Below are 69,147 nucleotides of genomic sequence, written 5' to 3' on the forward strand. Positions count from 1 at the left end.
CGCAATCTGATGTATTTTGTCAGCACTAGTATGAAAGCGAAGATATAGAAGTATTGAAATTTATACACTGCAACGCAGAAACCGGACTAGCCCCAGTAACTGAACGTCGGATAACTCCAGCCGCTGATACCACAGCAAAAGGGGTACATGTTGCAGGAACAGCGAACCGTGCGGGCGTGGGCAACCGGCCCGGATGCGTCGTTTCGGCGCAGACGAGCGACAGCGCTCGGATGTGGAAAAGCCAGCGCGGCAGAGTCTATTGCGGCGTCCAGCTGGGCCAGCGCCGGATGATTGGCCGCGGTCAGTAGTAGCAGCAGGACGGAAATGCGGGCTAGTGGGTGCTGCATGGTGCTGATTATTGGACTGTAGTACAGCAGAGTAAGAACGAATACTGCAATCGGGATCTGGGATGATATTATTTTGGTCAAAGCTTAGGGTAGTACTGTACGATTAAACTAATGATCATCAGACTCGGCTTTTCTTCCGGACATACGATAGGAACTATGCGTTGCCATGCAGCCAGTATGTTTCCTTTTGGGGAAATTCTCATGATTCTAACTAAGTGTACTAGTACATCTGCGGAAGTATTATTAAAAAGTTTAATAACCAGTTTACGGGATCTACATCCGTACGTATTGTCGTGGCGTAAATTAGTTTCGAAAATTTTTATTTAAAGAAGCATACGAATCTTCTGTATTCAAAAAACTTTATGAGCGTAAGAATTGTAAGAAGCCTTAAAAACGTTAGAAACATATGCAACTTAAGAAAACCTAAGAAATCTAAAAGATTTAAGAAACATAAGAAACCTAAGAAAACCTAAAAAACCTAAGAAACCTAAGAAACCGAAGAAACCTAAGAAAACCTAAGAAACCTAAGAAACCTAAGAAACCTAAGAAACATAAGAAACATAAGAAACTCTAAGAATCCTCAGAAACATAAGAAACCTAAGAGACCTAAGAAGCCTAAGAAATCTAATAAACCCAAGAAACCTACGAAACGTCAGAAACCTAAGAAAACCTACGAAATCTAAGAAACCTAAGAAACCAAAGAACTCTAAGAAAGCTAAGAAACAATGCAAAAAATACAGATTGCGCTTATCGCCAGCTTGATTACTTGTATTATTTTGCGCTTGTTTTACGATTTTTTATTTTGTTTGCCGAAGCGATGCCGAAGGCCGCGGGCTGCCTCTGTCGCTGCGACTGTACAAATGAATAGCCCACGTCCGTCTATGGGGGCCCATGGCAACAATTTCTTTTTCAAGGCCTCTGTTTCCCCGTTGGGGCGCATTGATTAAACAATAGCGTAACATTAACGGCGTCGTTGCGACGATTCTAACGCACTTTACTGCGTGAAAATCGGCCCAGCCGTTCGGCCAATCATTCGGAACAAAGCATACTCGTGTATAAGATGTTACGGATGTAGATAACCAGTTTACGGGGGACTACATCCGTAACCAATTTATCAGCGTCGGCTTTTGGTGATTAAATATTTTTGTTTTTGTTCGCATCGAGGCCGCTGGCCGAGGCGTGTCGTGTCATTTACGCACATGGGAACAACTTGTCCATGTATGTCTATGGAGGCCCATGGTAACAACTTTCCTTTCCGGTCCCCTTTTTTCCCCTAGAGGCGCATCGTCTCGGTAATAGCGTAACATCCACCGCGTTGTTGCAGCGGCTCTGGCGCACTTGACCGCGTTGAAATCGGCCTACCCGTTCTCCCAAACATAGGTTTTTTAACCTTACTCTGTCACGGTTGTTACGGATGTAGTTAACAAGCTGAGCACGGATGAATATTGGCTTACGACTGGGTAAATGAATCAGTTTAAAATTCATAGGTTGCAGTGTATTTGAGGAAGCAATAGCAGCTAGTATTTTGTTTGAAGCAGTTTCGTGCACAGCGGCTAATAGTCTCCTCAGAAGCTTGCAAATGAACTGAAGACGAGCTTGATCATTTGTTTGGTCCGATTTTGGACCATGAGAAACGCAGAGGCGAAGCCAAAGCTGTTTCTTGTTTGAGTACAGTATAATTGTGACCGTGGTAACAGACCAGCCCATGTTAGACCTATGGCATCCATGGTAACAAGCTTTTGAGTGACCACTGGGATTGCGGTTCTGAATTCAACAAACAACGACTGGTCTTAGATCACCCGCCAGACTGGGAGGTTTTCAAAACATTTTGAAGCAGGAAGATCGGATGAGCAGAAGCGGAGATTACCGCGGTCTAACATGAGAGGCCAAAGACCTGCTAGAGATGTTTAGTATTCATATAACAAGCTGAGCACGGATGAATATTGGCTTACGACTGGGTAAATAGACTAAATTTAAAAGTTGCAGTGTGTTCGAGGAGACAGTAGTTACGATTTCATAGTTTAGCAGTTATGACTGTATTCGAGGAAGCAGTAGTTATTTAATAGCAGTTATGAATTTGTTTGAAACCAGTTAATTTAATACGAGTATAAGACAACAGGTCGCCTTCAGTTTATTAGATTTAACTGGTGACATCGAGAATGCTCTGCGGTCAACTTGCGTTTGAATCAGCTGAAATTTTTCCTGTTTCTGCATTTAGTTTGGTGACTAGTCAACAAGCGGACGTTTACTGGCATTATCTATTACGTTAGCAGTTGGCATTTTTTCTTATGAGGTGAGGTCGATCAGGCCAGTATCTAGATCTGATGCCCGGTTCTACAAATGTTGACCATTCGCCATTAAAGTTTGTTTCGCTTGTGCCTTGGCTGCTAGTTTTCATTTTATTCTAAAACTAACCGAATCATTCGTTCACTCGGTACGTGATCCACAAGAAACGCAGAGGCGAAGCCAAAGCTGTTTCTTGTTAAACCCTAAATTGGCCGTGGTGACAGACAAGCGTATGTTAGCCCTATGGCATCCATGGCAACAAGCCTTTGAGTGACCACTGGGCTTATCCTGCTTGTGAGAGTGAAAAAACTACTAGCTTTGTTTTACTCTACGTTTTGAAAGGATTCTGTGAAAATTTAAAGCTGCAAAATCGGCTCAGTGGAAGCTGAGAACATAGGTAACAAACAGGAGAGGCCGAAAACCTGCAAGAGATGTACAGTATTCATATAACCAGTTTACGGAGGACTACATCCGTAACCAATTTATCGGCGTCGGCTTTTGGTGGTTAATTAACCGTTTATGTTCGGATCGAGGCCGCTGGCCGAGGGGTGTCGTGTCATTTACGTACATGGGAAACACTTGGGAACAACTTGTCCATGTATGTCTATGGAGGCCCATGGTAACAATTTTCCTTTCCCGTCCCCTTGTTTCCCCTCGAGGCGCATCGTCTCGGTAATAGCGTAACATCCACCGCGTCGTTGCAGCGGTTCTAGCGCACTTGACCGCGTTGAAATCGGCCTACCCGTTCTCCCAAACATAGGTTTTTTAACCTTACTGTCACGGTTGTTACGGATGTAGTTAACAAAGTGCATTACTGTATTGTTAGAAACCATATTATTGCATGGAGAATATATTTAAGTCAGGGGAACAGAAACCGGAAGCATCACGCACAGTTGTTTTGGTTCTGTTATTCAACGTTATACGAGCAGATTTCTTATACACTACTTCTATAGAAGTATAGCACACGACACGTACACGATATCAGTAAGTACTTATCGTTAACTTCACCTTTACTTGCACATCTGAAAAACCCCGTTCATTCAGTGATCAGTTACATGAAAATAATATTATTAATATAGACATAGTTTATAAGTAGATGACCAACACTCTAAGTGCGATATCATTTTCAACAGTTGCATTCTGATAGTTTTCTACCCAGAAATTTTACGCATTCAAAACATCTGCGCTCGGTGCAAGGAAACAATTCGGTACATTATGGATCTAAAACGTAATACAACGAAGCATTTTCACTAGTTGTGTGCCATGTGCAAGCATGTACTGTACTTATATATTCGCGTTCTAACTTTAACTATGTCATAACAAAAATTTGATTATAAAGTTCAGGATGCGATGCACTTTTTTAGGCGCAAGTCAAAGCAATGAGGAATTGTGGAAATTTTTAACGGAATTATGAAAAACAGGAAAGGTAGTTTTAGTGCATGTGTCAAATCATAATCGACAACTATAACCAAGTCTGGAAACTCCCTGGAAACTCCGCCCGGCTTGCGTGACAATCTTGTAATAAAATTATAAAGCTGAGCATCAGCACCATTATTACGTCATAGTTCGGTGTTCATCGTCCTGTCCATGCGGCGGTGACGTCTACGTTGTCCGCGAGACGTCTTTATTCGCGTCACAGTCCGCTTCTCACAGTGCGTGTGCACTGGTTCGCGGCATTTCTTTATCCATCGCCTGATCGAAGAGGCGCCATAAATAATGGAAGAAAGGGCGGCATCTGCATGGCGCAACGTATCACTAAGCCACTGTAGTTGCAGCATCAGTTGGACATTCAGATGAAACCAGCATACCAACCGGCTGCTGGCCAAAGATGCAAAATACCAGTACAATTCCAGACCGTTGCCTATGAAGTAAAACACTGTAGTGGCCAGCAGAACGGTGGTGGCGGATGCAACGCGCCGGATGCGTCGGTGTTGTTGCAGGGTGGCATCACGGTGTGTTGATGGATGAGTATCAAGTGGCCGTTTGCGCTTGAACAGATGGCATAGTAAGGTAACGACGGTAAGGAGGCAGAAGAGTGTAATGATCATGGCGCAAACCAGTTGGTGGAACCTCTATAAGATCAATAATAGTCAAATAACAGTAAAATAATAGTAATGGTCAAATCTGTTACAAATTGTACCGCACTTTATCAAAATATAATACCCCGCCCCGCTTCTAAAACCCCGCCACAAAACATAGGTCACTTGTCGTAGCGTTTAAGAAACTTGCAGTGACCAATCAAAAAATTCGAACCCAGGGCTAGTAAAAAGTGATTGAATCAGAATTGACAGTAGCATGTTCAGTTGTGTAGGTACATGCATGATAAAGTAGAAGTGGCTGAGTAGTGGCTGCTTTGCAGCTGAATTGCTACGACAGTTGTTTTGATATCTACACGCCGGTCAGTTTTTGGAAAGCAATGGTTCACTCTCAAAGGTACCTTATCTCCATTTTTACATTGGAATGGGCCCAGTTTTCTCCCCATTTTTAATTTTCTATACTTACGGCATGGACGAGAAAACTACGTTTATAAATAAGACTGGAGGGAGAAAATGAATAACTGGACGGAAATGGGAAAATCAAATTATAAGGTAAAATGGAAAATTAATGCATTTCTATTTTACAAAATCCAAAAAAAACACCGACGTCTTCGCGCGAAATCGTATTAATTTCTTAATTAAAGTACTGGAAAGGTTTCGCAGAGCGGGCTCATTTCGTCCGCATGCTTTATCCGCGACACGATTTTCCATGACCCGCCGATACGCAAGTTTTTGCTTCGACATATTTTACAAAATTTTTGAAACAATGGGACGCTGTAATGGTGATGGAAGAAAATGGGTGGGGTCAAAAAATTATGGAATGGAAATGGGTGGGAAAATTGTTACAATTTGGGGTATGGACTGGAAAAAGCAGAAATGGGCTAAAATTCATTTGTTCTTTCGAAGTATGCAGCATGACATAAAATCTTTTCGGAACACTCTTCCCATCAATTGCGTCAGTAGAAACTTTTCTCCAGATTCAAGGCACTTCCCGAAAAAAAAACACAGCCCCATCTCTTTCCCTTACGAAAAATAAGTCCTCTGCGACAGTGAATGGTAAAACGTTAAGTGGCAATATTCTGCATCAAAGTTGTGAAAAACTATCAGGCAACCTTCCCCCTGTCAAACGCCACTTGCCTGGATCAAGCGATAAGCCAACATCCAGTCTGAAACCTATGGAGAAGAAATCACAGCGGCGCTGCCATAGCGCCCGACTAACAGCACGCTCGCTAATGCCCCAACAAAAACAATTGTTTTTGTTGGGGCATTAGCGAGCGTGCAACGTAGCCTAGAGCCACCCAGCGGAAAATCGGCCGGCACGAGGTTGAGCCGTGCGCATTCCAGAGGGATACCCCATTTTCAATATTCGCCGAACATGGAATACTCGTACATTCGGCGCTACGCTTTGGACGGTAAAACGTTACGCGTTCACAATGGATTATTCACCATGCTGCAGCTTCGCTTGCTTCCTCGTTGCAGTTGGTTGGCTGCTATTCACGCCTATTCACAGAGACAGGTTGGCTGCTATTCCCGCCCCGACATTTTCCGACATGTTCCGGGTTGTGCCTATCTTGTGCATCAAGTACTCGTACCGATATAATTGCTTATTATTGTATCCCGCAAAGCCGGCTGCCCGCGAGTGCGAATACCGCTTTTACTGCAAATCAGCACATCACTTCGATCTGTTCGCGCTGTTTCCCGCTGATTTACAACCCGTATAGTATCATGCTGATTAATACCTGGTAATCCAGTTTATTAAAGCAGGATTCTCTGTGCGGGACTGATCCCGCCTCCAAATCTGATTGGCCAGAACCAGTCCTACCTTTTTGATCGGCCAGAACAAGACTTACGTTTCCGATTGGCCAAAACCAGCCTTACGACTTTCAAGCTTTTAACGTTTCTAAGCTTTCTAAACCTTAGTGCCTGTAGGAACTTTTGCCTGATAAGCTATAACAACCGATTCTACCTTCTGCTTTCGACAGTACTAAGGTTTCGAAACCTTAGTGCCTGTACGAACTTTTACTGTACATGATCAGCCAGAACCAATAGATTTACCAGATTAGCCAAAATTACCAGATCAGCCAAAACTACCAGATCCAGCTTTACCTGGCCAGAACTACCAACCAGCCTTACATTGCTGATTGACCAGAACCAGACGTTCGGCTTTCAAGCTTTAAGTTCTTACTAAGCTTTCGAAACCTTAAAGCCTATACGAACTTTTACTTGATCAGCCGGAACTGCTAGATCTGCCAGATAAGCCAGAGCTCCCGGATAAACCTGAACTACCAGGTCAGCCAGAACTGCCAAATCTGCAAGATCAGCCTGCACTACCAATTCTTCCAAAAATTACGCTTCCAAACCCATTAAGCTTTCAAAGCTCAGTAAAGCTAAGCTTTGGAAAACTTAGTACAACTAGGCTTTTGTAACCGGAAAGACACGCGTGCGGTACCCGCCCTAATAAGCCTTTGGTCACCTAAATCCACGCGTGCGATACCCGCATAAATAAGCCTTTAGTAACCGAAAGCCTTTTAAGCCTTTGGTCACTGAAGGCCACGAGTGCGGTACCCGCCTTAATTAGCCTTTGGTTGCCGAAGCCTTTTAGGCCCTTGGTCACCGAAGACTTTTAAGCCTTTGCTCAGCGAATGTTTTGTAGCTGAAAGGTGCGTGTGCCGGAGGAAACCTTTTCGGCTTTGTAGCTGAAAGGTTAGTGTTGGGGATCCACACTTTTAGGCTGTGTAACTGAAACGTGCGTGTGCAGGATGAAGCCTTTTTGGCATTGTAACTGAAAGGTGGATGTGATTCATACTTTTAGGCTTTGTAACTGAAAGATGCCTGTGACGGTTGAAACCTTTTCGACTTTGTAACTGAAAGGTGAGTGTGAATCATACTTTTAGGCTGTGTAACTGAAATGTGCGTGGGCCGGATTAATCTTTTTAGGATTTGTAACTGAAAATGCGTGTGCGGGAACTATACTTTTAGGCTGTGTAGCTGAACGGTGCGTGTGCCAGACGAAACCTTTTTGACTTTGTACCTGAAAGGTGCGTGTGCGGGAACCATACTTTTAGGCGGTGTAGCTGAAAGGTGCGTGTGCCGGGTGAAACCTCTTAGGCTTTGTAACTGAAAGGTGCGTGTGCGGGAGCCATTTTTTGGCTTTGTAGCTGAAAGGATGAAACCGAAACCTGAAACCGTGTGCCCGATGAAACCTTAAAGGCTGTGTAACTGAAAGGTGCGTGTGCCGGATGAGACCTTTTAGGATTTATAACTGAAAATGCGTGTGCAGGAACTATACTTTTAGGCTGTGTAGCTGAAAGGTGCGTGTGCCAGATGAAACATTTTAGGTTATGTAGCTGAAAGGTGCGTGTGCCAGATGAAACATTTTAGATTATGTAGCTGAAAGGTGCGTGTGCAGAAGTTACTTTATAGTCTTCCGCAATCGGAGCCTGTCTGTGTCAACTTGGCCTCAGCGAACGTTATTCCGATTCTACTGAAATTCAGAAAACCTGATTACTTCGAATTGTTTAGCAAAATCCCGCTGTTGACCGAGATAGCCTTTGCACTGCAGCGCGGCGCGTAAGCGCTGCGCGCTGTGCTTGTCTTACATATTAAGCGCCGGATCTTGTAACGTTCCCGCCTCCAAATCGCTCTCATTGGTCAGAACCGAAACACTTACTAAACAAAGTGAACCTACTGAACAAACTCACAAACTATAGTGAACCTCCTGAACACACTTACTAAACAAAATGAACCATGTGAACCGAACCTAATCCTTAGTTAACCTCCTGAACCCAACCAAAACCTGATTGAACCAACTGAACCCAACCGAAAAGTAAGCGAACCGAATGAACCCAAGCAAAACCTTACTGAACCAGCCGAACCTAACCTAATCCTTAGTGAACTGACTGAACCTAACCTAAACCTGATTGAACCAACTGAACCCAACCGAAAAGTTAGCGAACCGACTGAACCCAACCGAAAAGTAAACGAACCGACTGAACTCAACCAAAACCTTACTGAACCAGCCAAACCCAACCTAATTTCAGAGAACCGACTGAACCCATCTTAATCATTCATGAATGGACAGAATCCAACTGAACCCAACCGAAACTTTAGTGAACCAGCTGAACCCAAACCATATTGAACGAAATGAATCTAACCCAATCGTTGTTGTACCAAGTCAACTCAATCGAAACATTAGTGAACCGACAGAACCCAACCAAAACCGAGTGAATCTACTGAACGACCTTATTAAACCAACTAAATCAGCTAAACGCACTTATTAAGCGAAGTGTACCTACTGAACCAATTTAATGCGTAACATAACCGCAAGAGAGCAAGTGGCGCAACGTAACCACAAGAGAGTGAGCGGCGTAACGTAACCATAAAAGAATAAGCGGCACAATATAACTACAAGATAGTGAACGGCGTAACGTAACCACAAGAGAGTAAGCGGTGCAATGTAACCGCAGGAAAGTGAGTGGCGTAACGTGACCACAAGAGAGTGAACGGCGCAAACCGCGCAACGTAACCGCAAGACAGCAAACGGCAAAACGTAACCAAAAGAGACTGAACGGCCTTACGTAACCACAAGTGAGCGGCGTGACGTAATCGCAAGTTTGCGAGCGGTGTAAAGTAACCCCAAGGAAATAAGCGGCCCAACGTAACCAGCAGAAATTGTGCGGCGTAACATAACCACAAGAGTGTGAACGCCGTAATGTAACCACGAGAGATCAAGTGGCGCAAAGTAAGCACAAGAAATAAAGCAGCGTAAGGTAACCACAAGAGAGTGAGCGGCGTAACGTAACCGCAAAAGAGTTAGCAGCGAAAAGTAACCACGAGAGATCAAGTGGCGCAAAGTAAGCACAAGAAATAGAGCAGCGTGACGTAACCACAACAAAGTAAGCGGCGTAGCGTAACCACAAGAGTACGAGCAGCGTAACGTAAACACAACAGAGTGAGCACCGTAACTTAACCACAAGAGAGTAGGCGGCGTAACGTGAGCAGAGGCAAGTAAGCGTTGTATAGTAACCACAAGAGAGTGAGCGGCACAAAGTAACCACAAGAGAGTGAGCTGAGCTGTAAGGTAACCACAAAGGGAGTTAGCAGCGCAAGTAACCACAAGAAAGTCAGCGGGGCAAAGTAACCACAAGAGAGCAAGCGGCGTAACGTAACCACAAGAGAATTAGCGCAAAGTAACCACAAGAGAGTGAGCGGCGCAAAGTAACCACAAGAGAGTAAGCGGCGCAAAGTAACCACAAGAGAGTGAGCAGCGCAAAGTATTTATAAGTGAGTAAGCGGCGTAACGAGAGCAAGCGAGAATTAGCGGCGTAACGTAACCGAGCGAGACTAAGACATATAACGCAAGCGCGCGAAAGTTAGCAGCGCAACGTTACCACGCGACAGTAAGGAACCACACAAGAGTAAAGGCGGCGCCGCAACCTTCGGTGGAAACCGCGGCGCGTAGCGCCGCGGTCGTTGCTAGTTATTATTACTTTTTTCGTCACTGCATGGACATTTCATAACATAATGATTTAGACTTAATGTACAGGATTTCGTACTTAATGCAGTATAATTTTATTTATGTACGTATCTATATAATCTGCGATTCTGCACCCTCGTTGCGCTAATATTCCGTTTACATAACACTCTTTTATTTTTGCATTCTCATCGTCATCGTTGATAATTTCAGTTCAATAGCGCAGATTCTGTTTTATGGTAGGCTAATTGCCAGATTAACAGCGGCCTTATAAGGCTCTTCTTTTATTTACCGGGAAAATCAATACCGTATTCCGCTATCAGCGTCGTTCCGCTTTCCCTCGCTGCCTTTTATGTATAACCAGTGCGTAGTAGGAGGCTTATCAGGGTCAGGAAGCGGAAGTTGACCGGTTTACTGTCCTTGTGTCGCGACATGAACATCCGCGCACCGGTAAGACTCGTGTGATTGACTTGGCGATAATGTTTCTGGATATCTCTTAACCTATATGATCGTACCATTCCCATCACAAGACTTGTATAAAATCGCTGCAATCAAAATAAAAATCCGGAAAGATTTGAATAGTTGTGTTGGGCTGTACTTTCTAGTTGCTTTGCGGACAGCCGATTGTTTCTAATTTTTTTAAAATGGAGAATACCACAGACGCATGCGGTCTCCCTGTGCTCAGTTACACTATCAAGAATGCCGCCTTGCGGCGCCAGACGCTGTGTCTTCTTTCCAAGGATGAATGGACGACCTACACGTTCCTCGTGCTTTTGTTCATGGGATCATTGGGAAACGGATTTGGTATCCATATTCTGCTGCGTAAATTCCGCAGGAAGACCAAGAAAGACCAGGGAGTCGCTGCACGCCGGTTGAGCAGCCGGGAGATATTTCTAATGGCATACTTGACCATCCACTTCCTGTTTTTGTAAGTTTATTACAGTGGCGAAATTATTATCGGAATTTGTGGTAGCAGACGGCTTTCCTTGTGCATATGGAATCGCTTTTTGCTGCTGCTGGCGTCACACCGACTTGCGACAGCGTTCCTCTGTTTGGAGGAAGGCAATGCTCTGATACAGCACAAAATCATTTTAATCTTTCTGGAGGCCTGCATAATGCAGGTGGCCCAAGGGTATGAACAGCGACTTGGTTATTCATGGATTGCTGACAGAGGAATACAGTAAAATTTTGTAAATAAATGGCAATATTTTCTATAATTTAATCGCGCAGTGTTCCCGAGTTGCAAATACACCTACACGTTATAGGACTCTGGCGACCTTTGCGGTGGACCGTTTCCTCGCGGTCTTCGCGCCGACTCGTTATCGGAATGATCCGTGCGCATTCCGATAACGGACCGGCGCGAAGGTCGTTTTTCCGCTGGCTGGCTCTAGGCTACTTTGTTTTCGTCGGAGCATTAGTGAGCGTGCTGTTAGTTGGGCGCTATGGGAGCGTCGCTGTGATTTCTTCTCCATGGGTTGCAGACTGGATGTTGGCTTATCGCTGGATTCAGGCAAGTGACATTTCACATGGGAAATTTGCCTGATAGTTTTTCACAGCAGTGGTGCAGAATATTACCAGTCAACGTTTTACCCGTCAATGACGCAAAGGCTCTGCTTTTCGTAAGGGAAAGTGTTATATGAACATAATGACGCGCTTCGAGGCGTCAAGCAAATTGAATTCTCTTTATCATTCTTGAGTCTTGACGAAAGCTTACAACAGCATCTCGCTGACGAGCTTATAGAGAGAAGTATGTGATAACACCCTGAAGTTGTAACCGCTGGAGCGTGGTTGCGCCGTGGTAGCGGGCGATTCCCTCCCTTGGTGATTGCTGTGTTAGACCAGGCACGAAATGCATAAATAAACACGAAGAATTAATCTTGCTTAATGCACAAACACAAAACTTCGTTCATAAGGGATTACATAAATACACCAATTTATAAATGAACAAGCGAATAAACGCAGAGTTGCTTAGATTTAGCAACATAAACACACGAATGTTTTCAGTGTGACACACGGAACTTGTAATTTCAATTCCCAGTCCTAAGATCGTTAGTACCGTAAAAAATTGTATTGCTCCAGTTTACCGTTATGGCGGAGTGTAGTTTTGAGGCAAAAGTCATCGGTGGTTAGTGGATTTGGTGTGGCAAAGGCGTTTCCCATGCCGCGCAGTGCGTCGGCATTTGCAGTCACTCAAGTGACAACTATGATACAACCGTCCAGCAACCAGACATGCCCAAAATGGCCAAAAACACACTCCGATAATGCAGTATATCGAGGCCAAGCTAATCAGGTTGACGACCAAAGAGGCGTGGCTTAGGAAAAGCGAGGTCTGGAAGAAGGTGGCCTCGTACTGTGACGGCCCGAAAGCGACTTCGATGATTGCTGAACGGCACGTGACAGCCGGAACCAGATAACATAAAGTAGCGTTGCTAACGGTGAGCGCAGAGTAATGGATAGGGATACCATTACACCAGTTTCGTGTGAGAAAAAGTAAGCGTCTGCGATGCGGCGTGTCCGTTGGAAGCACGCACTGACGCCTGTTCATTGAGTGGCGATGGAAACGGCCGCGGCTAAGATCACCATTTAACCAAACTCGGAAGTGGGAACAGGTGTTCATGAAACTGTTCAGCGTTCCGATTAGATGGTTGAGGAGCAACAGAGTAGCCCCGAGGCAGAGACACAGGCGGCCGAAAACGATTAAGGTCACGATCCACAAATACGAAATAATCGTCGAGAATACGGATGCGTCGATAGTGCCCGCGGTTAAGGGGCGCAGTCCGCTGATTTTAAGTCAGAGCACCGAAAATATTATACAGACATCGGAGGCTGTACTGCAGTTTCGTGTGATGTTTTTTTATGACGGATAATGCGTTGGTGATCATGAATTTGCCGATATGACGAAGAGTGCATGTTTCGATAAATATAAAGTCTGCAGCGGGCGGTCTCGTGGGTGCGTCACACTTTTATGTTCGATGAAGGAAAGCAGGGATGCCTGCAATGGTAGTTTCCGGAATCAGTGAGTTGCTATGCAAGACACATGTGGGACATTGATGTACACAGTGATCGCGTAATCGATGAACGGTAATACTCACTTTGCTTTAAGCTAATTTGCACAAGTATTTTTGCGTGTTTCAAATATGAGAAATGATTTGGAATGTATCCCTAAGAACCAGTACACATCGTGCGTAAGAATTTTCGTGCAGCTAAGCATATATAATTTGCAACTTAATTATCATCGACGCATTATGGTTCCTGTCTGACAAGAGCGGCACTGGCGTTGTTATGCAAATACTTGTCCATCATTCCGTAATCAGGAATTCGCCAGAGATTCCAATATTTGTCGGTGCCCATTTCCGGATACGTCAAGGTAAACTCGAATTTCTCGACTGTTTCCCTGTAAATCATACATATATTACTGTATATGGGCCATTCGATGCCGAAATAAACGTTATTCTGTAGACTGTAATAGAAAACTTGCCCTTGAGGCAGCACAAAGTCAGCGGAATGTCCGGTGAGTGTGACGTTCAAGTACACATCATCCACAGTTAGCGGATTGGCGTCAGCAAAGGCCTTACCAACCGCCGCAAGAACAGCGTCGGCATTCTGGAAATAAGGAAAGATAATCCCGAATTCGTTAGGTGACACGCTTGGTTTACTGTTGCATGAAAAAACTGTTTCCTTATCAAATATAATCCGCCATCATTCGTTTCACTTTCCGCGGATGGAGGAAAAAAGTCTGCTACAGCTTTTCTCAAATACAGCGACAAAGTACGGGGTATAGGACAGCTGGCTGATCCGGGTAATGACTGGTTGACGCACGTTGCCGGTGCCAAGCGAGATTTCGGCTGACGGGTGAAGCTGACGGCAGATTTCGCTGCAGAGATAGGATCTGATGTCTGTGGGGAGAATTGTCGGTGCTCCAGGGCATCATAGATTCGTTGGCCCAGCAGCGACGCCGGATCCACCATGGCTCCATCGCGCATATACAAAAAGTCGATCACGGTGCCGTTGAGGACAGGATTGCAGACGTGGACATCTAACAAGAAGGGCGCTTATGCGGTACCCGCTATCACACTGTAAAAGATCTCATCGTCTTTTCAGATTTGTATGCATTATCCTAGAAACCATTAATTTATGTGCGCACGGACAAAGAGTTATAAACGCAAAAGGCAAGTTAATATCCGATAATCATGAAGCTATGCTTCACCAGTTTCTATGAAAACCATCCTTAATCAAGAGCAGATGTTTTCTTCGAATTTCCAAAGTTTACAATTGAAAATCAATAATTATTAGGACGAAGCTTTAATAATCGCTGATAGTTCAATAAATATGAATTAAATATTCATAAGTAAATCAGTTCTTTGTAATATTGCCAGAAATTGTTTGATTTAGGATCGCTTCATTATGAAGCGAAAAAACATATATGAAGCCTTCATATATGTTTTTTATAGCAGAGTTTCTAGAAGATGGGCGTCTAACACCTGAAGCCGAGTATCGCTGCGTGCGTACGTAAACCAATCATTCCAAGAATTAAACCCAGCTATGTACTATGACTGATTTCTTACCAGCCTTACCATCAGTTAACCAAAGTTGGATGAACTTTTCAAAAGCCGGCAATAGCTGATAATTGATCGGCGGATCCGGGTAGACACGAAAGAGATACATGTCGTTTAACTGGACGGTGTTCCTACAATAAATCGGGCGTTTAAATTATGGTATGCGATGAGTTCACGTACAATATGCAGTCGCGTAACTGGAAGTCAGCAAACCGCCATATGTGCTCGATGCGACCTCGGGTCGAGATGGGCGCCGTAACAGCAATGTCGAAGCGGGTGACCGTGTACCTATTGGTAAAGTAAACGCTAACTGATTTAATTCCAACCATGGCACAATTTAGCAAAAGCGGAGTACCCTCGCACGGTTCGCAACTCCTTAAGTTCCGTGCGGCTCGTTATGGTAATCTGATATTGTATTCCCTCCAGTTTTACTGGATTACTTGCGGACAACGCGCTGGTGACCTCTGACAGAATGCTTTCATTGGACTGCAAAGGGATATAATTAATCACAAACGCAAATTAAGGAAAAATTATTAACTAACAACTACTAGAGCATCAATTTTAAAATGCATGATAATAGTTATAAAACTTGACGTTTTTTGCATTTGCGAAACTTTCACAATATGGATTCGCTACCGGACACCAGAGACACGGTACTCCCTGCGTTGTGCCACAGTAAATAACCTGCTATTTTTTTCCTGAATCTCGTGTACAAGGTTGTATAAAAACAGTACTTATCACGTAATGAAATTGTAAAGTTTTTGTTATGCAGACCAACATGGAGAATACCGTGCCTCTGGTGCCCGGTACGCGAATCCCAGTAGTGAAATTGTCGAAGGAAAAAACGTCCATGTATTGATAGTAATGTATACTAATGTTCAAGGCAGTTAATGATTGAAATTCTATACCAGTGTTTGATTTGGTGGTGCCAGGTAATGCAGCGCAAAAGCATCACGTAACGGGCAGCCAGAGTATGTGAAATCAAAGAATTTCCGTCCCTCTTTGCAGTCCGCTTGAAAGGCCTCCCACTCGGTGTCGTTTCTACGGGCGGGTGGTGTGCGGGACAGAATGCCGTCAGCAGGCCCGAAATTCGTCTGTTCTTCTTTAAGATAGTACCGCCCGGCTTCCAGCCGTTCGTATAGCCCGTCCGCATATAACATTCGGGAATCCAGATCAGTATACCGGTCGTACTGATCCGTCATGCGGACAAAGAAATTGATGGCGGTACCGTTCTCCACGTCCGGATTCCACAATATCACCACCACCTTCTTCGGCAGGATCTCCGCTATGGTAAATACAAAACGGTTGTACGGCTTTTTCTTTTTTAGAAGTACCGAAATGAGCATATAAAAAAATTGTGAAATAAAAATTGAAAAACTTATTTACGGAAAAGCCCGGCGTGAGACCAGGCCGCTGCGAGGAGACGTGCTTTGGTTAATCCACTTTCCAGTTGACGGACCATCTGCGTTTGAAGGTTGGGCAGACGCTGCATGTTGACCGGTTCCGGTGCATATAGACGGAAGGAGAATTCCGGATCGGCGGCGTAGAAACCGCTATCGATTTTCTCGCCTACTTGTGGGAAATCGGACTGCACGTATATCCTATCGTCCACAAAAGGGGCGAAGTTGACGTAGGTCATATCCGAGCTGAAAAAGAGGAGCAGTTTTCGATCTTTGTGCAAAATTCGGGAATAACGTAAGGAACGCTTCAAAAGAGACGGTACGGAATACAGATTGCGAAATACATCCGACGATACGTTAAATAAATTTCGACAAACGTTTTTGGAAGTCTTTTTGATATTATACAATGAATTGTAATAGGTATTATATTTAACATTTAAAAAATTATTATAAATGAAGGTGGATACAATAAATTCCGAAACTTGCACAATTCATTTTCAGATATCAGAGAAACAACTACAGTCGTCTCCTGGGATGCGTGCGATGTAATGGGCCGTCTCGCTTAGTTTGTGAGGTAACGAACAATGCAACCTACCCGGTTTTATAAGGACCCTGAGGCTGGGTGTCAGGCAAGCGCACGCGTGGATGTATGCCGGCAATGCGCACGTCCACTTTCCCCCTTTGCACACACGGTGGATCTGAGCCGTTGGGCATAGCTTCCATGTTGCGCTGTGCGTCGCCTCGGATACGGTCCAGATTAAGCGGGCTTGGAGGGTCTCGTATCAGAGCTTTCACAGCCCAAATTACGGTCTGATCGTAGACATTAATGCCTTTCTCCGACAGTTTCTCTATGAACTGTTCCTGGTGCGGAGGTGATATTCGCAATCTTGGAATCCTGCTCTCAGACGACCACCGAGCACCATCAGTCTGATTGGAGGCGTTTGACATGACGATGGTGTACAGTATGCGTGCCACCGGCAACCTGCAATAATATTGCACCCAAAGTTTCTTCTAACCTGGCAGTACATTCTGCGTGATAAACCGAAAATACGACACATTTCGTTACGCAAATACCCGGTCACGGTCAACGTGTCCCCGGAATTAAGAAAGGTCACTAAGCGTACGTGCGGTGAGTCGGTGGGTGATGCACTCGGACTCGCGGCGTATTCGTCTGTAAATATGGTGACTATGATTAGAAAGGCATTCTTGTGCTAAATGTGGGCCACGCTGGATTTCGGGTATGGATTTGCATTAGTGAAAACTTGAAACTGTATTACTTGACTAAGTAGGTTTGGATTGTTTAACTTGGGATTGGATATTTTAAAGCAGCATTACTAATTTTCAAATCATATTCCTTAACTTGGATTTGTAAACTCATTTCTTAGTTTCTGAGGTTTTAGGTTAAGCCTTACGCTCTTTCGACTTTTTAAGTTTGTAAAGCTTCTAAGATTTTTAAGGTTGTTTTTAAGCTTCCAGAAGTTCCTTAAAAAAGTCGAACAAATTCAAAACCCACAGAAACTTAAGAAGGCCTATAGCAAAAACGACCTTATAAGCTAAAATCCCCTGCAAAACTAATAAATTTGGTTAACCGTGTGTTACTGTAATTCTTTACCGAAGGCCGACTTCCATGCATAGTTCAGAGCAGCCTCGATTTCCGACACCGAGAGATTCATCGAGTGAACTGTCACTCCGTGGTAGCCCATACGATACGGTGGTAGCGTAATCAGTTTCTCAAACGCACTCAGCTGCCAAATCAGTTGCAAAGCGAGAGGCACGTTGTTCCGCTGCACATAGAACCCGACGCCCTCGCCATCCAGTTGCGGCAGTGTGTTTACCGCCGTTTTCGCTGTACCTGACGACTGTGCTGTGTTGTTCTCGGAACACAAGCTGAACGCGATGCGGGTGTCGTTGATGACTACAGCCAAGAGATTTTATGAAAAAAATAAATAGTGCAGCCAATCAGCACACAGCTGAGTGAAGATTCGCTTACGTAAGGCGGACTGCTGATGAGCGGATGGAATTTTTAGGTTGTTTGCGGTTCGTACATGGCACTGCACTACTGCCGCTAACATCAGCAGTAGCAACGGACATCGTAACATGAACATGATGATTCGGGGATTAAGAACAGTAAAACGCCGACGCGATCGTAGAACAACAAAGTACAATTAATACGCTGTTTATATGTGAATGCTGCTATTTGAGCCTTACCATGGTGGTATTGGCAATGCCCGATTTGTAGCAGGACTGATTGTGAACAGGTAGGACAAAATATTGAAACGGTATGTAGGACGAACATGACTGTGCATAACGCCAACTTTCCCACTGACAGCGACAAAAGAGTCCAATTGCCAGATTTCTTATCGTGATCGCTTTCACAGCTTTCAGCAGCCGGTTTAAGACTTTGCCTTGTTATCTAACCTTTGTCGTGTGCGGCAGTCAGTACAACGAAGCCGTTTCGGCTTTTAAATGCTTTGATACAAAAGGTCTTTTCCCTCAATGGAAGCACAAAAAAACCTGAACATACCGTCATCTGATACAGCCGCGCTTCTTCAATGTATACACATGTGTAAGTATAAAAAGAAAACCCTTGCAGCCATAATTATATGATAAAAACTGCAGCAGGTGAGCAAAAAAACCGCATGTCAAAGAGTGTGACATCCTTAAAAACTATTTTCAGCGCCAGTAAACCTGGCGCACGTGCTGATGTCTTGCTACTGTAAGGTTTCTGTGTTGGTGATAAATTAATACAATTAAATTTTATAAAACAAAAACAAACCACTAATTAGGGGTCTAACTGACCATTGGGATGCCTTCCACCACGAGCATGAGCATCGTTGCGCAGAACAACTAGTCAACGACGTGTAGAACAAGGCCTTATGTACGACAAGACCATACGAAAATTTAGTTAAACCCCGGAATTTCTGAATATATGATTGTGCCAACAAACAGCCACAGAAAATCACGCTTATCGCGAAGATTTGCCATTCGTGTGCTGCGAGATCGAGCCGCTCTTCTTCTCAACAGTTTCCTCGGTACATACAAGGATACAACTCTGCTCTATGTAGTAGCACCGGTAATGACGAATTTAATTTTTGATTCAAAATAAAGTAATTGGTTTATTTTATCCTGGACATACACACACAAGCTATTTGTGTAACAGCCAAGTTATGGAAAAGCGATGTACTCGCATCAGCAGAGGACATACACCAGCGATTTCGCAGCAGTAATTGTAGTTTTTTTCTAAGCTCCAAGAAAGCGGCGGCCTGGGGTATTCGATCACATCAATGGAGATTTTAGTTGCCGAATCCATTAATTATCTATAAACTGTACATCATCTGCAAAAAAAAAGCCAGTCAGCACATGTATAACCATTTATAAATTTTTGTGGATACGATGCAACGAATTTTTCATACCATTCCCGGTCACTTTCCACGATGGCTTTCCTTTAATACCGCGCAGGTTATCGGAGTGTGTCTGAGCACCAATATACGTCTTCCCGGCGGACGTGTCAATGGATAGACCACGGCAGTTCCAACCTTTGGCTTTGTCGTTGTCAAAAGCGCACGAGCCCAAGTATGTCTTTTTGTTCTTGGGCACATCTTTCAAAGTATCGGTAAACGTCACGGCTGTAAGAACATGCAGTAATGAATTAATAATCGGCGGCAGGCCGCAGTAACTGATACACAAAGTATTTTATAGTCAGTAGTACAGTCAGTAGTCGTAAATTAGGATGACTGTAAATAATTTATGGGGATTTTCGTAGTTTAAAATAGCCGGTTTTACCGACGCTGGTTTATGAATGATTTGTAATAATGGCTAATAATTTTTAATTTAGAATAATTATTAATAATTTATTCTAATTGAATACTACTCGCAGTCTGCCCAATTTCGACTTACCAAAGTCTTGCTTGGATTTGATGTCCCATTTGCTGGTGACGGGGGAATCGCTGCACTTATAGGAGAGGAGAGGATCGATCTTGATGTCGTCTATCTGTTTTTGCGGAATATCATTGGATGCCGGGCGGGCCTTGATTAATTTGTCGGTGTCCGCATTCGATGCGGCTGCGCATTTCTTCTGGCAGCCTTTTTCACCATTACTGTAAAACCGGCAAACGTAAGCCACCGGCGTCGCACTATCCACCAGTGCCGTAGCACAGACTGCAATAAGATCAGTGTAGTGGCTTACTGACCAACTTGTTAACTGCTGTCTAAATAACTAGCTAACTACTTGATTAACTAATTTTTCATTATAAAGCGTAAACCAGCGAAACGTTTTCTTGCTTAGATGAAGTTTTTCTTACCGCTTAAAACGACGACCATTCCGATCAGCTTTGCCATGGTATTGCAATACAGAAAACGAGGACGTCCAACGGTGAAATCGACACCAAGATAATCTTGGAAACTCAAGTGAAAACGCCGGTTTATATCGGCGAAGCGATTATGTTTTCACCGCTGCAGGGTTTTTGTTTATTCTGGATGGTCGTTATAGCTGACAAGTGGCGGTTGTATAAGACTGATAATCAGAGCCTAAAATCTTCAAAATCTATGTGAGCACACTTAATTTCGCAAAGAGGGGGGTATTGATTATTTGCTATGTATTTTCATACTTACTGACATAGCCACGACGCACGAGTGTGTATGCAGATAGAATTCGCGTTGGTAAATTCACAGAAAATTTTAGGGACATGCGTATCTAGTAAAACTGACAGTTATTGCAAAAAAAGTGAGCTGTGAAAAGGCGAAGTTGTTCGTTTTTTTGTGCAAATGGTTTGTCAGTACTACAATGGATTTTTTCGTGAATGCTTTGAGTCTGCATTAAAGCCTCGCGCGAAGCGCGAAGCCGACGGTGCTTTTTGACAAGAAAATACAAGAAATCCAATAAATTTACGTTCTTTTTTCAGAAATATTTCGGTTTGTCAAATTTGTTGAATAGATGTATATAATATATATAAAACTAGCGAAGGTTTTGTGTTGCGATTCGTTTTATCCCGTACTCTAAACATGGCAGGGGCCAGGCTGCATTGATGACCTTACGGTTGACATTCAGCAATGGTGTCCGTTTTGGACCAGGCGAACGGGTCTTTGATAAAGAGGAAGTAAACTAAAATAACCTCGAGCTTGATCGTTAAGATATTCTAATGGTTGACTGACATTCCAAGTGCTGCGACTAGCAGCTGTAAAACTATCGACAGGTAGATATCTGTATATATGCGCCACTACCCACCACGTTTAAACGTTATCATTTATACAGTAGACACTGGGCAAGTTTTAAAGTAACCATACTTCTGGCTATAACTCAAATGCACTACTGTGCATTTGTTGAACTTAGTAATAATGCTGTTTCGTAGGATGAATCCAACAGCGGAAATGAGAAAAAAGTAGATTAGCAATTTCGAAAAATGTAGTAATAAATGTGGCTATAACAAGATCCCTATAGTTTCCATTACGCAGGTGGCATTCCCTCTTAAACTCTCTCTGTAAATGAACACATTGTTGCTGGAACAACCCTTAGAATACCGCATGTCTGGCCAGAAAGGTCGTTCTCTGAGATGACTACAAGATCATCCCCGTGAAAGTTGAAGCATACGATACTTGTCCAGGAAATGACACAGTCACCGCGAGCAAATGCGCGGCTTGCGTAAATTTTAGATTTTCCACCCGACCCTGCCAACTGGAGGTCAACTAAGACAACGTAACCATTTCTCTGGGTTTGCTGATTAAAGATTGCTTTTCAGTATTATACGACCCTATGCACGCTACAAACTGCGTACGAAAAACATTTACTGTATAAGTGCTAACGGAAACAGCGCGGGTGATGTTACTACGGTCAACAAGACCACTATTGTGCACGAAAGTTCTGCAGCGAAAGAAGTGTGATTACTATGTATAAGACATGCCCACTGCCACATCTCCCACTGAAATTTAACGTTGCACGCATTGGCTTGTAGCTTTTTCTTGTTTGTTTGCGAAATTTTTTGTTCCCTCAAAAAAAAAAAGTAAAAAATCAATTTAGAAGCCGGTTAATTACACAGAAGGGGGGAGTATTGACAGTTTTCAAGCACAAGTTCCAATCTATGTGAGCACACGCACCTTTATGTGCGCACATTTTGTGCTATGTAAGCACAAGTTTTTAGGCCCTGCTGATAATTATGATAATTTGTGTAAGATGGATGGTACGCATGCTGGATTGCCTGCTGATTTAGAACCACAGCAACCGGTTCGACCGGCCGTTGTAGTTGAAAACGGAATACAGTCCGTACAAACGAGCAAACCGACTCATGGAAAAAGCGTTTTTGTTCCGGCTTTCACGTTTGTCTGCAGCCTGTTTTAGCGAAGACAGTATAATTGCAGTGCATAATCTGCTCAAAATCTTGGATAATTAATGACTTTGAGAATTTGGCACCAGCTGTAGTCAAATCCAGTCACTGCGTCTGGAAATCGGCAACGGTACATGTGATCCGTTCCACCGTAACAAAAATTTATTGAACCGTAATAGAGCATCGATTTCAGCAAATACGTAATAATAAATAATTATTATTCTCTATATAAATTTTAATTTTATTGTGGTCAAAATATAATTTAACGTTAAGAAAAATGCGGGTGGTTGATACTCATGAAATTTTTTTTACAGTGTACCTACAGTGCCGGCTCGCAGTAACTGTCGTCTACAATTCAGCACAAAATTCTATAGAAGTTATTGTACACCAAGCTACTCATCGACAATCGACACCTCAAAGAAAAATACATCGTCCAGAGATCTTGTTCTATTTTTAAAGGAGAAGAGGATTAACATTGTCAAAATCGGCTTTAGGCCACGGTGGTGAAATATGTAATATTAAACCGTTTGGGATTCTTTGCAGGATTTTGTACTGCTCTTAATTGCGTTTGTTTTGCGATGCGTGAGCAAAACATGAAAACGTAAACTTAAAGCGAGCAAAATACGAGAAAACACGAAGTATAATGTTAATCTGGTAAACTGTTGCGCTTATCCTTTTCCTGAGTTACAGGTCTGTTATGCTGTCTCTCGAGGTCTTTTTCTGGGATTCTCTAATATTCCGGAAATTCACCACACACGAAATCAGTGGATGCATTTATAGTTTACACAACCAGACGGTCCAGACGGTTTTGAACCGTATCTCCGATACCTTCAGTAATCATAGTACAAGTGCTATGTTTGTGCGGCTGCAGTCCTGCACCATCGAAATTCACTTAATAACAGTTTTCGTGGTGTCCTTAGAATTCCTGTTTGACGAGAACAGCGCTGGCATTGTTCCGCAAATACGCTTCCAATGTTACGTTATCAGGAAAACGCCAGAGATTCCAATATTTTTCAGAGTCCATTTCCGGATAAGTTAGGTTAAACTCAAACTTATCCACCGTTTCCCTGTAGAAATACATATTGCCTTATATTATTTATGGGTCATTGGTACGCTGTAACCGCCAGCATGCCGAAATACAGTATAAGTTACTGTGCAAGTTGTATCTTGCAGAAAACTTGCCCTTTAGGCAGCACAAAATCAGCGGAATGTCCGGTTAGTGTGACGTTTAAATACAGATCATCCACGGTTATCGGATTGGAATCGGTAAACGCTTTATCAACCGCCGCAAGAACGGCTTCCGCATTCTGTAATAACGATTCTACGGTGACGTGCTTGGATCGATGGTGCTTGTATAAGTCTATAAGATATTGATTTATATTACCAAATTCCATCCGCTCACATCCGTTGGTTTTTCGGTAGACTGAGTGAATTCCGGTTCAATTTTCATTAAATACAGTGCAAACGTGCGGGGCAAGGGACAACCGGTTGACCCGGGGAGAGACTGGTTAAAGCAATTCGGTGCTGTTATGTTGGATATCTTTTTAGGGGTGAAGCGCACACCGGGTACCAGAGGATTGAGATTAGCGGCTAATGTATGTGGGGATAATCTCCGGCGCAGCAGGAAAACATAGGTATATTCTCCCAGCTCATCCGTGGGATCCACCGTGGCTCCATTGCGGATAAACAGGAAATTAATGGCGGTGCTATTGAGAGTAGGGTTCCAGATGTGGACTTCTAACAAGCAAAGCGTTTGATCACGCAATAATCAGAACATATTTGTGAAACTAATTTCACTTTGTAAGAAAGACTGTAAATTCTCCTTACCATCGACTGGAAAGGAGATTTTGAGGAAATTCTCGAAAGCCGGCAGGAGTTGATAATTGATTGGTGGATCTGGGTAGACGCGAAATACGTTTTTCAGCTCGACGGTGTACCTAACAATGCGAGATACTGGCTGGGTGAAAGGCGTTCACGTTTGTCGAACATTCAGTGGCCTTACAAGAAATCTGCAAATCGCCAGACGTGCTCGATGCGGCCTTTCGTCAAGTCGGACGCCGTGACGGCCATGTCGCAGCGGGTGATCGTGTACCTATTGGTTATTAAATTGAATTAATTTATCATAACCACGATGCACTTTATTCTAGGTGAGCACCCTCGTGTTGTGCGAAGCGCAGACAGTTCCGTCAGATTTGTTATCCTAATGTTGTATTGAACGCCCTCAAGTGTCGCGGGATTGTTGGCGGACAGCGCTCTGGTAACATTATCCATTATGGCTTCACTTGACTACAAAAGAGCATTATTATTTTGACAATTTAGTAAAGTACTATGTAAATAACTATTCGAAGTGGCTATTTTGCCGCAGTGTTTGTGGCTAAATAGCCATTTGGCTATTTTGCCGCACTAGGGTGGGCGAAACAGCTTGTTGGCTGTTTTACCGCACACTGCGTTAAAATAGCTGCTCAGCTATTTTGTCGCACTATGGTAGGCAAAATAGTCAGTTGGCTATTTTGCCACACCATTATTGCAGCCTGTATCGCCAGTCGCCGCGTATTTCAAGGCGCTCTGTGCGGTAAAGTGCTGGAAGTTCTTTAAAATAGCGTTACTTACTTAAAGCAGAATCTTACAGAGCGTTACAGAGCAACCAAACACTCCAGCTCAAAATGTGTCACTGTTAGTCGAATTAAAATTCATTTTCAAAAAAGCCATGCTTCGAAGGTTTTAGTCCAGCATTCAGTACTGTTATCAGCAGCACAACATAGAGGCTAACAATTGTAAACAGCTTTACTGGGAAGTCACTAAACTGCAGCAAACAGGCAGCACGAAAATTCCTATCTGGAGCTATCTGCAGCGTGCCTGATGGTTGTAGCGCTGTGTTTTACGGTTTCATCCGAGCAAAGCCCGTAGGTTCACTTCAACCACCAGGTTACTCCGCGTGAGGGTCCCACTAACAGCCGGCATCTCGAACTACATATCCAGTCCGGTAAGAAATCGTGATTGTCTAGGATCACTGGCTTCCAGGACCTGTGTGGGGTATTCTCGGTTGATCCGAGTCTGGGTCCATACTTCCGGGGCTTTTTGGCTTTGGTCGGGTCCAAGCTCCACCGTTCGGAGTTCTTCGCTCGTACCGTACGAATACTGTTTCTATAACGGGTAGTGTGACATTAGCTCAAGGTCCCGTTAACAGCTGGTATGCTAGGTATGACTATTTCAATCCGATCGTTACGAGTCGATTATATAATTTCCCTGTTATGAACATCCTTCTGAGTGATGGAGGATAAAACCTGTCGTTCTGCCGGGACAAATAAGGAGGTATCTCTTCAGGAGTAATCCCGGTCCGGAAATATAGTTCTCGTTTGACCATCAGTCAACAAATGTCCAGGTTACATATCTACCTGCATACCCCTAAGCCGGACTTGTGATCACTGTGGAAACCAGGCATTTTTGTTCGATTACCTCCGGCGGAAACTGCGGTCGATGATTCGTAGGGGGCCAGACTTGAAATTCGTATGTGCAGGGATCGTTTGGGTAGGTAGTAGGTTGTGGCTAGAGGCCGCAATCTGCGGCAAATTAAGTTCATCACATCCCCAATTTGGGATGTGTTAAATTAACATGATGATTCGGTGAGGTTCGTCGCAGTCCATAGTGGGCTGTCGGCATGTCTGTTTACCGGTTTACGGTGTGCTGTGTCTTCTAATGGCATCCGTCACATCACGGTTCGCCTGTGGTGCCCCATATGCCGGTAAGCTCGGAGTCCGTATGCTGCCTGGGTCTCCGAAGTCCGACGCAGCCCTCGAGGAACCGAGACACCGAGAGGACGCGTTATTATTTGACTGGGTGGCATAGTAGCGTCGAGCTAATCTACTGGCGACGGTGTCCTCCCGCTCCTGGGTCCCGACGGCTCGAACATCCGGAACGATGGCGATATTTTTGCCATCGGCGCCGTTGATTTCGGCCTCCGCGCCGACTGCGAGGTTCCAAACCGGGTTGTTGTGGTCGCTATTGGGTCACTTTTCACTGATAATCTAGTCATCGGGATGACCCTGTATTAACCGGTAATCTCCTGGTTCTTGTCGGTAAAATCGCGAATTTGAGGGGTGCGATTGGGGTTTTGGTGGTTTTTAGATTCACCAACCGGTGTATGGCATCACCTTGGCCAAGGCGCTGTGAGTTGGGCCCATGGTACTGGAACTTAGTAAAATCTTTGGTTTTAGTCTAGACCGGAACTTCTTTCGGTTATGAACCGGATCTGGATCGCGGGTCGATGCTGGTCAGGTCTGCTAGAGCTCAGGTTTAGCAATAGCTCGCTATGGCCCTATGCTACGTTGCTGACCAGTGTGACGTCACGTACTTAGTGGTCTTGCGATTAGCTCTACGTCACGGGTGGCGTGGCCACCTGCGTGCAGGCGATAGAGCAAGCCACAAGAGGTGTCAACCGCCTCGAGTGTGCGGTCTCTGAAATTAGCAACACTTATAGTGGTCTTCTTCTGTCCCAGCGCTTTGGTCGGCTTAATGACGAACACGTCCGCCGAACGTGTTTGCTTGCCCAGACGTTTTAGCCGGGTGTACACGCAAGACGCCGTTCACACGGACTGCCGCTTTTATTGCTTGACCACATGCCGGTGACCATATGCACGTTTCATAGCAATACTCCCTGCATCCGTTTTTCGCGCTCTTTTGGTGTCGCTGTTTACTGTTTGTGTGAGTTTTTGGAAAAAGTCCGGCATAGCGTTCTTTGTCGTTGTTGTCGCGCTGGCTGGTAAATGCAAATTGTGGTATGAATGAATATAATTGTGATGTACAATTTTTGTTCCCCGGTTGCACCAGTGATGCGCTTAAAGGTGGTTTCTGGCACTAGCATACACGCGGGAAGATGTTTCGGTCCCCCGACTTGCTTCATTGCAGTTGCAAGAGTGCGGCAAAATAGCTGGCTAGCTATTTTAACGCAGTGTGTGGTAAAATAGCCAACAAGCTATTTCGCAAACCATAGTGCGGCAAAATAGCCAACTGGCTATTCTGACGCAGTGTGCGGCAAAATAGCCTGAGGGCTATTTAGACCCTTATTGTCATACTGCGGCAAAATAGCCATAGCCATAACTATTTCATGTAAGTGTTACTGTAGCGGCTCGATCAAGTGGCACCACAGAGTCTGTGTACGGGAAATCAGCACTTGCAAAATGTACACAGCCCGTGCTTGCAAAGCGCATGAGCGTGCACACGCTGCTGTGTGCTGTTTTTCGCACACCAACCCTGTGGTGCCACTTGATCGAGCGGCTACAGTATATGATGTTCAATAAAATGAACGGTCGCTATGCCCTACCAGTTTCTGATTGGGTGGTGTCAGATAATACAGCGTAAAAGTGTCGCGTAACGGACAGCCAGAGTGTTTAAAATCCCAGAATTTCCGTCCCTCTTTGCAGTCCGTTTGAAAGACCTCCCACTCGGTGTCGTTTTTGAGGGCGGGTGGTGTGCGGGATAGAATACCGTCAGGGGGCCCGAAAATCGTCTGCTCTTCTTTAAGGAAATACCGCCCGGCTTCCAGCCGCGCGTATATTCCGTCCGCATACAGCATCCGGGAGTCCAGATCAATCGCCTGGTCATCTTGATCAACCACGCGGACAAAAAAATGGATGGCGGTACCGTTCTCCACGTCCGGATTCCACAGTATCACCGTCACCGCCTTCGGCTGTCGCTCTTTGTGTGAAATACAAAACAAACTTTTATGCAAATAAAAATGTTAAATAAACACAGGTTACGGGAAATTTTGGAATTAGGCCAGATGGATCCCAGGGGACGGTCGTCACTTAATCCGCTTTCCAGTTGGCAACCTATTTGTTTCTGTATGTCAGGCAAACGTTGCATGTTAACCGTCTCCGAAGCGAATAAACGGAATGAAAATTCTGGATCGCCGATAGAAGGGAGTCCTTGTATATGCTGTGATTGCGCATATATTGTTCCCTCTACGAAGACGGGGCAGGGGATAAAAGGTGGCAGTGGCACCTGCCACTGGCAACTGCCACCGGCAGTGGCAGTTGCCACAACGCGTTCTGGCAAGCGATAAAACGTGGCAACTGTTAAAAATTCAGAATCAGCTTGAGACAGTTTTGCCATCCAACGATAAGTTTTTGGGAGTATTAAATGAGTGCTGTTTTGGAGACGCAGCTGTCACAGAATTCACTCAGAATCAGTGTCGCTCACGATCGAAGCGCGGTAACGCTGCAACGCTGTTTTGGAGACGCAGCTGTCACAGAATTCACTCAGAATCAGTGTCGCTCACGATCGAAGCGCGGTAATGCAAGGTATCGTAATTATAATGCGACGGTAAAGCATTCAGCTAAGAGCAAGCTATCTCCAGAAATCGTTTGATTTTGGATACTACATTACACATAATGAAAAGCTAAGCTACAGGCGCGTGGCTGTAGGGCTGAGTCTGACGCTGACTACTAAACAGAGACAGACTATTAAAATTGGTCTTGTTAATTTTTATCGTTATGTTAGGGTTTTCTTAATTTTAAATTTCTTTGTTTCTTGGATTTCTTAGGCTTTCTAAAAACAAACAAACCAATAACTCTATGCAAACCTAAAAACCCTAAGAATTGTAAGGAACGCAAAAAGCGCAAGAAACCATAAAAAAAATTAAAAAGTCATAAAAGGCTTAAAAAATGTTTTGTCTATGCGAGTCAGACTCCAATGCCACGGCAGACACAATGCAAGCCGAATTGCAAGCGTTTCTGTCCATTGATGGATGTGGCAGATGTGACGGTGGCCGCATTGAAGTGCCCAACACCGGCTTAAAGTCCTCAAAGTCTTCCATTACGCCTAACAAACTATTAGACAACGAAAAGGTAAAGGCCTGCTCGGTTGACTCTGCCAAACAAAGAGCGCGTCTGGATTTAATTCTTTATGAATCTACGCTGTAGGTAGTCACTAGGTACTACAGATTTACTCGGCTTCCTATTATTTCGTCCACCATTCACTTTGTCTACCATTCATTTCGTCCACCACTCACTTTGTCCACTAATTATTTACGCAATTAAACAGCAGAGAACCGTTTAAACCGAAAAAAAAACCATTAAAACCTAAGAAAACCAGCACATAAGAAATCTACAATTACATAAGAATTACCTAAGAAACCCAAGAAATCCTGAGAAAACCTAGAGCATTGTAATTGTCTTCAGCATAATGTTTGGTGCTGTAATAATGTGTGTTGCATAATGTTGTAATCGTTTCCTAAAAAAACCAATGAATGAGTTGCGGAAACCTAAGAAAACCTAAAGCACTGTAGTCGTTTTCAGTAGTGTTGACGGTTGCGTCAGACCTACCGAAGTAGGTGCGGTAGTGTGAATCGAACCGTATGGTGGACAAAATGTACGGTGGACAAAATGAATGGTGGACGAAATGAGTGGTAGACGAAATGAGTGGTGGATAAAATGAAGGGACACCCGGACACGGATTTACTCGGTGTGCAATATTTTTAATTCCGTTTGTTTTCGTTTTTTATCTTTTGTGGACAAACCCTGAGCGAACACTAGGTTCGGTACCCCTCGTACTAATTCGCACAAAGAATGTTTTTTATAATCAGGATTCACCATACTTGACGTGGACCATGCACGTGCCCGCTTTCAAGAGTTTAAGGATCTTTGAGCTGTTAATAAGGAGAAAAGTGGTGCCTTCCTTCGGTATCTTGATTTTCGAATTTTTAACTGTTGCCACGTTTTATCGCTTGCCAGTACGCGTAGTGGCAACTGCCACTGCCGGTGGCAGTTGCCAGTGGCAGGTGCCACTGCCACCTTTTATCCCCTGCCCGAAGACGGCGCAGTTCACGATTGTCATGTTCGACCTTTCAAAAAGAGAAAATTACAAATCATGGCCAGCTGTTGTGTACTTCCGTGCTTATAGAAAAAAGAACAAAATGTTAAACTACGTGGTATTAAGTGACGGCTTGTTGTTCGAAGCTACGTACGAATTCGGATACGGACCATAAGACTGGGTGCTGGGCAAGGCAACACGTGGGGTCGCGCCGGCAATGCGCACGGCAGCGTTGTGACTGCAGTCTGACTCTGAGCTCAGTGGGTCTCGGTTAAATAGAGCGTCTAGCTGAAGGAGATTCTGGACACTGCTTTCTATTCGTAGAATGTCCAAATTCAACTGATTTGGAGGAATTCGGAAAACAAACGGCACAGCCGGAACAACTGCCTGATCGTAGACACGCACACCCTTTTCCAACAGCTTCTGCATAAATGTCCCCTTATTTGGATGGGGAATGCGTAGTCTTGGCAGCGCGCTCCCAGATGACTCCGTTTTGATAGCGATCAGGTTTGAGATATTAGACATAAATGTCTCCTTAGTTGGATGAGTAATTCGGCGTTTCGTCATCGCAGGCGTAGATGGCTTCGCTTTAGCACCGCCCAGGCTTGAGACATTAGACATGACGATAGTGTAAAGGTGTAAAGTAGGCGCGCAACCGGCAACCTGCAATAATTTGGAACCGCAATACTTTTAACTGACAGTTCGAACAAACAGCGCAAAATGCACGGCACTTCGTTACACAGTAAAAATACCCTGCGACGGTCAACGTATCCCCGGAATTCAGAAAGGTCACTAGACGGGCATGCGGCGCGTCGGTCGGCAATGCACTCGAACTATTGGCGTACTCATCTGTAAGCATGATAAATTGTGTAAACGATTCTTGATGCTTGCACATGTAATCTAGGAGTTTATTTTCTTTCCGCCTGACTAACATTTCAAAGGCTAAGCGGATCTACACTTTGTTCGCACAAAAATTAAAACCGGTTTCTTTCTCTCCGCTCAGACAACTTACGTCGTACGCTTAATATGAACATAGAAGTTAGAACCATTAGGTTGAGCTTCAAGAACTCATATGTGGTGAAAAGGGAATATTGTCATTAATTGCAGGTTTATAAGTGTCTTCTGCATTTTACCGAATTGTGCTTTCCATGCATGATTTAAAGCAGACTCCAATTCCGGCACCGAGAGATTGGCAGAGTGAATGGTCACCCGATGGTAGCCCATACGATCCGGGAGCGCGAAGAGCTGCTCAAACGGACTTAATTTCCAGATCAACCAGATCCAAAGGAGCATTCTTTCGCTGTACATAGAACATCACACCCTCGCCATCCAACTGTGGTAGTCGATACATAGCCGATCGTTCGGTGCTGTTTTTATCGGAACACAAGCTGAACGTGACCAGCGTATCGTTGATTTCTGCAATCAACAGTTTCGCAGTTTAACAGCGCCAGCCAATAATCAAGCCACGGAGTAACGGCTGACTTACGTGAGACGGATTGCTGAAAAGCGGATGGAGTTTGTAGGCCATTGGCTATTCGTACATAGCACTGTACCGCTTCAGCAGAAAACCACATTAACAGTAGCCATAACTGCAGTTGTGATCTCAGCATGATGGTCGGGAAATGTTATTATTAGAGGAATTGCCAAAAGATTCAAAGACCGTAGAAGCAACAGGTAAAATTTGTGCGTCTTGAATTACAACAAATTTTACAGCATGAATGAACCAGCAGGAAAAGACGGTTAGGTCAACCTGCCACGGAAGAACGATGGTGCGGAACGTCAACTTTCTCAGTGCCTGCGACAAAGAATAATTATGTTCACTAGCGACTACCTGCTTTTTTTAGCTGGTAGTTGTTTAGCTGGTTTAAGATCCTGCCTGCTTACCTGGAATCCTCTAACCTGTTGAAACAAAGTTAGAATTAGAGTTAAGAAGCTGCTTCGGCTTCAAACACTTTGGCACAAAAGGTCTTTTCGAAGCCTGATCGAACCAGACAAAAGCTACCACAGCCTTGAATATCAAAAGAACCATTTCTGGTAAGTTAAAAAAGCCGTTCAGGCGTTGCAATAAAACCAGTATGTGTAGATCGACGTGAAGTTAGTTTCATTTCAAAGAGCAATGTTTGCAGCATATACAAGTTGAGCTGTGCCAACGATGAACAAAAGTATTATGGTTTTATAAATTATTTTTAAAAGCAGGGTGGGGTTGGAAGTTGGCCGGAATTAAAAAACCCGTACTTACCCATTTCTAACCAACAATTCCTGTGATTGAACTATTCACAAGATTTTATGTCACGTTGCTGTTTCGTGTAGGGGTGTTGTTTCTGGTTTTCTACTGTAAAGAGCTGCGCTGTCATGTTTGGCCAGCAAACGGCAGAACTGAGAGCTCGGACATTTGGTTCTCGTGAAATCCGCAAGTTGGACCAACGCCTACCAACCCAATTTCGTGTTTTGCGGCTTGCGCAAATTTCGACACGAATTTAGTTGTCTACAATGTAAACTAGCATGCTTTTTTTGCTAGAACACGGTTTGATGATTTTGATGGCTATTAAATTTTTTATCGAACGGTACCTAGCTAGTTACTGTAAGATGAGTGATTCGCGAGAAAGAACCGAAAGAGTAGAAGGCCATTGTGTTCATCCACCCGGTATGACTGACTGTGCCAACAATCAGCTACCCGTATAGCGAATCACGCTTACCGCGAAGATATGCTATTTGTATGTTGCCGGTGGGGCCCACTCTTCTTTTTAACAGCGCACCAGTGGCGATCTACGGAATTCACTGTTTGATGCAGTGATCTGTACTCAGTGCGGTATCTCTTTATGTCTAAAAATTCGGAGCTAATATTATTTCGCTGTCTGTTGTCTGTTTTGCTAAATTTCACAAAACACAGACTCGGTTTTTTAGCGCTGTTTCCTCGGTACATACAAGGTGACAACTCTGCTCTATGTGACAGTACCGGCAGTGACGAATTTAATTTTTGATTAAAAAAAGCAATTGTTATTTTCTCCTGCATACATCACACACACAGGCTATCTGTGCAACAGCAAAGTTAAAGAAAGCGATATACGAATCAGCAGAGGACGTGCACGAGCAATTTCGCAGGAGCAACTATGATTTTTTTGTTAGGATCTAAGAAAGCGGCGGTGTAGGGTATTCCATCACAGCACATAGAGAGTTTAGTTGCCGAAACCATTAATTGTCCACAAACTGTACATCGTCTGCAAAAGGAAAAGCCAGTCAGCACGTGTGCACCTTTGACGCATAAGTGCGGATACGATCCAAACGTATTATTTCATACCGTTTCCGGTTACTTTCCACGATGGCTTTCCCTGAATAGCGCGCAGGTTATCGGAGTGCACCTCTCCGCCACTGTATACCTTTCCGGCATCCTTGTCAATGGACACAACGCGGCAACTCCAGCCTTTGCCTTTGTCGTTGTTAAAGGCGCACGATCCCAGGTATGTCTTCTTGTTCTTGGGCGCATCCTTCAGGGCGTTGGTGAACCCGGCCGCTGTATAAACCATACAATAATTGGATTAATAAAAATCAAGGGGGTGCAGAACGGGTTTAACCGACACTTGTATATAAAGGATTTGTTAAAATTACCAAAATTTAGAATAAGTGATGAAAATAATTTATTATAATTGAATACTACTCGTAATCTGCACAGTTTCGACTCACAGAATAACTGCTTGGATTTGACATTCCATTTGCTGGTGACCGGGAAATCGCTGCACTTATAGAAGAGGAGCGGATCGATCTTGGTGTCGTCGATCTGTTTTTGTGGAATATCATTGGATGCCGGGCGGGCGTTGGTTAATTTGTCGATGTCCGCATCCGATGCGGCTGCGCATTTCTTTTGGCAGCCTTTTTCACCGTTGCTGTAAAACCGGCAAATGTACGCCACTGGCACCGCACTATCCACCAGTGCCATAGCACAAACTGCAAGAAGATCAGCGTAATGGCTTACTGACTACAGTAGCTTGTTAACTGCTGACTATATAACTAGCTTACTACTTGATTAATTAATTTTTCTTTATAAAGAGTAAATCAGCGAACGGGTTTCGGTTGGTTTGATGAAGTTCTTCTTACCGCTTAAAACGACGACCATTCCGATCAGTTTTGCCATGGTACAGCGGTACAAGAAACGAAGCAATTCGGCAACGAAATCGACACCAAAACAATCTGGGAAAATTCAGATGGAAACGGCGGTTTATAACGGCGAAACGGTTATGTTTTTCACCGCTGCAGGGTTTTTGTTTATTCCGGATGGTCGATCGTTATAGCTGACACGTGGCGGTTGTGTAAGAAAGTTAATTACATATGATAATTTATGTAATATGGATGGCAAGGATGTAAAGTCTGCTGATTTAGAACCACAGCAACCGGTTTTAATTGGCATTTCTTGTAGAAAACGGCATGCAAACCAGCACATCTGTACAAACCAGCACATCTGCTCGTGGAAAAAGCTTTTTGTTCCGGCTGCCGCTGTCGCCTTTAGCCAGCTTTTGTCAGTTAAGTAGTTGTAGAGTGCAGTCTGCTCGATAACGCATACGAATTTGGCATCAGCTGTAAAATATCGGAATCCAGTTACCGCGTCCGGGAATCGCAGGTGCTGCAGATTATCCGTTGTTCCAAACCAAAAACTGTTGAATTGCAATCGAACTCGGACTGCAGCAGATACCATAATTAAATCTAAATATATATAAATAATAAATTTCTTGCGGTCAACAAACACATAATTTGCACTTAAAAAAGGCTTTTTGCTAATTATTTGCTGTGCCACGAATGTTGGCTCCCAGCAAATTGATATCGCCTAAAATTAAGCATAATCTTCCATACTGGATGTATTGCTATTTAAAGCTATAATAAATACGCATACATTGCAAATCGTAATGTATGCGTATTTATTATCACGATTGTAGAAACTGTAAAATGCGACAAAAATTAAAACCACAGTGCGACGCGAAAACTCTCTGCATAGAATGCTGAAGCTGGCCTTGAATTAATTAAAGTTCTTTCTCGCTTGCAAAAAAGCGAAACTTGAGTCAAGTGTTCTAGCGGCGACTCTTCTACTCTGTAAGTGACATTTCGTGGCCTTTCAACTGTCAAATCTTGTATTGTGCTAGTGGTTTTATTTAAACTGTACTAGCTCTATTTGGATGTTTTCTTGGACACTTCAGCCTACACATGTACATTAAGGCGGTGATTAAGCAGTAGCGTAAACAGCGGACGCCTGGTCCCGCAAAGAGATGTCCAACATTGCGCGATCTGGCAGGCGCCACACGTTCCAGTATTTGCCCGAGTCCGTCTCCGGATACGTCAGCGTAAAGGTGAAGTTTTCCACCGTTTTCCTGTATGCGCATTAACAGACTCCGTTTACAGTGTTACCACTTTGCCTTTGTCCCAACAGCCGCACTCTTTCTACAAGCTCTACGTACCCGTCAGATGTCACATTACCTCTGGAATGCCCGGATAGCGTAACATTGAGGTAAAGATCATCGATGGTCAGTGGATTGGCTGCGGAGAAGGCGTTGCCCACGGCATGCAAAATAGCGTCCATATCCTACCAATCCAGTTAATAACGAATTTATGCGCGTAGTACGAGTCGATACTTCAGGAAAATATCGATCACGGAAGCGTTCTTGTTTGCCCGGTTCCAACATACGGTTTTCCATTACACAGTTCAATCAGTGCAGCTAATGAGTTTCCTTACCAAATTCAATTCATTGTACAGTTCTTCGTCGCTGCTGCCCATCTTGGCCCAGAAAGAAAACGTTGCCGGCAGCGAAGATGTGCTGCGTGCGAGTGTCGACGGATTATCGCATAGTTTCCTTGATTGGTTTATGGTGCACGTTGTCTCTGGACACTTAAATTCCACCAACTGTGCCAGTGCATTAAAGAACGTCTCTGTCATATTTATACTACGGCACACATGGTCGTAGATCCTTGTGCCAAAGTCTGAACCGGGATCGACGGCCAATTCTCGAGTATTACCATAGACATCGGCTCCAGCGAGCAACACGTGAAAATCAATCACGTTTCCCGTAAGGTCACGCTGCCATACATGCACGTCTAGAAAACCAGCGTCCTTGTTTTGATATTAATAATAATGTTCTACTTAATAAACAAACAATCAATCAACCAATACAAGGAAGTATACATATATTATATACATATGCTGATATGCATAATACCAAATTAATATTATGCACTTAATTAATGTATTAATGCACATACGCGAACGCGCTTCTAAACCTTGCATTGTTTTATGACATTCTCTAGATAAGTGAATTTTCTATACAGCAGTAGTGTTGTACGGTATACAGCGACGTATAGCATTAGCAGCGTAATGTGTATCATACTCCTTGGCGAGGCTCTCAAACATCGGCAATAGCTGATAATTGACTGGTGCGGTTGGATAAACGCGAAACGGTTGATAAGGCTGGAAAATGCCTCTGCAATATTAAATGGACACTCACTCGCAGGTTGCACCATTAATTGTAAGGGGAATATGCGGTACAGTATATGGCAGTATCAGCCACTGAATAATAATATCCAGTTACGCAGATATACTGCTATACTCCTTAATATTTGCAAATATATGTACATCGATTTTTCTCATATTTTGCTCACTTGTTTGATGACATTCTCTAGATAAGTGAATTTTCTATACGTACAGTACTCTCTATATAAGACCTTTCTATGTAAGTTGCACAAAGCAGATTCCTAAGCAGAGAACGGTACTGACGCTAAAACCGTTTTGCTCACTTTAATTATATGGTGTCATATTTTGTTCACCAGCACAACCCCCATACGGCATGCTGTATCAATAACTGCAGATTTCTGATTGTACGACTAGCCTTTCCATTTGGTTTTTCGCTGCTATGTATTCTTATAACAAATCGAAATTGCTGAAAACTAAAACTACGGTAGAAAACTAAAACTACTGTTGAACTACGGTAGAATGCGTGGAAGATCCTTCTCCATTGCTCCGGTCTACTTCACGTTGTTCCTTTTGTGTTTTCATGAAAATTTATTGATGTTTATGCTTCAAAAGTAACGGAAGAACGTTTTACTATGAAAATTAGTCTGTAAGTAAGTTTAGTTTCTGTAGTTTAGTTAGGGAATTGTAACAGCTGGTGAGAAAAATTTGAAAACGTAAACTTACTGTGAGCAAAATATGAGAAAAATCGAAGTATAATAAATACTCCATGTTTAAAATTTAGACAATAAAGAAGCATCTCTGTCTTCTCTCGGGTTATAAGGTAATGTACTCGAAGTTAAAGCAGCCGTAGCATTCCCGTTAACAACAGCTACTAGGAAAGAAACACAAACACAATAATAATCAAAACACTAAAACATTCTTACGGTGAAGTGGGAAATCGCCATATATGTTCAATCCTTCCACTGGTCAAGTTGGACAGGGCGAAGGCCATGGTAATGCAGAAGACTATATATCTATTAAAAGAGCGGATAATTTTATTCAGAGATTGGACACTTGACACCGAAGCCGGGTACCCTCGTATGGTCCGGAATTGAGCCAGTGGTGCGTGACTGACGAGACTGATCTTATACCCTGCACCCATGACTGTCAGAGGATTCGCGATGGCAAATTGCTTCGTCACATTGGCCAGCACCGTTTCCATGAACTGCTCTTGAAGAGTGTGAAGATGGTATGGATTGAAAGTACCTGACTGAGGTGCTAGTGCGCTATTCGGTGGCACGATATAATGCAGAGCAAATGTTGGGCGTAACGGACATAACCAACCGTATGTGAGATCCTGTAGTTTCTTCCCTTCATCGCAGTCCGCGAGAAATCGTTCCCAATGTGGGTCGGATGGCTGGACGACCGGTGCGCGCGACAGGGCAAACGATCCGCGGAGCCAATCAGGTCGAAAGCGAGCCTCTTCCAACCGCTTATATATACCGTCAGCATACAGCATGCGAGAATCCAGATAGATGGAGTGTCTGTAGCTTTTTACCAACCGAATAAAGAAATTAATAGCAGTGCCGTTGTCGACGTCAGGATTCCACATAAACACCATCAGCGACTGCTTCTGAGTGTCTAAAAATTGTGATATTGTTATTGGTGTGATGCTTGTTATTGTGTGATTCATGAATTCTATCAGTGATTGTTGTGCCATAGTATGGCGTCATTCGACCGTTTTGCCGCACAATACGTCAAAACAGCCTTATTTGATTTTTACACACCTGTATCTGTAGCTGACAAAACCCAGGAGAAAATTGAACAAATTAAAAGTCTTAGAACGCTAAAAAACAGAGGAAATCCAGGAAATAGAGGAAATCCTTAGCTATTAATATTAAGAAACCAAAGTATCTAAAAAAGAGCCAATTGTCTATTACACCGGCAATGTTGCTGCAGAATTGTTAAACATAATTTTGGCGCAGTGTTCGGCAAAAATCGCCACTTCAAGCAGTTTTGCTTAGCTTTCGGCTAGATTAGTTTGTTTGTTTGTTAACTGTTGTGCTTTGTACCATACTACTAAATGATCTTCTTGTCACGCCAAGGCACGCCGTATAGACCTTGCCATTGGGCACTGCAGATTTACTGGAAGCTGGCCAAGCTGCTGCCAAACCTGACTTTCGTTTGGGGTCTTCGTTTATTAAGTTTTCCTTTCTTGATTTGGCCAAGTGGCATTTTATGCGGACGTCGCACCGCTTACAACACACTCGATAACCCACCATACCCTCGAAAACCCTCGATAACCCGATAACCCTCGATAACCCACCACCTTCCGACTGCGGTAGTCGGAAGAGTGGAGTAAGCTCTGGACTTCGTGAGTGGCCGCACACAATGCTCCCACTTCCGCTAGGCACAATCGGATGTCGTGCCTGGCGGATGCTTGTTTTTTATGGTTTTTAAAACAAACTGAGCTAAACCCAGGTAAACAGCTTGGCCAGTTTACAGTTATGATGGTAAGCTGGCCAGAACAGGAAGCCACAACATGGCGAACCACTTAAACAGTGCTTTAGTATCAAGGCCGTGTTTATGGCTTACCTATAAAGGATAACAGGATCTTCATGATCTGCTTCTGGAAATATGGTAGATCTTGCACAGTAATGGGTTTGGGGGAAAATAAACGGAAGGACCATTCTGGACTGGGCTTTGCATCCTGTGAATCGTCAGCGGTATCTGACAGGTTTTCCGTCGCGTTCATAAGAAATTTCTCGCAGTTAAATCAAAAAATCTTTGTAGATGAACAATTAATATAAGAATGCAAGAAACGTAGGATACGAGTACGACTGCCATGAATTAACGATAAATACTACTGTTCAGGTGCGCGTACTGTGTACTTGGTCTTCTTTCAGATCTAGATTGCCGGCGTAATTCATCGGTTTGCACGCCGGGTGCGTCGACTATGAACGGGATGTCGCTTATTATTTCACCCATGATCAAACAAGGATAATCATCTGGCGGCATCGGGAAAACCGGAGGCGTCGTTTCATTGTACACTTGTACGCCATGTTCACGCAGTTTCAGTATGAATTCGTATTTTGGTGTAGGGGCTATTTTGCGAGGGCGAATCGTTGTAGCATGCACTGCAGTCGCCTCAGCAGAATGCGAAGCGTTCGACATGACGATGACATAGAGTATTCGTGTTGCCGATGAACTACAACAATTCGTACCATACATCGTTTTATCTGTTCAATATTATGCCACTGCCGGCGGCAAACTATTGGTAAATCGCTGCACATCGCAAAATTCTTGTTAGGACATTCTACTTCAACGTATGGGTTAGCCACTCGATAAAATAAATTTTATTTTGGAAAACAGTGTACGTAATCTTGGTCCTAATATATACACACGTGTATCGAAAAAGTGACAACAACTTACCCGGATTCAGATATCCCGTCCTGGGAATTCAGCATAGATAACATTCGCACACGTGGCGCGTCCGTTGGCGCAGCGTTTGGACTGCCGGTAAATTGCTCTGCAACTGCAAGCGTTAGTTTGGTTAGTTTTCCCTCCCGTATGCCTTTTGTTTTATTACGGGAAATAACAACGGGATTTTTTAGCGTACAGTAAACTCTGTGAGATTGAACAACTGCGAATAATGGACGAAAGCAACTGCGAATATTGAACAGTTGCTTACATTGAACACTTTGAAGGAACCGTAGGTGTTCAAATTACACAGATTTTACTGTACTGGTAATTTTTCACCTATGATCAGGCCGTTACTTTCAAGGCGGTTTTGTCGACTAACAGCTCCAGGAAAATCTACCGGTTCATAAAACCAGTCTTCTTCAGATTGAACACCCAGATAAGTAATAACGAGCGTTTTTGCACCTAACCGGTGTGCCACGGTCTTTTTCGAATTTTGCAGGGCTTTATAAAAGTTTTGAATGTCATTGTGCAACCGGAAGAAATATCAGAAATTTTGGTTCACCCATGTACAAAGTGCCCGCCCACTTTCCTTAAACTGAATAAATTTTATGCTCCATTTCAGTGTGAAATATCGAACCCCATTAAAGGTGGCACTATCACCGGGCCGAAAAAATCAATTCAAAATTTTCGATCACAGAGTACATGAGTATATTGTTCGGTTAATGCATAAGCCTTTACCGAAGGCTGCCTTCCATGCATGATTGAGCGCGTCCTCCAGTTGAGAAACCGATAGATTTGTTGATTAAATGACAACCCCATGGAGTCCCATCCGGCGTGTCGGTGACAGTAATGTTTTAAGCTCATCCAAAATATGGAGAAGCTGCTGATCCAACGGTATATTCTTCTGCTTCATATAACACGTTATACTGCTCAATGCCGGCAGTTCAGCTGCAAAGAAGCCTGTTTTGTCGAGCCACCATTCAGCAACTAATCGAAATAGCTAAGCTTGCCTGTCTTCAGACCGTTGGCTACGCGTACATGACTCTGCGCTTCAACTGCCAGTATCCACATAGATATCGGCCAAAACTGCACTGGTGCTCCCCTCATGTTTGCTCTAATTATTTTGAAAAACCGCAACTTCCCTGAAAAGTGACCGGTTAACATTTATATTACCTTAGCTTTATACATATCTCTACAACTTTTTCCCAACAAACAAGTGATGTATATCAAGAGCAAAGGCGGGGTGATAGTGATCGTTGAGCTGGTTGTCGGGCGAATTTTGGTATACTGAGAAAAACATCGGTGTTTTCGGTTGCAGCCTCAAACGTTGCATTCTGTAACTGTCTGATTTCACGGCATGATCGCAGTTCTACACTTCGGTTAAATAAATCGGTTTCCTCACCCTGTGTGTGGACTTTGTGGTGGTTATCCCGTGCTTAATCTGGTTGCATGGCCAACCAAAATGGCACTGTACTGTAACGGAGGTCTTTTCCTTTTGAATAATTCCAGAAAACTCTAGTGTAGTTACAAGCAAAACCAGTTGAATAGACGAGCACCACGACTTAAGATATACGTAGATAGTATGATACAGTGTCTGCGTTCATTCATCCAAGGATATATTATTGTTTTTTTTTGCCACTATCGGCAGTTAAGGGAAGTGGCCCGGTACATGGTACCAAAATCGCGTACATGCCCGAAATCTTTCACTTTCGCGCACTCCCAAACCCTTTTTTCTTTTGTTTTATGACCTTCTGTAGTCAGATGACTTGTTTACACAGGCGAGAAAACCGTTTGTGCGCGCAACATCCGGTTCGGGAGTTATGGCTCTTAGAAAATTCCAAACAGTTTAAATGCATTCAGGTGTACCAAAAGTCTCATTATGGACCGATCTCATTCTAATTTTGCACGTAAATGCACATGGCCATGAAGATCGTTTTTACACCGATCCAGAGTTCCATGATTTTTTTCAAATTTTAAAACGAATTTAAAAATTTTTGAAATTCATTTTAAAATGTGAAAAACATGCTAGAACAGTGGATCGGTGTAAAAACGATCTTCATGGCCATATGTGCATTTACGTGCAAAATTTGAAGGAGATTGGTTCGTAATGAGACTTTTGGTACACCTGAATGCATTTAAACTTTTTGGAATTTTCTAAGAGCCATAACTCCCGAACCGGATGTTGCGCGTACAAACGGTTTTCACGCCTGTGTGTACAAATCATCTGGCTACAGAATGTCATAAAACAAGAGAAAAAAGGGTTTGGGAGTGCGCGAAAGTCAAATATTTCGTGCATGTACACGATTTTGGTACCATGTACCGGGCCACTTCCCTTAAAGCAGCTGAGCCACATTCCTCGGAACCGCTGTTGAAATTCACAAGTATACGAAGTTACAGTTTAGCAGTGACAGCCATATATATTTCGTTGAACGGTTGAAGAGAGCTGACGCTTAACCGAATACAGCACATTGAAAGGCGATTTGTATTTGTATTATGTCCATCTTTTAGATTTCGTGCTCGTGGATTCGGTAATCCAGCGTCCGACGAAATTAAGCACCAACAACAACGGCGGATGCATTGTTTCGCAAAAAACTACCCATCACTGAACGATCGGGGAAACGCCACAAATTCCAATATTTTCTGGAGCTCGTCTCTCGATGCGTCAGTGTAAAGTTAAACTCTTCCACCGTTTTCCTGTACATATTTATTCAATACAGTTACTTTTTCGTTTTCATGATAACGGGTTTCTTTTCTGCAAGGAAAGGCTATACATACCCCTCAGGTGTCATATAGTCATCGGAATGTCCGGTTAGCGTGATATTGAGAGAAAGGTCGTCGATGGTTAGCGGATTGGCTGCGGAGAAGGCGTTGCCAACGGCATGCAGGACAGCGTCGATATTCTAATGGTAAGTGAAACAAAACCAGTCAATAATTATTATGATGCCGGTCACGAAAGCCGGCATTTTGAGGAAGTACATAACAGGAATTTTGATTTCTGGACTCGATTCATCTAATAAATTTGATTACCAAATCTGGTCCATCGTGGGGTTGGCCGTTCTTGATGTTTTCTATCTTCATTAGGTGAAGAGAAAACGTCGAAGGCAACGGGCTGCGTTTGGGCGTCGATTGAGTAATGCACTGCTCAGGCGATTGGTTGTTCGCGCACGATGTGTTCTGGCAGCTAAATTTCATCATCACCACCGGCACATCGGAGAAACGTGAGGTCAACTTCATACTGCGGCAGATTTGGCTGTACATCAGTTTGCCAAAATGAGAACTGGGATCAACGAAACCTGGACCGTTATTAAAGATGGCAGATTCAGTCAGCTCAATGAAGAAATCGACGACGTTGCCCGTAAGATCTGGATTCCATATATGCACATCTTGATCTGGAAAACAGCCAGCATCTTTGCAGTATCACTTTAACACAGACCGGGTTATTTTTTACAACGCGCTGCTACAGTTTGCGTTCTAACCCATTTTCGTCATAAGTTGTAATTGAAAGATTAGCCAAGTAATTTTATGTTCAAAAAAGGCGCTTTCGTACGGTGTGAGAGTCAATATGACACACGTAGCGCGAAAACATAAACAAATGATTTAAAATTATTAACACCTGCACGATATGCATAGGTACAAACCCACTATGTTGCCCTCAAATTCTCAATACTGCACTAAGTTTTGCATCTTACCGGCCGATCGAAAACTGTTCACGTATTCCTTGATGGTATCCTCAAAAACCGGCAACAGTTGATAGTTCATCGGGGTAGTTGGGAACACGCGGAACGAATTGTTGGGCTCGTAAGCAGGTCTGCAATTTCGACACTCACTGGATAAAACCGCAGCTTTGGGTCCAGCCAATAGTCTTCTTACAGGGTACGAGGAAATCGCCATATATGTTCTATCCGTCCTCGGCGCAAGTTGGACACGGTGAAGGTCATGTCACAGCGGGTAAGTGTGTACCTGTTGTTAAATGAACACAAGGCCATTCAGACACAGACTAGAAAATCGAAACCGAAGTACCACAACATACCCTCGTAAGGTCTGGAAGTGAGCCAGTTGTGTGCGGTTAACGAGGCTGATGTGGTATTCTACACCGCTGAGGCTTAACGGATTGGCGTCGGCAAAATCCCTGGTCACATTGTATAGCACCGTTTCGTTGGACTGTAAACACAATAGCGATATCGGTTCACGGGAATGCGACTGATACAATGAACGCCATAAATGCCATAAATGTGGTTACACCGATAGCCGATAGCATATCATAGCGCTATCGGCTGCCTGTGTAACCACATTTGCGGCGTTATTGTACACCGTAATAGTAATGTACAGTTCCCGAGATCACATTCTTTTTCGCCGCGGATTATCGCTGTAAGCGCAACCGCATGATCTTCTTCGTACACACGGTATAATGTAGGGCAAAAAATGTTCTTCTCTGCTTTAACAAGTAGTGCTCAAATGACTGCTTCTCTGTTCGAACCCAATATCAGCGACTAATACTATAGAACAGCTTCTGTTACAGGCTGCTGATGCCTTCAATTACTTCCTACAAATTCTCTGAATCGTGGACCGATTGGCAAGTTCCTATTCTTCCAGCCCCCTTTTACGTACTAACATATTCGTACGCAGGTAAGACTTTACGAAGAGTACGGAGCATCGAAATACTTGTGGCGTAAAAACCGGTTGTCTGAGTGAAGACTGAAAACAGCGATTTCCTTGTGTTACTAAAGTACTCTGTAGATCTGGCAGGGCGTTTCATCGGAAAGGGAACACTGTGGTTAATTGTACGCTCGGCACTGCAAAATGCAAATCAATACCAGTGTCTCATTCGGCCGCAGAAGATAATGTAGAGCAAACGTAGGGCGTAGTGGACATGGCATGTCGTTGCGATCCCGTAATTTTCTCCCTTCTTTACAGTCCATGAGAAACTTCTCCGAGATGAGGTCAGGTTCTCCGGCGAGCCGTACGCGCGACAGCTTAGACAGCACACGATGTGCGATATATTTTGCGCCCTCCAGTCGTTTATAGATAGCGTCCGCGTACAGCATGCGCGAATCCAGATCGATATACTGCTGGTAACGATTAATCAGCCGAATAAAAAAATTGATAGCCGTCCCGTTGTCCACGTCGGGATTCCATAATGCCACCACAATGGACTGCGTCTGCTTATCTGTGAATTATAATATAATTTAATTTAACTTTGACTGTCGACTGTGGAGTATTGCGAATCGCTCAGCGTGAGCTAGATTGACCTTTACGTTTAGTATAAAACAGATGTTCTGAGTCTGAGAGTACCAGGGCTCAATTTGTGACTGACCTAATGCGGTTTCCAGTGTTTGAACTATCTGTCTCTGCAAATTTGGTAAATTTTGCAGGTTTACGGGTTCGGAATAGAATAAACGAAAGGACCAGTCAGGATCGGTTGTACGCAAGGGGGCATCCTTCTGATCGTTATTAGTTGACGACAGGCTGTCGGCTTTGGGTTTGATAAACACCTCCTCGCAATTCAACCTACGACTAGATTAGAATGTCCCCGTAATAAATATAAATTTGTAATACTAAACTCAAACGGCGCGCGAAAGCTTGTTACTAATTATGGAAATAAATGCTGCTGCTACTGCGAAAATGCGTACGTCGGCGAAAATCCTCCATCAAAGCGCGGTGCAGTAGGTTCAGCCCCAGTGGCTTCCGTTACGATCGGGATGTTGGTTCCGGCTTCTCCCAGATGTATATGACAGGCAGGAGGACTACTCCCAATCGCCGGTAATATGGGCAGTACCGTCTCATTGTACACGTTGACACCTTTTTCCTGCAGTTTCTGTTTGAGTTCATCCTTTGTCGGAGGAATCATTTTGCGGATCCGAATATTCGTTGTAGCCGGTCCCGCATTGGCTTTAGCTTGATGTGAATCGTTAGACATGACGACTGTATAAATTATCCGCGCTACCGATGACCTGCAACAATGCTAGCCATACATACGTGAGGTTATTTTTACCACCTAGGTACACCATGAAATCGTCTGCATTTTCATGGCCGTATAAATTTAAAAATCTTAATCGTACTATAATAACATCCGTTAGCAAATTGGTCTGCGGTGAAGAACGCGTTAATTTATTAACATGCTGCTTTAAGAATTCAGACGTTTGGAGGTTTGGTCAGAGGGGAAGACGTACCTTGATTTGGATGGTACAGCAGAATTCACAATCGACATTAATCGCACATGCGGCGCATCCGTAAGCACGCTGCTGGGACTACTGGTATACTGCTCTACAAGCACAAGAGCCATTTTCTAAAAGCTTTTCTGTTTATAAGTTCATGTCTTATTTCTGTTACATAACTAAGCAAGGTTCACTTACTGAACGCTTCCGCCCATGCATAATTGAGCGCGTCTTCTATCTGGGGAACCGAAAGATTCGTGGAGTAGATGGCCACTCCATGGAGGCCCATGTGGCGTGGTAATGGCAGCAGCCATTTAAACTCCTCCAGCCAGTAGATGTACTGCTGGTCCGATGGTGTGTCTTTCTGTTTCAGGTAAAACATGATGCTTAGCGACTGTTCATGCCCGTTTTCGAAATGCCGGTTAGGAAGAGAAAGAGCATCGCTGTTGGCTGCAACCAGCATATTTGGCAAATGCACCATCCAGCAACCAAACAAAACATAAGTTTAACTCACATAAGACAGGACGCGAAGAATTCTGTATGCCATTGGTTATGTGGACATGGCCCTGCACCTGTACTGCTAAGAACCACATACACACCGGCCATAATTGCAATAATGTTCCCGGCATGGTTGGTCTTGGGAATTTTTGCAAACTCTGAAATGTTCCCAACAAGTAATAGGCTAGTAATTTTACATGTTGGCCTTAATATGGGGAATTGTTACCGGTAGGATAACTGATGCGTATCGCGACTGAGTGCCTGGTGATAATGATCGCAGAACTTTAACCCCACCAGACTAACCTGGCTGTGAGAAACTCGAGCGTTCTCATGATTGCAATCGGACACGGTGCGCCCTCTTACTGCTCGATTTATCAGCGTGATAGCTTTTGTGCCAGTTAAATAGCTACATACATTACCATTTACTCTTATTTCACACATTGGCTGCATTGCCTAATGGCTACACTACCAACTATTATTATTTTGCGCAGATGCCGTGTAATTGAAATTGTATGTCAATTACGTGGGATATTTGCCAAAGAGACTAAGTAACCGCAAACTTTGAAGATACGAGCAAATCTGTATTGGATTGCAGTTCAATCTTCCGAGATTTTCCCCGCCGAGAATTGTTCCTCTTTAGTGCAAAAAAGGGTGCTGCTTCCGCATGTTTATGCACCCTCGTCGTCGTACAAACTTGAACGTTTTGATTTGCTTGTACAGATTTTTACGCGAACGGCCCATCCGTTTTATTTCCGAAAGAAGGGCATCGTGAGGGTTAATTCCAAGCGTGCAACGCTACCGGGAAGCCTACGCTTGTTCCTGGCTTGTATATTCATGTCCGATTGCCAATATTCAGTTTGTTACTATTACTGCACAATGCACGTCGTCTTTTCCTCTGCCGGCGGAATTATCCCTCTCATACACCTACCACCGTACGTCGAGTATCCCACGCAAAAACGTGGGATGTGTTATTAAAAGAGAAAATTAGACAGTGCAATGCCGGATGCCAGCATTCCCGGCACTTGTTCCGTTCTTCCCAACGCGAATAAAACGAGGATGATGGTGCAGCTGCACCCTTATAAGCTTAATATCATTGCGATTTTAACCGAACCCGTCCACATTCAGGATAGTTTTCAGGGAAATAATCTCTGCATGAACGCAAGCATTATGTTTTCGTCGCTTTCTAGCTTAATCTTCGTGTACCTACAGACAGCCGCACACGTGCGTCAATTTCGTTGACCGACTGTTTGTCCCACGCCTCCCATTCCGTCGTCAGGCTCCATTTTCATTCATATTTGACAGAAATGACAGTGGCTGCTTAGAAACACCATGTTCTGCACATCCCATGCAGTTAATTGCGTTCGGATGACCCTTGATAGATGAGTTAAATGGTGTACTGTTTTCTGACTTTCACTGCGGTAGAGTTTTTGTTCCGATATAAACTACGCAATGCCAAATCTTAGCTACAACACCTTGCTCAACCGTACCGATGTCTGGACCAATGGTTCGAGGTCAAACGATACCGTTACGCTTCTTCCTTTCGGCTGGATTTTTTCGGTGACAATCGGAGCATCCACCAATGCCGGTATCTTGGCCATGGTCCTCTTCGCCCAGCGTCACGTCTCCACGTTCAATGTCTACCTCATTAACCTGTTACTGGGAAATCTGTACCACAATGTACCACGCCCCTTAATGCTGCTTCTCATGACGTATATTAGCTCAATGCGGAGAAGTCACACGTGCTGCACGTTAATGCTATACTTTCAAGGTATGGTTGAAAACACGCTTCATACGTTGCTTATTTGGTTCTTTGTTTATGTGACTTTATTTTTAATTTGAAGTTCTTTTTATTTTAGCAATGGTTATAATTATTACTAAGATATAATAAGATTAAATTCTAATTCACTCATAATCAGATTTACGTGTAACTGGGGTTACAACTTTTTCTATTGAAATTAATTTTGTTAAAATACCACAAGGCAAAATAGATGAAAATGGAGATTTATCTAAATATTTAAAACCAAAAGCGTGAACGAAATTCATAGTAACTTATAGTACCTATTTGTTAATTGCTGACCTTTCAACCGATTTTGGTATAAAAAAGCTAAAACTTTTTTGACTTTTTTTACAACTCAAATTTCATTTCAAACCCTTTTAAAAGTGGCTCAAAACTATTTTAATTTGACCCCCTTTTCAAGGTTCGTCCATGACCGTGCTGAGTTTATCGCATCTGCTCATCACCATCAACCGGCTGTGGGCGGTGTTCTCCCCGTACTCATACCGTGCGAAGCATACGCGCCGTCTGGCCATCGGATTATGCATCGCCGTCTGGCTCAGCGCCAATACATCGCAGAATGCCGCGCTGATAATGGATGTGCTGTACTATCGCGAGAAGACACCCTTCCTGACCGGGCACTGTTACCTGCACAGTAAATCCATGAAGGAACTGACCGCGGTTAACTATACTGTATTTTGGATCGTACCCATGTTCGGGATACTGATCGGCTTCTGCGCTGTCTGGTATGTTCGACGACAATTTCTCCGCCGCATCGATGCAATGGTTCCATCTAGCCAGATGACCGATGCGCCGCACAGCCGCAGTGAAGCGGGAACTAAACCCTCCAAAAAGACCACAGATCGCAATATCTACCGGACGTACTTTTTCATGACTATGTGGACGATCGTGTGCTGGCTGCCCATCGCCGTAGCACAGGGTCTGGCGACCTTCAGCCCGGTGTCGCAACAAACGGCGGTCAACGTGTTCCAGGTGTCAGTGTTAATTTTTTACGTGGAGACCATCGTGGATCCGATTCTGCTTTTATGTGTTAATAGAGACTGGAAGATGCGCGTATGCCGGCGATTCTGAATACGCGAGTACTCGTAAACTGGATAGCTAAACAGTCTTATACTTTGTACGATTTGCTGCAAGACGGCATTTGGAACCTTTTGAAATGACAGGTGTTGTGAACGGCATCAAGTTGTAAACTGTAGCTGTTATTTGATTTTATTCCGAGATCTTCGATCTGCGCAGTCACCGCTTTATATACGTACTATTTAAAATCATGGCACGGACGATTGTATTTTTCTCTGATGATCATGATGTTTCCTCCAATATTAGCGAGTAAATGAATTAAAAATAATCCACCGGTGAATTTTTGGTGTTTGTCGCGACCGTGCTTACAGTCGCAAAACATGTTACGCTGCTTATTCGAATAATATCAGTTATAACAGCTGTAGATAATACACATTAAATAATTTTATTTTTCATGAAAAAATAGTAAAAACTGCGGACGCTGTATCATCGTGCTACATGCACGCGCAGCCACGTGGCATTGTGATTTGCGAAACTAAGGTGCTCAGTGTCTGTTTCTGCTTTTCCTGTGTAGCTTAATGGATTAACTGCTCCACGTTCAAATCACACGGGATTTATGTAAATGGCTATTAAGCTTACACCGCTGAGTTACATCCGCTATTTGAGGCGTGAAAATGTTTGTTTTAGCGTAAAACCGTAATACAGCGGCGCCCAGATCAAACAAGCTATGCAGCGGCTGTTTTCATTGTGCGGTTGTAATAGTGATTCCACAAACGTTTCCAAAAAGTTTGTATTCATGGCTAAAATCGTACTGAAACAAATCATGAACGCTTACACAAAAGATGCGCACTTCAACCGAAAGGTCATCAGTCGATGCTTAGACATATACGTCATCGTGTGGAATCTCTTACTAAAGATCAACGGAATTTGTCCTCTGTGGGCGAATTACAGCAAACAACCGGCATGGAATGCAATTTCTTCTCACTCTTGGATCGTAATATTAACACTCCTTAAGCTTCTGCACGTTGGCGCTATCGCGGTGCCGCTATTCTTCAGCAGCCTAAATGGGACTTTTGACGGTTTTATCGATAATGTTTGTCTGCGGCAAGGCGACATTATAACGCTGTTGTGTACACTCCTTATCGCTGTCAAATGGAGCAAGATCTGCGAAACAGTTTCCCGTATCCGGAACTACGAAGCGGAATACTTCACTAAATGGGAGCCACGTTTGTGTGTTATTTTGTTAGCTGTGACATTAACTTTGTTTTCCGTTTTTCTCTACCAAGTCGTCGGCTTGTTCGATCAACTGATTAAGCGCCTAGCGAGCGATGACATGCAGTTTGCGGCCAGTTATTACGGAATTCCGGTACTGCGCAGTCATTACATCCTGTACATATATACCGGCTTCGTACTGGTTCGTTCGTCACTGATCTTTTCGCTGTCGTCGCTGTTCGTAATGCTGTTTTTCACCATTGGCCAAATATTCGGCCGAATAAAGCAGCGTCTGTTAGCGGATAACGAAGCCACTCGACAACGAGTGATGCGCGATTACTTCGACATGTGCAACTTGGTCACAGCGTTGTCGGATCAGATTGGGATGTTTATCCTCTTGTCGTACATTCAGACGGTCATGTGGTTGGTGTGGAATATCAACAGTTTAGCCTCAAGGAGCTCCATGGTTCTACCCACGCAAGTGCAGATTTATACCACTTCCACTCTCTTGTTTCTTGCAGTTTTGGTTACCATCGCCATGATCCACGTACACGAACAAGTGTGTGCCCAGTACTAGTAGCCGTGTTCGAAAAAAGACATTTACCTTCAGTACGATATTTGTCGCATAGGAACGTTTTCGCTGCTATAAGTTTGCTAAATATACCGTGGTATTTCCGTAGCGTTATCAGTTTCTGTAGCGCACAGCTGATTAACAAAAGCAGATGACAGGAAACAGCGGTTCAATTTTATACTTTTATTTATTCAAACAACCATTTCCTGGACTTTTGAAGGCGTACTCGAGTCTCGAAATGCGTATTTCAGTAATAAGCTTCCTCGAAAATCATATTTACCAATTCGGTTCAAGGAATTACTTTTTCTGAGCAGAAGAGCACAAATTTTGTGTGTCGCATATTCATTCTGCAGTCATAAATAATATGGTAGAAGCGTTTGTGATGCGAGAACATCGAAGTAAGCTGCTGTCCAGATACAGTAGAAAATGACAATTACATACGGTGTTTTCTCCATCCAAAGCTAGAATCGCATAAATAATAATTTTGGATGTTTTTAAATTGCGTATTCCACATGTTTAGGCAAACATTTCTAAAGAAATTCGAGATCTAATCGACCGCGAACCAGCCGACAGCGACAAAGCTACGAGGATGTACGCGCATCTGTACCGCGTGACCTCGGATCCACCGGGATTCTCCCTGGCCGGGATCGTCCTCGTGGATCGCTCGTTTATTGCCACGGTAACACTACATTTAGCTGCATTTATTGACATTACACAACAAGCATTTCGGTTAAACTCGTCGAAGCGGCTTTGTATTAACAGGTCGTGGGTGTTTTGTTCTCCTATGGTACGTTTGTTCTGCAACTGAAAGAGAGTGGACCATCCAACACTAGTAGTGCCTTCGCAATACCACTAAACATATCTAAAACAAGCTAACATATGGAATTTTTAGATGACCATGATAATATCTGCGTTTTTCCGCCTTATTGGAGTTTTTCTAACGCAATTCTTCTACGGCGGTAAAAGAAATCGGAATAGGTATTCATAATATCTTTGCTGTATAAGCTGACCAGGCTGACAGTCTGACACTGGATCAAAGAAAAAAGTACTCGTACAACGACTTAACGTAACTGGATAAGGGAGAGGTGCTACATGTAGATTACAAATTATTTAGCATATGACCAATATTCTGGACCGTGAAACAGTAGAATTTGCAACAGAAGCATGAAACTCATCCAGTAATATTGCGCGTCATCGGGGCGTTGTTTCCGTAAGCACTCGATGAATCCAAACCATTTCCACCTCGGGATTCTTTCAACTGTAAGATGAAGGTGCCGTAGGAAAACAGAACTCCAACTATCTAAAATCAAGCCTTCATGTAAAACAGTCAGGTGTAAATTACGTTCATTCAACTTCATTGAAAGCAGAAACGGTGCAATATGATTACCGTGCCGATGAAGGATCGATTGATTAGGACAATACCGGCTAACGACAGGCCAGCGGGTTGACGGGTGACGCGGTAGAGATGACCAAGCAACTGCGCGCGTCTCTCGTGATCGCTTTCCTGATCGATCAACCGGTGCATCTCGTGGGACATATCCGCCTAAATTAACGTTGACAAACTCATTTGTGGATAACAAGAAGAATAATTTAATTCCATACTTCCTGGCTAAAATCCATAATCTGTGAAAACTTTCCAACGTTGTAGCTAATTCGTTTGGCACTCACCTGTTCATGCACATTAATCAGAGCCGCTGTTTCGATAATAACAACGTACAACAGGAATAGTACGCTTTGAATTTGCGCTCCCAGGGCAAGGATGTTGCTATCATTCCCCGCCAGATTGTTGATCAGCCACAAGACCCACAAGACGATTTGAAAGTAGAATAGCAGGAGAAAGCTTCCCAGCTCGTCCGATAAACGGAAGATCAGATCACACACATTCAAATGATCCTGCATGCGAGCGTTAGGAATGGCTTCATCTTTCCCCAGAGTCAGTCGGTTCTTGATGCGAAATGCCACCCGCCCGATGATGGAGAGCACTGCGAAACTCCACATGGCGATGTAATACGGTGCACCAATGTGTAGCGCTTGCAGTACATAAAGGAGGTATAGAGCAGCAGGTTCAGTTTCAAACACGGTGATCCCGTACGCCTTGGACCACATAGTGGCTTGGGTTCCCGCGGTCATTGCCAGCAAATCCTTCGCGAAGGAAATATTCTGATACAGAAAGATGGCCGCCCATATTACCAACGTCAGAGTAATTTGACTCGCCAATGACACCTCCCATTGGCTGCAGTACGGCGCTTCGTAGCAGCGGATCTGTTGCACGCAAACCGTTATGCGTTTCCAGTTCTTCGCGGCGAGAAAGGCCGACAAAACGGCAACTACATCGCCCTGCGTATAGCACAGATTTTGAATGAAGTTATCCACTGAGCCGGTTAATTTCTGGAGGAACAACGGAATTAAGATGGCGCCCAGGTGAACGATCTTAAGCACCGTAAAGGTCACCACCCAGGAATATGAAAGGATCGTCTGTGTAGTAGACGTGGGCGTTGCGTACAGCGGACACACTCCGGTTATCTTCAACGCTAACACCCAAAAACCCAGGACGAAACCCAAGAGGCGGCTGATGGCTTTTTTAACGGGATTTTTATTGTCAGCCAATGAGTGTTCTGTGGACTGTCGTGAACCGGATACGAAGCGACACAGCGGCGCCTTTCCGGGTAGGGCGTCGTTAAGCATCATATTCAGGGAAATCTGTATCTACTCCTTCATTTTGCCATAAATTACTGGATACAATGAGGAAAATATGTCATAATGTTCCTGAAGCGAAGGAGAGAGCGCGAGAAAAATGCTGTGTAATATGATTAAGTCAACATACAGCGTTGTACAAGGTAAAGTGAATGTAAACACGATGAATGTCGCACTACTGTGCAGCTGGGAATAAAATGCAGACGCTTCCTTTGGGATCGATTTCTAGAAGTCCAGAATCTGGTCGTGCGGATTGGTAAAAGATTGTGAGAATCAGCCAAATAAATAATCTCTAAGAACCGGTAAACGTTGCACGTTACTTTTTAGAGAAAAATCTATCTAATCCGAAATGGGCTAACAGAATCAGTTTGATGCGTGCCTTGCGACCAGTTCCGTTAGAAATTAAAATAGACTTCATGAAAACAGTTGCGCCATAAATCGAAAAAAGGTAACCAAACAGCGTAAAATTCTTACAATTTTTAGCAGCTTAGAAATTATTAGCAGAACTCGTTTCTAATCCAACAGAAATACTTCTCCTTAATGTAGAAAAAATCTCTGTTCGTAGGATACTTCAGGCGGCTTTCTAGTTGCATTTTTCTGCGCAATTACTGTAGAGTAACCGTACAGTTGACGGCTTTTTCTATAGCTTAGAGTTTAGACAAACGTACGCTGTACGAAGCTAGGAGCACGTTCACCATTCAGCTCTAATGATTTTGGTTGTTTTTTTAACGTTTAAATTTAACCCATTTTAAATAGAGTGGATGATGTTGTTTTTAGATCGCTTTAATGGCTAATGGCTAACGCCTTAATAAAAGACTAGTCACATTACCATTCACATACAGCAATAATATGATGCCTAGCTGCGTAGTCGCAGGCACTGCAGGCAACCTAAGTATGTGAGCGAAATGCAGTCGGTCCTGAGCCAGTTGAACGTTTTCAAGTACGTACCTAGTACAGGGTAGTAGAGCCCATTTCGTACAAAAAAGCTGGCAATTGCAGGGTTTAACGGTCTACAGTACTTTAGCTCGTACATTATGCTTAAACTGCGGCTGCTGCCAGAGAAAAAAATAATAGCAAGGGTCAGACTACAGACTATCCAGATAGAGTCGCTACTCAAACAACTGGAGCATGCAACAATCATCCACTATTATTGCGCCCTAACTATTATTACGTCCAAGATTCGTTCCGAACGAAACAGTTGAAGTCAATCCGCTTCCCTCTCGGGTTTCCCTCACCTGTAGGATGAAAGTGCCATAGGAGAATAAAACTCCTATCATCTGCAAGAATTTTTGATTAATCAGTTTACTGAACTAAAAAATGGGATAGCGGTTACCGTGCCGATAAAGGATCGATTAACTATAACGATACCAGCCAAGGAGAACCCAGCCGGTTTGTGGGTCACGCGATAAAGGTGACCGAGCAGCTGCCCCCGTCTCCCTTGATCGGTTTCTTGGTCGATCAACCGGTGCATCTCGCGAGAAATATCCGCCTGAGAAATGATTATGTATGTGTTTTTTAGCAAGAACGCTATTTACAGAGATGTTTGTGAACTAAATATGTCCACCACGTAAGTTTCCAGTACCTTTGAAAAACATTTCACTTAATAAAGTTGTGGAATTAAAACAGTGTAGTCAACGCTATTTGTTGCGTGAGGGCAAAAATGTGGTATGTGGATTTATCAGAAGTTACAAACACCTCGCTTTGCCTCATAAAATTTACGGGTTTTAGCATATTCTGCCTGCTGACAAATTTATCTACACACGTGAACAATGCTAGACAGAATGCATCAATCACTAAGTATTATACAACGATTTCGGCTTGCTTCAAAAATTGCCTTACCTGTTCGTGCACATAAATCAGAACCAGTGTCGCGATAATCACAACGAACGACAAGAACAGTACGCTCTGAATTTGTGTTCCCACTTGGAAAGTGCTACCGCCTTCACCGGCCAGATTATTGATCAGCCACAATATTTACGCGCTATGCATAGATTGCGCGTATTACGTACGTACGTGTTACGACGTACGTGTTGCCTGTTCCGTTTCGTACGATGTGCTGTTCTTATCTAACGCATTTGATCGCTAATTGCATCCACGATTCTGGTCTAACTGATGAGTCTGAAGTTTCTAACTTCAACTAAATCTGTGAGCTTGTTTCTAGCTGAAAGGTCGTGTGACTCTAGGTTAGAAGGAAGTTCATATCTCGTTCTGTTCTGTTCTGTTTGTTCGTTCGTTCGGTTTGGTGATTAAACATTTGGGAAGTTCCTGAGTGTTTTGGTTTCGGTAACTTTCGTTAGGCACAGCAATCCGCTCGTACCTAGCGGAAGTAGGCAGTAGTACCACTTACGGAGTCCAGAGCATATTCCCACTCTACCGATTGAGTAGGTTTGGTCATCTAGTGCGGTCGTCGCGGTGCGACTTCCGCATAGCATGTCAATATCCACATCACAATTTGAAAGTAGAATAACAGAAGAAGACTCCCCAGCTCCTGCGCTAAACTGTCGATCAGATCGCACATGTTTAAATGATCCTGCATGCGGTCACTGGGAATGGCTTCATCTTTCGTCAAAACCAACCGGTCCTGGATGCGAAACGCCACCCGCCCAACGAGGGAAAACACCACGAAACCCCACATGATAATGTAATACGTCGATCCTACGTGCAGCGTCGATTGCAGTGCAAAGTTTAGATATCGCGTTGCGGGTACGGTTTGAAAAACGGTGATCCCGTACGCTTTGTACCACAGGTTGGCTTCCGCATCCGACGTCATCGCCATCAGATCTTTTGCTGATATAATGTTCTGATGCACCCACATAGTCAGCCACCCTGCCATTATTAAGCTCACCGCGCTTATTAACGGCGCTTCGCACTCACTGCAATATTGTTGTTCATAAGTGCGAATCTGCTGTACTGAAACTTTGATATGCTTCCAGTTTTTGGCGACGAGAGCCGCCGATAAAAAGGCGACTATTTCGCCTTGAATAAAACACACAGTCTGGATGAAGTTATCCAGTGATCCGGTTAACTGCTGCTGAAAAAGGGGAATGGTGATGGCGCCTAGATGAACGGCCTTAAGGACCGTGAAGGTCACAATCCAGGAATACGACACAACCGTCTGTGAAACAGATTTGGTTTTGTCGTATAAGGGGCACACTCCGGCTATTTTCAGCACAACCGTCCAGGAAGCCAGTACGACATCCAGGAAGCGTGTGACAGGTTTTCCGCCAGGCTTGCTTACATCAACTGATCTTGGAGTTAGTCGTGCATCGGACAGAGAACGACATAGCGGTGCCATGCCGGACAGCGCATTGTGAAACATGGGAACGAAGGTTTTTCACAGCAACCCAATTTTTCATCCCCAACCAATAGCATTAATTACGGATACGACCAGGTAGGCCACATTGTTCTTAAAGCCAACGATCGGGCGCGATGAGAATGTTGAATAAGTCAACAGACATCTTTGCACAAGGTTAAGTGAATGTAAACACGGAGAAGCCGCACACCATGTGAACTGGGAATAAAAACGCATGTGCTTCCAATGGGATGGATTTCCTGGAGTGCAGATTGTTGTGATACCGTGTGCGAATTGGTACGATACGCGAGAGAAGTTATGATACAGTACACCGTACATTCTATTGTATATTTTGGAAGTGTTTGAAATACGTAGAACCCGTTGTTCAATAAACCTGGCTTACAGAGAAAAGTAATAGTACTGTATCTATATAGAACGAATTGGTGCAAGCTGTTCAAGGCACAGCTTTAAGGTTGCAGTTCTGTTTCGGGTTTATGCACAGCGGTTGCAATACACAACCATTTTTGTAATAATTCGGTAGGCAGCCAATAAAGGAGCACTTCCTAACAAAGTTTGTGTTTAAATTGAAAAATGGCGAATCCCGTGCTCGCGTCGGCGAATTTAAGTGGTGGTAACGTTCCGTAGTTCAGCGTAATTCAACAATTTTCCTTCGTTGCGTGTTTCTTTTAATTGTAGAATGAAGGTGCCGTACGAAAACAGAACCCCTATCATCTGCAAAAACCAGATACAATTTACCTGCTGAACGGTTACACATGCCGTGCATGCTAAGGCAACCTTTCCACGCAGTATTATGGCATTAAGTGATGTTTACCGTGGCAATGAACGATCGATTGACCATAATAATCCCAAACAGAGAAAAGCCGGTTGGTTTGTAGGTAACGCGATAAAGATATGCGGATAGCTCCAAACGCTTTTCCCGGCTTGATTCGCGGTCGGTTAATTCTTCGATCTCCGCCGAAATGTCCGCCTGTACAATTAGAAAATACACTTGATAAAGAACATTTAAAAATTTATTAAAGTAATCGTATGTATTTAAAATAATGCTTAATCGGAATTGCACGATCACCGTTATTACGTTCATTACCTGTTCTTGCGAAAAAATCATTGCGAAGGTCACAACGGTCGCCAGGTACATAAGAAACACGGCGCTTTGGACTTGCAGTCCCGATGATAACACAGTCTTATTGGCAAACTCATTGATAATCCACACAATCCACACCATGATAACAAAGTAGAACAGGAGTAAAAAAGCACCACACTGCTCGGAAAATAACCCTATCAGATTGCACATTTCCCGATGATCGCGCATCAGCCGAAGCAGCACCACGTCGTCTGGATTATCCAAGAGGTTTTTCTTAATACGATAACAGATCTGGCCAATGGTTAAGAAGAGCACGACGCAAAACATCCCGATGCAATGGAAAGCCAGCATATGCAGAGTGTACAGTGTGAAATAAATGGACTGCATGCACTCCGTTTGGAACAGCGTGATTCCGTACGAGTCTTTCCAATATTTTGCCGCTGTTCCGACAATCGCCGTAAACGTTGGTTGAGTCGCCCAGGATGTGGTTAACTCGTACAGCCAGATGCCGAACCAACCCAGCACCAACATGCCGGAAGTCACTACCAGCCATGATTCCTTTCGTTCTCTTAAATATTCCCTTTCAAATATTCGGATTTTTGCCACGCCGTTCCTTATTGCACACCATTTTGTTGCAATGAGAACAGCCGAAAGGAAAGCTGCGACATCGCCTTGCTTGTAGCATAGGGAATTAAGAATGCTGTCGAGAGTTCCGCTAGCGTCACGGATGAACAACGGGATGGTGATGGCCGTGACGTGGATGAGTTTCATGGTGGTGAACAGTGCAACCCACGAATACGGGATGATTAATTTGGAACTGGAAATGCCGGCGGGATTATCGCGTAACGGACAAATGCCGATGATTTTGAGAAATAACATCCAAAAGTCAATTAGAATATTTAGATACCAGCTAAAGGCGGTTCGGGGTTGTTTGTCGGAGTTTTTGGCGCCACCGCCTTGTGTATACAAGATCCTCATGGTTTGACCAGACATGCGATGGAAAAGTATTCGAATCCTACGCATGCCTAGTGATACACACCCAAATCTAATTTCTTTGCTGATTAATGACTGCTGACGTAAATCAAGTAGCATACAGAACTGCACTGTTATCTTCGCAGTAGTGCGCAACGAAATTTCGTTGACAATTTTGCTATGGTGTGACCTGCGTATACGCGTTGTACTGCTCTGTGCAGCGCTGCAACAACCGTCCTACGCAATCTGCACACGGCACCATCACAATTAAAACGTGCAACTCTCTAGGGAATTTAAAGCATCCCTCAGTCTGCGAGCGATGCCGCTATGGGGCTCCCGTTACTAGTGGGAGCCGTTCGAAGCAGTACCGACACTGAGAGCCGTTCGGAGCAGAAAACCGACAGAAGTACCGCCACTGGGGACTTCGATCGAGCTCTAAGAAGGGACCACACGGCAGACCTTGCCCCTACAGAGAGCCCAAGAAAGCTCGATGCAGAAAAATTCATGGGCGTCCTTGATAATTAACTGATGGACTACTGGCTACATGTTTTACGGTTTTTGCTGAAGCCTTTCATGTAAGCGCGTTTCCGTACACAGGGAAACATTAAGCAATCGGTCAATCGATCCACGAGAGAAAACGATCGCGGCCATGACGTCTCGCGATACTGTACTACATTTTACACAACCGCTCATCTTGGAGGTTGTGTTCCCACTCCTCTCTCTCATTCAGTTACGCGTCCAGATTTAGCCGCAAAACTGGTTTAGGCGTATATACATTCGAAATTTCCTTCCGTTAAATTAATACAAGTTATTGCAACTGCGATCAGAAGTTTATCACATAACACGCCGCATGGAAGCCAGCGGTTGTTAGAAAAGCAATGTACAGTTATACCGGTTGTTGAGAAATACCAAAGTGCAGATACGGCCACTAATCCATAATATATTCTTACTTACGTGCTGCATTTCTGCGAGTACTTACTATGCATGAGCATTAACAGGTTAGTGGTAATCAAGACGGTAATGGTATTAACCATGGTGACTAAAGGTCAGGGCGATCGTGTAAAGTACAAAGAAGACTGTGTCACAAAGCGCTTCAGAGTGCAGTTGTTCCGCGCACGGCATGCCTGGACAGTTTCAAAAGGTTCAAAAGGACTGCGCTCAGGCACTGTAGTAATTAGATTGTTTTGCTGATAATCACAAAATCAGGAGGTTTAAAGTTTAAACCGAGAAAATACCATTCTAAAGTGTTGCACGGCAGATATGCGTTCGTGCACAGTTACTACTGTAGTAATAAAATTAGACGACCACTTGCATGGTTTTATCAACGACTGCCGTATTTTCTTTCCCTTTGTATAAATAATTAATTGTTAGGAGACGCATTTCCACTTTCTGCGGCATCATGGAAAAAACAGCAACATCAACCATGATATTAGTGGTTTTCAGCAGCGTTACTGCACCTGTACATTGTTATGTGCACACTCTTGATCTAATGATAACTCCTCCCGAAAATCTTTCCCGTTACAGAATCAGCGGTAAAATGAACTGCAGCTTAATAAGAATTGGTATGTATTGCAAGTGCTTTTATTTTGTAGAATTTAACGAAAGCCTAATAACTACCAGCCTATGTGTGGAAGGAAATTTAACCCGTGACCAGCAGGAGCGCCTCCAGCGCTTTTCAGACTATGAGAAAACAATGGGCTACGTCGGGTTTGACCTGATGGCACACATTACTGGTCCGTCTTCAGAAGCGCAAACGGAGCACCTCATGGAATTCGAGGTCCTTCAAAAGCTGCCAGCCAGCATAGGCTGGCATGATGTCACGGTGCTGTCCAGTAATCATTCGATCAGCGAATTAGAATCCGCACTCGAGTATGCCTGGGAAATTCAATTGGGTGAGGAAATACAGTTTGGTTAGGCCAGGGTCAAAAAGAGGGAGGGAAAACTAAAGGAAGGGATTTTGAGTGGTCAAAAAGAGGGAGGGAAAACTAAAAGGAAGGGATTTTGAGTGGTCAAAAAGAGGGAGGGAAAACTAAAGGAACTGGATTTTGAGTGGTCAAAAAGAGGGAGGGAAAACTAAAGGAAGGGATTTTGAGTGGTCAAAAAGAGTAAGGGAATTTCTATGGTAAGAAAAGGAAGGGAATTTGGGCGATACTAAAATTTGAAAAAGTACAAAGCAAGCAAAATTTGAGCAAAACAAACTTTTCAAGTACTACCTCCGGAAGCTGTTACTGCGTAATAGCTTCAAATATAGTGGTAGTCTTCCACTTTACAAAAAAAGTTATGTCAGATTTTCTCCGCAGGTTTGGTTTTGGATGCTATAATTATGGAACGTTTTTATGTTCAAAAGTAAGTACTTACTTACAAAATAGACACATTTAGCTCGTTTTGTAACTACGCACCCGAGCGAAGCGAGCTTTTTTCTTAAACAAGCTGACGAGCAAAACGAGCCCGCGCGTCTAATTGATGACATTTGAGTACCTTGTTCTCTCAATCGGAAAATACCCCAGAACTTTGGGTCACTGCGTGACCTTTGGGTCGCCAACGATTTTTTTAGCTGATACGCAACTGCAGCGTGCCGTTTCACTCACGTTTTGATCAACACGGAATTCACAAGTTCTAAAGCAGCCATTTTTTCTCCAGTATTCATCCGCATTAATTTTGTGGTTTTGTTGGGCTTTTGGCTTTATTGCTTTCACAATAAAGTGTGCGTTTGGGTGCCCTCTGCGTCATGTTCTGACAAAACGAAATATCTAAATGTATAATATACTCTGTACCTATTCATCTCATCATTCTCATTACTTATATAAATAGGTAATCTGATTTCCTCACTAACAAAATACTTCCCACTTTCATATCTAAACAAGCAAAAATGTTCACTAATAAGAAGCTCTACAGATCTAAGTACAAAGCTACATCTTTGAGCATATGAGCTGTAAGGTACGTAAAATTTACGTTCTGTACTGCTCAAATGCGCTGATTCAATATAGAAAAAATAAAAAAAAGGGTTACTAGATACCCAGTTGTTAAATATTGAAGTATAAGACAATTAGACAATCCTAGATATGTAGATTTAATCATTCAAAAAGCTTAATTTGAAAAAGCTGATAAGCTTGATTTCTAATTACCAGTACAGGCTAATTTGAAGTTGTTTTTAAATTCACAAATCGACCAGCATTTTTAATACTTAGATCAGAACATTATAAGTTTGAAAACTGATTGCGAAACTAAAACAATAAATATATCTAGAATTATGGTGCAAATTCCGAAATTAATTTGGCGTGTTAAACGTGAAAAACATACAGGGGTGCTACGCGAAGTTCGGGCAGTTGGATAAAATAAATCCTACAGTATTCCAGTTGGTCTTTTAGTTTTCTGTTTTGCACTTTTCTAGTGGAACTTTTCATGGCAGATTTAATGATACCAAAATTGGATCCGTTGAGTCTGTCAGTAACGAGTTGGGCGCTTAATAACGGGGAGGAGCAGTGGGCGTTTTAGGGATGGTTATTACAGCCTTTATAAAAAATTCCCCAAACGATATTTTTGCACGCCATTTTCTGGAAACGTTTGAGTGGTCCAACGGTGTCTTTTTTGGGTTAGGAAAAGAATCTCGCGTCATCGGTGATCGAGATTACCTCGACACAACTTGTATCTCCCATAGACTTATATGTTGTAACGTACCTAACGAAGGATGGGGTTGCCTAGCACAGAGACTTAAGTAACTTCGAGCTGACATATTTCGTGGGTGGAACGTGGTCCACATTAAACGATTTTAACGTTTTAATGCATATCTACTGCTGAGGTGGGGAGAGGAAAGCGCCAGATAATTGGAGGCAAAAGCTAACAAAGCGACTGGGAAAAAAAGTTATGGTTGCCGTTTGAGTTTGCTAGACCAGCTTGTCTCTGGCAAAGTGGGTGGATTGAAGCATTTAAACTATCTCTCAGTATCCTAGAGATGAGATTTTGCAAAAAACAGTCGTCGAAAACTTCACTGGGTTGCAGGGCAAGCGTGCACAAAGGGTCACTCTCCACTTTTACTATGCCCACAGTTACATCGCAAAGGTCACGTAAATTAGGTTGTAATCGAACGATCTGAGATACATTTCGCAAGAGCCTTAAATGGCGAACACGTCAGACGTATGTATTTTGGATAAAAATGTCAACGGAATTTTTAAACAAATTATAATTCGGAGGAAGACTCTCACGGTACATGGGTCCAACAGAATTCTAAAACTGGTCTGCTCTAGTTTCGGACGCACTGCAATTCGAAACACGCTCTTAGCGTAAGGAACGATAATCCAAAAGATGGTAGACACATACGGCAATACTATAAAATTGTAATGATTCAGTCAATTGTGATGGGTGACCTGTGGTAGATTTCGGAAAAAAGTGCCCGAACTTGGCGTAGCACATATGTATATAACGTAGATACAGAATGTATTGAAAAAATAATATAAATACCAGATTTTGGTTCGAAAATTACCTGAATGCTTAAAAGTTGATTTAAAATAAGTTGATTTAAAATCAATTGCCAATAATTTTTAGAAAGTAAAACCTTCAAATTAAAAATTTGAAGCCTAGCCTTCAATTTTACCTAGCCTTCAATTTCACTTTGATTTCTACATTTTATACCGGCAGACAAAATTTGATGGACATCATTTTTTCTGAATTACGAAATATTTTAAAAAATCAAAGTCACATAAAAAAATCATGTTCAAGTGGTTTTTTGAAAACTAATTCAATGACCGAAAAATATCGGCTACGATTCTTGACTCGTGTGCGACGATCTCCTATGCAGCCCTAACCCAATACTGCGGTTTTAACCTTGAGTAGACTGTTTAAAAATTTAGGGATGTCAGGAGTACTTCAGTTCAACTTAGCAGATCAAACTGCGTATATACAGTGGAAACATTGGTGCCGACCTCGGGTACCCAGGTTTGAGGTCACCTGGTGCACCAATTTGTAACGGCGCTCACGTTTATGCATACAGAACTCTTTGACTCTTACAGAATTTAAACTCTTACAGAGTCTGACTCACCATGTTTATTTACGTAGGAATAAAAAATCGTTGGCGACCAAAAGGTCACGCAGTGACCCAAAGTTCTGGGGTACTCTCCGATTGAGAGACCATTCAAATGTCATCAATTAGACGCGCGGGCTCGTTTTGCTCGTCAGCTTGTTAAAGAAAAGCTCGCTTCGATCGGGTGCGTAGTTACAAAACGAGCTAAATGTGTCTAATTTGTAAGTAAGTACTTACTTTTGAACATAAAAACGTTCCATAATTATAGCATCCAAAACCAAACCTGCGGAGAAAATCTGACATAACTTTTTTTGTAAAGTGGAAGACTACCACTATATTTGAAGCTATTACGCAGTAACAGCTTCCGGAGGTAGTACTTGAAAAGTTTGTTTTGCTCAAATTTTGCTCGCTCTGTAGTTTTTCAAATTTTAGTATCGCCCAAATTCCCTTTCTTTTCTTACCATAGAAATTCCCTTCCTCTTTTTGACCACTCAAAATCCCTTCCTTTAGTTTTCCCTCCGTCTTTTTGACCAAAGAAAATCCCTCCCTTTAATTTTCCCTCCCTCTTTTTGACCCTGGCCGTTTGGTTATGCTAAAAACGTGGGTGACAACTGACAGGTAATAATGTTATCATGCCTGATGCATATTACAACACTCCGACATTAGTGCCCCGTTGAGGCTTTATCACACACAGTTTGATACGGTTTTCACCATCGACATGCATTTTGTCTTTTTGAGTTTACTTCATACGAGTATATACAAAACACAAACTTCGTACAAACCAACTGAATAAGAACACGAACATTACGGTGCACTGGTCAAAATTTGGTAGTTTAGTATGAAACTGCTATTAAAATTTCAGCGAAGTATGATTTTAACCAAGATAATCACGATAATGCGACGTACTTGTAATTACAGCTGCCTATGCGACACAGCACAATATCAGCCGTGACGCCATTGTTATTCGTATCCTTTGGCATGCAAACGAAGGCTACAGACTAACGAGTTTTGGGTAACGTCAGTGTCGAATTAAAGCTGTAATACTGGGTTTCCTCTGCGATATGGGCTGTAAAGCGCTGTAAATAAACGCTGTACAGTCTATTGCTGTAAAACATTCTAACTTTCGTGTCACAGACATCCCGTTACGAGCATCACCTACTTCGTGACAGTCTCAGATACACTCAGAGATTGGCTACACGAAACCACGCCCACCGACGGCATTTAGCGTATTATACAGCGTATTCCACATCCTTCGAAAACTGTTTTCTCCGTGCGTCTGAAAGAAAAAGGCATACAAATCTACGACCAAGAGCTCGTCGACGCAGAGCTCCTTGTTGTTAAAGGTCACCCACAAGACTTGAATATGTCGCAATTACGAATAGAATTATTAGCCGAATTAGGAAGCTCTCGGGATGCCTTAGAGCCTCCCTGTGCGGCTTCCGGGAATTGAACGTTCTTATCGGCAGCGAGATTCACCATGTTCTTCTTTTCAACAACACTAACGGGTCTTACTCTCAGTAAGCCAACAAGTATACGCACCGTCGAGGATTGTTTTTCATGTTGTTTTACAACAGGGGCGATTTGACCCTGGTAAATTACCAGTCCACAACCAGTGATAAAGTTATCATTAATTGGAAATCGGAACGAGGACCAAACGCTAGCCAAATAGAGCGCGTGTCAGAACAAGAACTCTACCAGCGTGAAAGCCTGAACCGTTCGTTCAGTTATCACAACCAGCCTGGATTATCATTCCGTATGTATACCTCGGCACCGGTTAATCTCCAGTCATTCCCGCAAATTCAGGACGATATTACCAAACGACTGAGTCAGAAATTAGGTAAGACACTTTTCACTTTTCCGACATGCGAGCAGCGACACACTTTCGAAAAAGACACAGCACCAAAACGCAAAATGCACTGGTGGCGAATGTCAAGCTCGTGACGCAATTGCTGCTGCGACGCGTTCCAAAAAAGTTGGGTTTCACGCGAAGTGCCAAGCCGACGCGCCTTTTTCCTGTGAGATTTGCTAGATGCTCTCTGAAAAACAGTAAACTTATTAGGAATTCTATTTTTTTCAATATTTTTTTAAATTTTTAACAGACCATCCTTCAATTTTTTTTAACCATTTTGAGTTTTTTAAATCTTGCAAACTTAGACAGCTAAAAAAAACTACACATTACACGTTTATCACTACGTACACTGAGCGTGTATCTCTAACGTAAAAACAGTGTACATATATGAAAACAGAGCGTGTATTACTAAAAGTAGTGATACTCATATTATTTTTATGAGTCAGCGTCTCTTTTCAGTGTCGGTGCATACTCTTGTTTTTACATTAGACTCGCATTCTCCCGAAACATAAATCTAAAGCCACTAAAAACTGAAATTATTTAGTGGGAGCGGATCGGTCCGTGCAGGTCGTCATCTGGAATCTCGATATGAACAACACCAGCGTCGTTCATTTCTTCGTCGTGCTGGAAATTCGAGGTGAAGCAATCTTCGCTTTAAATCCCAACCTGTTCTACGCCGAGCAAATATATCAGCACCTCGAAGGACTGAAGACCAGAGTGGAATGCTGTAGAAGCACTGTTGATTGCTATCCGGATAACGTCTTCTTAAGCAGGCATCGAATTCCCGAATCGATGCGTTGTCAATCGGAGGATTTTCTAAATGACTGTCAAGCAGGCCGGATAACCTATGATCGCTCTGGTAAAATCGTTGACTGTCCATTGCAAGAACTCTTTGCAATCCATGTACTGGCGCTTCTAAGTGAATTACCGGTAAGACTGACTTGCCGTAGGGTGGGCTTGGTTCAATTGGCATTGAATATTTGCTTTCTATGTTAACAGTCGGATGCGAAAATGGAAAGCAGCTTTTGCCGAAGCTAATCCTTTGACGATTGATAACGCCCGCTTCAGTGTTGCCCTCACAGGGCAACAGCCAGTTTTCAAACCCTTATACGGAATTTATTCAAATGCTCCCATAACAGTGAGGCATCTGCAAAAGGTGCAAGCCCATCCGGACAAAGTGGCAAACGTGTAAGGCGTAAGCGGAGAGAATCAAACGCATGGGTGCATACGCCGTAGAGCTGAAACTAGAACGGCATGCCATACCACAGCGTAATCGACAGCAAAAGTAATGTACGTAATACTTCTACTGTATTTGTACTGCACCACGAGTCTGCCTTGTATTACTCTACGCAATCTATTTATTTCGGAGGTTCACTTAAAATAATTTTTGTAACCAATAACTAATGTTATTATAAATTATAAACCTAAATCTCTCTTCGGTCGGACATAACTGTGGTTTTTTTTATAGTGACCACGCTGCCCGCTACAAATTCTCACTGTCTTTTACCAACATGCGAGACACCAGAATTCAGCATTTATGGAAATTTCCGCTTCAGTTAATTGCTGAAAAACTTTCTGCGTATGATTCTGACGTGTAAGTATTCGGCCAGACAGTAGAATTGCAGTGCATTCGTTCGAGACCGATTGTATGTGTAGAAGGTTACCACTCTGTCCACTTTTCGCTAGTCGATCGTACTTTTTGCCCACTTCACAAAACCTGTTTTCTACACTTAAAAATATTTTTATTTTTATTTGTTTAATTTTTTAAATCCTGATATCTATATTACTGTAATTATGTGTTCTACAGTAGACGTGTGTTATTTATTAGTAACAGTAAACCTAAGGGAAATGTCCATAGAAGCAAATTGGTGTATACATAGCAGATTTCGCTTTTTCCGCTCACTCCTAAAAACGTTTGGTAGCCAAATGATAAGTAATGACATTCCGCAGTTAGGTGATAGATATACATTACCGAGTCTACCGTGAAAAGCGCTTGTCTGCACAACATCTAGTTGAAAATTTAAGTGTGAAGAAAAATTCAAAAAGATTTGAACGGAAAAAGGTTTATTAAACTCTTCGTTTTCGACTAGCCTTTTCGAATCGGCCCGTAAAGACACAGGAACAAAAAAGTGAGTCTGAGCCAAAAAAGAGCCATTATTTTTTAATTTAAAGTGAAGTTCGAAATACAGGGAAAACCGTTGCGGACAAAACTGCGCGTAAGGTGCAGGTCCGTAAATGACCCTGTAGCGAAGTTCCGCAACACTAGGTTGTGTAACTTGTGTTACTTGTAGACAAAAACTTTGAATACGGAATGGCAGAGGTACGGCCCATATGACCAATTGTAAAAGCAAAAGCGCGCAAAAAGCGAATGTTGGATGCAAGCGAAATTAAAACCACGTCCCTTGACTGTAAATAAAGTCCCTTGTTTTCAGCATGTTATTCCACCCCGATGCTTCGTACCGCCTGTTCACCAGTCCGCCAGTCAGCCTGCAGTCGCTACCGGCCATTAAGAGATAATCAGTCAACATGCTGCAGGTGAGATTCGCAAGTCGTATCTGTAGTGCGGCTATGTACGATGATTGCTCTCAGCATTTACTGATGTGTGCCATTCGGCGAAGTGACCATTGAGTTTTCTAAATTTCTGTATAAGGGACTTCTTGATTACACCACGTTGCTTGCTGGTTACGTTCGGATAAACGCGCGGCCCGTAGTGCACCACGCCCGGAAACCTCTTCTCAACATAAGCGTAATTTATCTGGTTGCGGATAACATCAGTTTTCTCACGAACATATTATCCGAAAGGTAAGGCTTTTGGTTACTGTGACGGCAAATTTTCTTGCGGTTTATACAGGAAAATAGATCAGACGCTGTGTACTCCGGGACGCGCAATACAAACGTA

At 43.3% G+C, this 69,147-nt stretch overlaps 6 protein-coding genes and 1 long non-coding RNA gene across 17 annotated transcripts; 2 read left to right on the plus strand and 5 right to left on the minus strand.

Moving 5' to 3' along the window:
- Positions 1 to 13,271: 13,271 nt before the first annotated feature.
- LOC129589927 (uncharacterized) lies at positions 13,272 to 18,407 on the minus strand. Of its 2 annotated transcripts, none has more exons than XM_055484860.1 (11): positions 18,089 to 18,407; positions 17,711 to 18,013; positions 17,173 to 17,269; positions 16,694 to 17,080; positions 16,085 to 16,344; positions 15,607 to 15,983; positions 15,054 to 15,184; positions 14,897 to 14,986; positions 14,717 to 14,829; positions 13,621 to 14,178; positions 13,272 to 13,536 (listed from the first exon to the last, which is right to left on the minus strand). In XM_055484860.1, exons 1-10 carry the CDS (start codon positions 18,201 to 18,203, stop codon positions 13,688 to 13,690), a joined length of 2,364 nt encoding a protein of 787 aa, XP_055340835.1. In that variant the 5' UTR covers positions 18,204 to 18,407; the 3' UTR covers positions 13,272 to 13,536; positions 13,621 to 13,687. The 2 variants fall into 2 exon arrangements, with proteins under 2 accessions (XP_055340835.1, XP_055340834.1); XM_055484859.1 differs by having other exon boundaries at positions 14,708 to 14,829.
- A 777-nt stretch (positions 18,408 to 19,184) lies between these two features.
- Positions 19,185 to 20,473, minus strand: LOC129589929 (uncharacterized). Its single transcript, XM_055484862.1, has 4 exons — positions 20,400 to 20,473; positions 19,996 to 20,256; positions 19,512 to 19,724; positions 19,185 to 19,433 (listed from the first exon to the last, which is right to left on the minus strand). Exons 1-4 carry the CDS (start codon positions 20,434 to 20,436, stop codon positions 19,408 to 19,410), a joined length of 537 nt encoding a protein of 178 aa, XP_055340837.1. The 5' UTR covers positions 20,437 to 20,473; the 3' UTR covers positions 19,185 to 19,407.
- A 2,336-nt stretch (positions 20,474 to 22,809) lies between these two features.
- LOC129589934 (uncharacterized) lies at positions 22,810 to 32,010 on the minus strand. The gene is made up of 12 exons (XM_055484869.1): positions 31,711 to 32,010; positions 31,358 to 31,640; positions 30,977 to 31,073; positions 30,395 to 30,887; positions 28,172 to 28,375; positions 27,736 to 28,109; positions 24,571 to 24,701; positions 24,418 to 24,507; positions 24,243 to 24,352; positions 23,800 to 24,152; positions 23,598 to 23,722; positions 22,810 to 23,482 (listed from the first exon to the last, which is right to left on the minus strand). The coding sequence occupies exons 4-12, from the start codon at positions 30,843 to 30,845 to the stop codon at positions 23,332 to 23,334; spliced, it is 1,989 nt and encodes a 662-aa protein (XP_055340844.1). The 5' UTR covers positions 30,846 to 30,887; positions 30,977 to 31,073; positions 31,358 to 31,640; positions 31,711 to 32,010; the 3' UTR covers positions 22,810 to 23,331.
- A 1,109-nt stretch (positions 32,011 to 33,119) lies between these two features.
- Positions 33,120 to 41,204, minus strand: LOC129589935 (uncharacterized). Of its 8 annotated transcripts, none has more exons than XR_008690672.1 (12): positions 40,813 to 41,204; positions 40,084 to 40,186; positions 39,247 to 39,859; positions 37,996 to 38,292; positions 37,746 to 37,876; positions 37,596 to 37,685; positions 36,590 to 36,682; positions 35,941 to 36,299; positions 34,317 to 35,790; positions 33,906 to 34,166; positions 33,523 to 33,735; positions 33,120 to 33,442 (listed from the first exon to the last, which is right to left on the minus strand). XR_008690672.1 is itself a non-coding variant. In XM_055484874.1 (12 exons), the coding sequence occupies exons 3-7, from the start codon at positions 39,404 to 39,406 to the stop codon at positions 36,278 to 36,280; spliced, it is 912 nt and encodes a 303-aa protein (XP_055340849.1). In that variant the 5' UTR covers positions 39,407 to 39,859; positions 40,084 to 40,186; positions 40,813 to 41,204; the 3' UTR covers positions 33,121 to 33,442; positions 33,523 to 33,735; positions 33,906 to 34,166; positions 34,317 to 35,578; positions 35,685 to 35,790; positions 35,941 to 36,277. The 8 variants fall into 8 exon arrangements, 7 of the variants coding, with proteins under 7 accessions (XP_055340849.1, XP_055340848.1, XP_055340847.1 ...); XM_055484874.1 differs by having other exon boundaries at positions 33,121 to 33,442; positions 34,317 to 35,578; positions 35,685 to 35,790; positions 37,746 to 38,292; XM_055484873.1 differs by having other exon boundaries at positions 33,121 to 33,442; positions 34,317 to 35,578; positions 35,666 to 35,790; positions 37,746 to 38,292.
- A 288-nt stretch (positions 41,205 to 41,492) lies between these two features.
- Positions 41,493 to 43,618, plus strand: LOC129589968 (uncharacterized). Of its 3 annotated transcripts, XR_008690674.1 has the most exons (5): positions 41,493 to 41,746; positions 42,417 to 42,455; positions 42,583 to 42,741; positions 42,839 to 42,980; positions 43,156 to 43,618. It is a non-coding gene; the product is annotated as an uncharacterized LOC129589968 (long non-coding RNA). The 3 variants fall into 3 exon arrangements; XR_008690675.1 differs by lacking the exon at positions 41,493 to 41,746 and having other exon boundaries at positions 42,114 to 42,455; positions 42,834 to 42,980; XR_008690673.1 differs by lacking the exon at positions 41,493 to 41,746 and having other exon boundaries at positions 42,114 to 42,455.
- On the minus strand, positions 42,165 to 46,916 carry LOC129589967 (uncharacterized). Its single transcript, XM_055484910.1, has 12 exons — positions 46,744 to 46,916; positions 46,428 to 46,679; positions 46,245 to 46,338; positions 45,705 to 46,025; positions 45,389 to 45,588; positions 44,889 to 45,241; positions 44,105 to 44,235; positions 43,945 to 44,034; positions 43,764 to 43,882; positions 43,102 to 43,463; positions 42,850 to 42,974; positions 42,165 to 42,768 (listed from the first exon to the last, which is right to left on the minus strand). Exons 1-12 carry the CDS (start codon positions 46,856 to 46,858, stop codon positions 42,624 to 42,626), a joined length of 2,307 nt encoding a protein of 768 aa, XP_055340885.1. The 5' UTR covers positions 46,859 to 46,916; the 3' UTR covers positions 42,165 to 42,623.
- A 286-nt stretch (positions 46,917 to 47,202) lies between these two features.
- LOC129590044 (D(1) dopamine receptor-like) lies at positions 47,203 to 49,805 on the plus strand. The gene is made up of 2 exons (XM_055485018.1): positions 47,203 to 48,495; positions 48,926 to 49,805. Exons 1-2 carry the CDS (start codon positions 48,177 to 48,179, stop codon positions 49,591 to 49,593), a joined length of 987 nt encoding a protein of 328 aa, XP_055340993.1. The 5' UTR covers positions 47,203 to 48,176; the 3' UTR covers positions 49,594 to 49,805.
- The last annotated feature ends 19,342 nt before the right edge of the window (positions 49,806 to 69,147 follow it).

The sequence above is a fragment of the Paramacrobiotus metropolitanus genome, unplaced genomic scaffold (genome assembly GCF_019649055.1).
Source record: "Paramacrobiotus metropolitanus isolate TYO unplaced genomic scaffold, Prichtersi_v1.0 Parri_scaffold0000038, whole genome shotgun sequence".
Lineage (NCBI taxonomy): Eukaryota > Metazoa > Tardigrada > Eutardigrada > Parachela > Macrobiotidae > Paramacrobiotus > Paramacrobiotus metropolitanus.

Excerpts from the sequence above, each read along its gene's own strand:
- LOC129589927 (XM_055484859.1), bottom strand. The coding sequence starts at position 18,203 with ATGTTCATGTTACGATGTCCGTTGCTACTGCTGATGTTAGCGGCAGTA. Across the intron at positions 17,270-17,710 it reads TGCATGGAAGTCGGCCTTCG|ACGAATACGCCGCGAGTCCG; the intron begins GTAAAGAATTAC and ends CCATATTTACAG. Across the intron at positions 15,185-15,606 it reads CACCACCAAATCAAACACTG|TCCAATGAAAGCATTCTGTC; the intron begins GTATAGAATTTC and ends ATCCCTTTGCAG.
- LOC129589929 (XM_055484862.1), bottom strand. The coding sequence starts at position 20,436 with ATGGCAAAGCTGATCGGAATGGTCGTCGTTTTAAGCG. Across the intron at positions 20,257-20,399 it reads AATGGTCGTCGTTTTAAGCG|TCTGTGCTACGGCACTGGTG; the intron begins GTAAGAAAAACT and ends ATCTTATTGCAG. Across the intron at positions 19,434-19,511 it reads GTGGAAAGTGACCGGGAATG|ATGATGTACAGTTTATAGAT; the intron begins GTATGAAAAATT and ends TTTTTTTTGCAG.
- LOC129589934 (XM_055484869.1), bottom strand. The coding sequence starts at position 30,845 with ATGTCTAATGTCTCAAGCCTGGGCGGTGCTAAAGCGAAGCCATCTACG. Across the intron at positions 24,353-24,417 it reads TGGCGATTTGCAGATTTCTT|GTACACCGTCGAGCTGAAAA; the intron begins GTAAGGCCACTG and ends TCGCATTGTTAG. Across the intron at positions 23,723-23,799 it reads ATGTGAGCGGATGGAATTTG|AATGCGGAAGCCGTTCTTGC; the intron begins GTAATATAAATC and ends TCGTTATTACAG.
- LOC129589935 (XM_055484871.1), bottom strand. The coding sequence starts at position 39,406 with ATGAACGCGACGGAAAACCTGTCAGATACCGCTGACGATTCACAGGAT. Across the intron at positions 37,686-37,745 it reads CAATTCCGGACCATACGAGG|ATATATAGTCTTCTGCATTA; the intron begins GTACCCGGCTTC and ends CTCTTTTAATAG. Across the intron at positions 36,683-37,595 it reads TGGCGATTTCCCACTTCACC|AGGCATTTTCCAGCCTTATC; the intron begins GTAAGAATGTTT and ends TTAATATTGCAG.
- LOC129589967 (XM_055484910.1), bottom strand. The coding sequence starts at position 46,858 with ATGCCGGGAACATTATTGCAATTATGGCCGGTGTGTATGTGGTTCTTA. Across the intron at positions 45,589-45,704 it reads GATGGAGGATTTTCGCCGAC|TCGTAGGTTGAATTGCGAGG; the intron begins GTACGCATTTTC and ends ATTCTAATCTAG. Across the intron at positions 44,035-44,104 it reads CACTTCCAGACCTTACGAGG|GTACACACTTACCCGCTGTG; the intron begins GTATGTTGTGGT and ends ATTTAACAACAG.
- LOC129590044 (XM_055485018.1), top strand. The coding sequence starts at position 48,177 with ATGCCAAATCTTAGCTACAACACCTTGCTCAACCGTACCGATGTCTGG. Across the intron at positions 48,496-48,925 it reads GTTAATGCTATACTTTCAAG|GTTCGTCCATGACCGTGCTG; the intron begins GTATGGTTGAAA and ends CCCCTTTTCAAG.